This window comes from Emys orbicularis, chromosome 3 (genome assembly GCF_028017835.1).
Source record: "Emys orbicularis isolate rEmyOrb1 chromosome 3, rEmyOrb1.hap1, whole genome shotgun sequence".
Lineage (NCBI taxonomy): Eukaryota > Metazoa > Chordata > Testudines > Emydidae > Emys > Emys orbicularis.
In genome coordinates this window covers 143,824,985-143,885,932 of record NC_088685.1, presented here as the reverse complement: position 1 = coordinate 143,885,932, position 60,948 = coordinate 143,824,985, and the positions used below count along the sequence as shown (strand labels likewise).

Below are 60,948 nucleotides of genomic sequence, written 5' to 3'. Positions count from 1 at the left end.
TCATTGAGTACATTAGCTTTTTCCACATCCTCGGTCACTAGGTTGCCTCCCTCATTCAGTAAGGGGCCCACACTTTCCTTGACTTTCTTCTTGTTGCTAACATACCTGAAGAAACCCTTCTTGTTACTCTTAACATCTCTTGCTAGCTGCAACTCCAAGTGTGATTTGGCCTTCCTGATTTCACTCCTGCATGCCTGAGCAATATTTTTATACTCCTCCCTGGTCATTTGTCCAACCTTCCACTTCTTGTAAGCTTCTTTTTTGCGTTTAAGATCAGCAAGGATTTCACTGTTTAGCCAAGCTGGTCGCCTGCCATATTTACTATTCTTTCTACACATCGGGATGGTTTGTTCCTGCAACCGCAATAAGGATTCTTTAAAATACAGCCATAATGTTATGTTCTTCCATAATTTCCCTGTTGTTACACAAAGATTTCTGATTTCCTCACCATTATCTTTCCATTCAAAACTGAGCATAATTGTTATTTAAAAGACACACTGTTAACCTAAATGTGAGGTCTCAATTATTTATGTTAAAAAGGGGTGCATTTTTTCTGTCAATTCCCATATTAACAGAAATGTTTTAATGATTTCTTTTATTTTACATTTAAATTAGCAGCATTTTTTTGATTTTCCTGCTCTGTTTAAAACTGAAGCAAAATACTGGGTACTGGTGAATGAGAACCTGAAATGGAACTGACTAGTTTCATTGCCTAAGGTGAGTAAAATACAAAAAGTAAACAAAAAATAAATGTTGAAAATTAGAGTTGTAAAATACTTTCAATTTTAAGTGCTATTTTAAAATAGAAATTTTATTTTAAATATAAAAGTTGATATTGATAGTATCCCTTTAAAATTTCAGCCATATTAAGAGCCTCACTGATCTGCTTGCTACCTTGATCTGCAACAGTCCCATTTCCCCCCTCACTTTTTCAAATGTAATTCTAAAATCATTTCTTGTTTCTTATTTGTCCTGTTTTGTGTCTTACTTATACATCTGAATTCCCTGCTTTCCATCTCTCCTCTTTCCCATCTCCTATACAATATTTCCTTCAATAACCCTTTTTCAGACATCTTAAATGTTTCTTGTGTTCAAAGATACAAAATCCAAGGAAATGCTTTCACAAAGATTTTATTGGTATTACAAACACTGTGTCAGATTCTGATTTCTATGATGCCACTGTATATCCAGACTAACTCCAAATTTACGCTGGTGTAACTAAGTGGTCCATTAGTTCTACAGGATAACCCTAATTTTCATCTACTACCATCATTGTAATATAATCTCTGTAACGAACAGTATTTGTTTCAGGATCTACAGCAGCAGACAGCATCTCCTCCATTTCTTCCTGTGTAAAAGGTTCACCTGCAAGAGGACAGAAAAGTCAAGTTTGTCCTGATACTATATATTACTCAACCTTATCCAATAGACTTAGTGTTTGGGCTCTCCCTTGAAATCCTTTTGGTACTCAGACAAAAGACAGGCAGACCCAGGACCCACTTCTTTCACTTACACCAGTTACTTGCAGTATTGTTGTAGCTGTGTTGGTTCCAGGATATGAGACACAAGGTGGGTGAGATAATATCTTTTATTGGACCAATGTCGTTTGGTGGAAGAGACAAGCTTTCAGTTTTCACAGTGCTCTTCTTGAGGTCTGGAAAAGGTCACTTTGTGAAAAGTGTTTGCCCATGGGTGATAAAAATAATGATAAAAGACAAAACCACCTTATTTTATGTTTATCATTTTTTTAGGACTTCCCTTAAGGGGGAGTGATTTCAAAACAAAAGCTCTAGTCAATCAGGATGAATTCTCTTATAGGCAGCATCTTTTTTCAGGAACATAGGAATGGCCATACTGGGTCAGACCAAAGGTCCATCTAGCCCAGTATCCTGTCTTCCGACAGTGGCCAATGCCAGGTGCCCCAGAGGGAATGAACAGAACAGGTAATCATCAAGTGATCCATCCCCTGTTGCCCATTCCCAGCTTCTGGCAAACAGAGACTAGGGACACCATCCTTCCAGGAAAACTTCCACCATTTCACTAGCACCGGTGCGGCTAAACTGGGATAGTAATAGTGGGACTGTTAGACAGGGCACATTTTCACCATGGCTGTACCCTGTCTACACTTGTTCTCCCACTGTTGCTACCACTGGTGGAAGAGCGGCACTGAAATTAGTGAAATGGTGGGAGATTTCCTGAAAAACATTACCTTCTGATTGTCCAAGGAACCGTAGATCTTTCCTACATCGGCATAACACATTTTCCAACTAGTTACAGGTACTTTGGAGGAATGATTTTACTCCTTCTCCCTGCACAGGATGAGCGCCCCAGTGGTGAGCAGTGCACTGTATGCATTAAACTCCTTCCTCCAACCACAGCTACACTAGAGATGTTTAAAACTCTCTCATCTAAAACTACCATAGTTTGTTTTCCCCACATATTCAGTCATAGATTGATCTTAACACCAAAGGCAAATTAGGTTGTAGATGGAGCGGTATTTTCTCTACTACTGTCCTGTTAGGGAATCTATCTTCTGTTTTCAGACATGCTGTAAGAGCTTGAGCTTTCAGTCACTCCACATGCTACCAGAAAGAGTTGTCAGTAACTGCAATTCTTCAACAGTGTTGTCTACATATTCACACTTGTGGGAGAGAAGCTCCTAGTGGAGCCTGAAGGGAAAAGTGAATTATCAGAAGACACTGCTCCCTCATCCCAAGAAATGTTCAGGTGTGCCTCAAATCCATCATGGATAGCATCAAGGCTAACTCAGGCAGCCCCAGAACTGAGACACTGAAAAAGACTCAGTTACATCCTCCAGATCTGATGTAGATCTCAATCTATTGGCTCCCTTCCATGAAGAAGGGACACTGAAAAATAGAGGCACATTGGCACAGATGAACCATCACTGTCTCCCAAGAGAGGGAGAGTCTGAAAGAGGAACCAACATTTCGAATCCACCCAGACAATTCCTAGATCCAGAGTGATATTTCCTCTTCCTTCTCTGTGGTGGCACCGAGTCCTTCTGTTCGGAGAACCTCTCTGAGCCCCCACACTTGAGGGCAAAGAAGAGCAGAATCTAGACCTTCACAAATGTGAAACCCAACTGAAAACCAGGGTCGCCCAGAGGGTGGGGGGCAAGTGGGGCAATTTGCCCCAGGCCCCGAGCCCTGCAGGGGCCCCACGAGCCCTGGCCGAGAATCCCTTCCATGGGTAGAGGCACCTTTTTAATCTTTACTCACCCGGCAGCGCTCCGCGTCTTCGGCGGCGGGCCCTTGACTCGCTCCAGGTCTTCGGCGGCGGGTCCCTTCACTTGCTCCGGGTCTTCGGCGGCGGGTCCTTCAGTGCCACCAAAGACCCGGAGCGAGTGAAGGGACCCGCCGCCGAAGTGCCGCCAAAGACTCGGACCATCGCCCAGTGAGTACAAGCACCACAGCAGGTGTCGCCTTTTTTTATGCCCCAGGCCCCCTGAATCCTCTGGGTGGCCCTGCTGAAAACCCTCATCCAAAGAGAGGTCAGTACATTGGAGGCTCCTTCAGTGCTAAGAGAGACTCCAGAACTGAGGAAATTGCCCTGGCTATACCATCTGGTTCTTGTCTGGGAGGAGGCACTGTCCAAGTTCACACCAGTAAGGATGTCTTGGCACTGAGAGACTTAGATGATAGAGCTGGCCTCCTAGATGATGGAGGATAGTGTTCCACTGAGCTGGTGCCAGAAAAAGGACAAACCGCAGCACCAAAGTCTTCTGTTTTCCTGCTGCAGGTGGCTTAAGAACTGATGAAGGGCTACTGTGTCCCTGCATGAGAATAGGGCCCTGAACCAAGGAAAGGCCTTGGAAAGTCAGGAGTGAAGTATGTTTGTCTTTTTGAAGTCAAGGCATAAAGAGCTGGTATGCCAAACAACCCATACAATAAATACAAACACTTAAGGCAGCAGATATGTGCATCAACCTGTGGGAAGATGGAAGGGCATAAAATACACTGCTTAAATCTGGTCCTTTTGGGTTGGACATAATGCCCTTGAACCAGAAAAGAGATGGTCCTGCAAGAAAGATGTGCATTGGCACAGAAACTACCTAAGCAATCTACAGTTCTAAACAACATATTAACAGAAGATCTTTGGTTAAAAAAAAAGTAGCTCCTCATACACAGAACATAGGTCCCTATATCTACAGGTAGCCATAGAAAGGAAAGAAATGAAGTGGTTGGAAACTGTACAACCTCTTATAAATTTGACTGACTATTTGATGCCACAAGATGGTGCTCATCTGGGCACTGATTTTCTAGAAAGTTCTGGAAGCTCAGTGGTATCAGGGTGCCTGTCACAAGTGGAAATATGCAGATGCCATCTCAAAGAACTGTTCATGATTATTATTAATGTAATTATTCATTTGTATTATTTTTCAAGTGCCAGAGGTATATATGACATGGTACAAACAGGTAAAGAGATAATAACATCCTTTCCCTGGAGAAGTTGCAACTGAAAGGTTTTGTTCTGCAGCGTTTACTCAAGTGAGTTTTCTTTTATTAAATATAAGTTTTATAAGTTAATTAGAAAAAATCTTTACCTTCTTCAGTCATATATTTGACTAACTCCTCTTTAGTAAGATGTCCGCATTTATTCGCATCTAAAACCTAAAGAATATAAATAGATAAAACCTTTTGGTTTTTAACCTTACGGAGTCAAGATTCAGTAACTATTTTCCCCTTAACTAGATGCTTTAAAATTGTGGTTACAGACCTCAAAGGCACGTAAAAGTACATCTTCTGGAATAGGCCGGTATCTGAAATCATTGAATTAGAACAATTAGTGCCACAACTTGGAGGGCTATGCAGTTTTGGAAGCAGGACCTCACAACAGTAACAAAACAATACACAATAAATCCTAAACACCAAAGAAAAAGGAAAACACTGAAATGAAAATTTACTTACAAACATACTTGCAGCTTGCAAGTTATGTGTGCTGCAAGAACATATATGCAAGGAAACAATGTAACCCAATCATGCAGAACTACCTGCCACTGAAGTCAGTTGGAGTTTTGTATGCAAGAGAACTTTGCAGCATTGGATATAAAACAATGGGGTTCACAAAACTTTTGAGTAAAGACACTGCCACCTTTTTTTAAGAATAAAAATAAGTTCATTACAGGTAATACTGTTACAATGAAGGACAAATGAAACACATCAAGGCCATCTGTAAATGAAAAGACCACTGCATGCCTCTGAATAGTGTATATATAGCCTTCTAGTTCCAGAGCAGTTAACCTTTTAGACTGCTAATCATGTACATTTACTGTGCATGGCAGTTATTTTGTTAATACATCAAAATGAAGATGATTTATGTTATTAGAAACACGCTTTGTCTACCCATAAATGAAACTCATGTTCGCAAAAACCTGATGATTAAAGACCTTTATTTTGATAAAATCTCTTTAGAGACACACAAAATCAGATTAATGGGAAGTTTATTTTGATTCACACTATAAAAGAGAAGCAACACACTATCATAATTCACAGTGACTATAAACTCTGTGATATTATTTATGTGGTTTTAGTGACTGTAAAACATATTTTTAGATTAAATCAGCTTAAACTAAAATGCTCATCACTATCAAACTCAGAAAATATTTACTTTTTCCAATTACATAAAGGCATATTTGATATCTTTGGTCAAAATCAACCACCCATGGATCTGAACCAAGCTACAACACAGAAAAAAAAATATTTTTCCATTACCTTCTTTCCATTAATACTTTTGTCATCATTGGAAGAAATTTTTCCAAACGAATATACCCAGTAGGTTCTTCTTCTTCTACCTGATATTAAAACAGAAGGATAGTAAATTTAAATCTTAGATGACACATTAGAAAACTAAAAAGAGAACCAGAGAACCAGTTGGCTCCTGCATTAAAATAGTAGGGTTAGATTTTGACTAGTCCTAAAGATGCCAGGCAGGAAAGAAGTGGTTGGATCTATAAGACCTCACTCATTCCTGAGTGGTCATAAGCAAAGTGGGTGAGTACGGGCAGAACCTGGCCAGACATAGAGGAGATGTAAATTGCACTCCACTCCCATGTAGCAAGAGGGGAGCATGGGTGGAAGTAATCTGCACTTTCAGTCACCCCATATTGTAGAGCAAGAGGGGAACAGGGGACTCAATCACAATTCTTTTCCATGGCTTCTTGTCAGGTGGCATGGCTACACCCCAGCCCATATGCAAGGCTGAGCATAAAGGCTCAATCTAGCCTATAATAAATAAATAGTAATGATACATTATACGTAGTAGTTAATTGATTATGCTAGGTGAATATTACTGGGTTTTGTTCTCAAGAGTGTAAGGCAGAAAATCTAGTATCTAACTAAGGCCATGTTTACACTATGAACTAGGAGTATGATTCCGCTGCTCAAATTTTTGCTAGCTCTCATGGAGCTAGTGTGAGTATAAATAGTGGTGTAGCTGCGGTACCATGGAGCAGTGGCAGTGGAAGCACATCTTAGCTGTGCCAAATACATACCCACCAGTTTCAGGCAGGTTTGTACTCAGCATGGCTAAGCCGTGCCCTCCACTGCTACTGCCCATGCTACTGCAGCTACACTACTATTTATACCCCTGCTAGCTTGATGAGAGCTAGCCTGGGTATGTATATACGAGCAGGGGAATCGTACCCTCTAGCTCATAATGTAGATGTAGCTCAAGAGTGTGTGCCAAAGAGTGTGTAATAATAGATTTTTCACTTTAATTTAACTTTTTCTAAACAATTTATGTACGTTTTTTATAACTCACTCATCATCACAGCATCTGAGTGAAATACTTGTGATCAAATAAAAAAAATTAAAAGGAAGAGACTATATCCCCAGACAAGCTACAGGCCAGTTACAGTGGGAGCTTTGAACGACACAATATTGTCCTCTAGTGGTTAGAAATTTGTGCAAAATACTCAGTAACCGATACTAAGTTATTGTACAAAGTGTTTTTAAAGATACAGTATACTCTCCCCCAAAGACTGAATGGTTGTTTCCAGATATTTTACAGCCACACAGTGCTGTCAAGGGAGAGGCCAAAGTGGCAGAGGCTCTCAGTTCCAGGGGGTCTAAAACAGACAAAAGGGTGGGGAAAATGACAAATACCATACATACAAAGAAAAGGCTTTTTTTGCCAACCAAGTATATTAATGAAAGATTTTCTACACACTGTAGAAAAGACTACAGGGACTTCTAGCAGGGATCTCACTGCATTCCTACACTTCCATAGGGGTCAAACAGCATGAACAAAAAGAGTTTCTAATTGTTCAGGAACATGCCTGTGTTGAAGACTTCAAGTTTCACTCCCAAAAGGAACACTCTGGGCTACATTGTGCCCACCTTTGTATGGGCACAGAACAATGGGGTTTAAACCAACCCCATATGGGGACAAGACACACTCTCAGTCCTTGCACTCTTAGCAGGCAAGAATGGAAGAAGTCTAGCACAGGCAGTGGTTCCAGATTCCTCAGGAAAGAATGGGGCAAGAAGGCTCCTGCTGTCATTTTCTGCATGATCAGTGGAGTTGGGCCAGAGGAGGGGACATCACATGCAGCACCCAGTTAAAGCATGTAGCAGTAGCTGCTGTGTGTACTCTCTCTGTACTCTGAGAGGCATTTTGGTTGCCTCAGGGGCAATGCTTCTAGCAGCAGCCACCAATGAATAGTCCATCTTCATCCCCCGCCCCTTCAGTGCAGACAGTGTCTTGAAGCTACAGTGTTGCCCTCTGTCTGCTGTGCCTTATAACAGAGAATCTTTTGCTAGAAAATGAAGCTGTTCTATACATGAATAAAACTGTCTTTGATCATTACAGGGTTGTTTATTTTAAAGCTGAATCCACTGCAAAGATGCAATAAAATGGATGGCAAAAATTAATTTCCCTCTCATGACATAACAGTTAGTCAATAAACTGAACTATTTCATGCTTCACAAATATTGAGACAATGACTGTAGTAAGGGTGTTTTATGAAGCACCTATGTTCCAACGGGCTGTAGGTCAGGAAACCAAAAAGACAGAAGTAGTAATGTGGTAACTATTTATAGGAACTATACAGAGACATCTTATATTATACATTAACTAAGGTTCCAAAGGGCACATAAAGATCATACTGCAAATAAATCATGTTTAAAAGCCAAAACCATTAGGCCTCATGCTGTCAGGGGCTGAGCACTCTCAATTGCCATTTCCGTCAATGGGATTTGCAGCTGCTCATCACAGGGCTAAATGTGGTCCTAATTTTCAGACTGGGAAGAAAAAAACATTAGTAGCAAATAGCTGCTCCAGAATCCACAATGTAACAAAAACATGTATATGTGACTTACAAAATAAAGTATTAGATTTGTCTCTCTTAGTAGGTTTGCTGTTTGCATTTTATCCCAATAAAGCATTTCCTGGTAAAAGAAATCTTTCATCACTGATAATGGACCTGCTACTGTGAGGTGATGAGCAACCTCAACTCCTACTGACCTCAAAGCACCCACCAATTCATTTGCACTGTAGGCCCAGAGGTGTCTTGGGTTTTTCTCTACTCTAAAATGCAGAAAGACTGAAGATAGGTTCTTTCCCTAACACTGGACAGGTGGTAATGAGAGGCCAAATAAATGCTTTGCTTTAGGTCCTTCAAGTTTTGCAGATGTTTATCTTCATCTTATCCACCTTCATAGTCACTCCTATCTTAAAATTGCTTTTTCACTACAATTTCATCTTCTTGCCTGTATTTTTTGTTCTCTTTATGGAGGCTATGACAGTAATAGCTACTGCGGGGTGAAATATTTAAAGCATTATTATACTCATCTATCTACTCTAGGTACTTCTGTGATCTCCATTACCATAGTATCTGAACACTGCACAGTCTTGTGAGTATTATTACACTAACCCCCGCTGTGAGATAGGGCAGTACTATTTTCCCCATTTTACAGAGGGAAAACTAAGTGATTTGCTCAAAGTCACACAGAAAGTCTATGGTGAAAAAAGTTTGGACCCAAGGTCTCCAGAGTCCCAGGTCAGTGTCCATCTTTCCTCCATCCCCTTCCACTTCTATTTTGTAAATCTTGGACCAGGCTGGGGAGATTTTCTTTTATCAATAAACAACAATCCATGTGGTTATTTTTTTTTTTTGTATTATTTATATTTTGGAGCACAATTTCTCTTTCCTCAGACTGTCTTCTACTTCTTGGTTGAAGATAGGAGTTGGGGAACTCTGCTAATAAGGGGCGCAAAACCACAGGAGGCAGGCTGTAGCACGCAAGACAACTTTCTATTCTGCTGGTTCTTTGCACTTTCTCCTCATCTAAAGAGCGGAGGCAGCTGAGCCAGGGAGTGGAACCACTGCTATTTGAGACTCTAGGGGGGATGGAGTTGGCATACAGATAAGAGGCAGCGATAGCAAAACGTTTTGGGTGGGAGCCAAACTCCAGCATCATGACATGTGTGGGTGATATATATACCTCAGGCTACTTCCAAGGGAAGAAATCCTCCCAAATCAAGGGATCTTTCCTTCCCCCGAGGTAGCATTTCAACCTGATATCACCTGCAAAGAGAAGAAGAGGAGGCTGTGGTGGGAAATATTATTTCTGCTGCTGTGTCCCACACTCTGGCTCCACCCTATGCATCATCACTATGGTGACCCCAGCTTCCTACTAGGAAGTGAAAGTAGAGCAGGAACTGAGCGGACAAATTACAATCTAAAATCAGTGTTCAAATAAAAAATAAAAAAAAACCATTGGACTGGTGTTTACCAGTAGAAGTTCCCTACTCCCTGCACTCAATTAGGGGAGTGGGAACTTGGACTTATAGGATGAAGTAAATGAGCAAGAAAAGATTACTGACTAGTTACTGTGCATCTTCAAGAGAAAGCTTTGGACATTTACACTCACAGGACTGGCATTTCTGGAACCTTCTAGAAAGCCATGTCTGTTGGGGCTCCAAAAGCATCACCTCATGGCACTGAACATTCAGCACCAGGTTATATACAGAGCTGCAGCTTCCAACTATCTCAGTTTTTTGTTGTCTGCAGCAGAAAGCAAAGGAACTAAGTTGCTTGTTCAGACCATTGCATGAGAACTCAAAACCTCCTGTTTTGAAAATAGCTAGACTGTAGAGTATTACTCCCTTTAAACCTAAATTTAGACTTGTGGGATGCAATTTTTAGTTTCAAAATGTATTTGGACCAAATTATGCTTAGTTACACTAGTACAACTCCATTAATTTAGAAAAAAACAAACCCTTTTGAATGTTATATTTAAGAATAAAGATTGCATAGCAACTTTAGGAGAAGACAATCCTGGGAGAAAGGATGAAGACTCAAAGAGAATCAAGAAAAAAAGGGTTGGACTGAGGAGGTTGAGCCATTTAATATTGGTAAAGGTACAGAAGTTCAATGTGCTGATACATTCTTAGCATCAGCATAATCAGATAAACTGGTTTAATAATCCTATTGTATCTAACTTTCATACTGTTCAAATAATTGTGACCTAGGATTACAGAAAAGGCAATACAATGTTTAAAATCCAAATAAAATAAACATTAAAGTTATTACAAACCCACAAAAAGGGGAAAATCACCATTAAGAGTACAATCATATGCTTAGCTCACCCAATTATGTTGAACTGCAGAAACAAAGGAGGGCGCACTGAAATAGACTAAATAATGCATCAGACATGTGAAATATGTAGAAATCACGGGGGACAGATGAAGAATACATGGCAGGTCTTCCCTCAGAAGCTTTTTGAGGTTAAAGTCACAACCTCAATGCTATTTCCTGAGTTAATTGGTATTACTTGTTCATTGTTTGGCCTGATTGTGTCAAGAAGTTAATACAGTTGGGGTTTGTGTAACCTGATCAGTTTGGAACTCACTTTTTTATTTTTCCATCAGCAAAGGAATATTTTTTCTTGGTTCTTGACAAAGAACTTCCCCACCCTCTTGGCACTGGGTCACAGTAACCATCCTTGGCAGAAGACAGAAGGTACTTCCACATAGCACTTTGGAGCAAGCCTCCCAGACCAGGTCGACAGACTTGAGGTTGTGGGGCTTGCACTTTAAAAATAGCTGCATAGGCAGCGCTTTGAAGTTGGATCTTGGACTCTGAAACCTACGGAGGTGGGTGGGCTTCAGACCCTGAGTTTCAGCTTAAGCTGTAACTTCAAAACGCTGTCTATACAGCTATTTTTAACGCACTGGTGTAAGCCCCGCTAGCCCATGTCTGTCAGCCAATGCATAGCCATACCTGGAAAGATTCCTCTTTGTATTCCATCAGTGTTGCTCCCGTATCAGCCTTAGAGGTTGCTCAGGGCAATCTGAGGGACTCCCTTGCTAAGTGACCTGTCTCCAAAACATTTCCAGTCTCTGGGAAACAAGCTCAGGTCTCCCACACAGTAATGCAGAGATTAAAACTTTTGTAAATTGTAAGATTGAAGAAAAATTACAAAAGACAAACCGCTTACCTCTGCAAGCATATCATGTAATTCGCCCTCACTTGGGCAGCATCCTAATGACCTGATGATTGTACCAATCTCTCTGAAAAAGAAAACATTTTTGTCGGTAAATCTAGAGTACAAGAAAACCTATGGCAGCTATCTAGAGTACAAGAAAACCAGCTATCAATCCAGAGCAAGTGTTGGGGGAAATGGGGAGGGTGGTGGTTTATAGCGAGGCCTTAAAACTAAGATCCTATTTGTTTGTGTGGACATTAAAAATCTCATGGCACTTTTTGAAAGAGTATGGGTTTGCTCTGTGGCCTTAACCCAAAATCTCCTCTCCCCCTGTTGCAGTGCAGTGTATTGTATGCAGATTGCTTCCTGTCTGCAGTTCTCTTTCTCAGTATGGCTGGATTTCAGCAGGGTCTATATTTATACTGTATACCATAGTTAATAAAGCCCTTTGTGATCCATTGAGATGAAAAATCCTGTATAAATGTAAAATGACATTAAAGTTATCCATAAAATATAAATGTTACTAGAGGTTGAAGGTGGGTGCAGCATTGCTGAGTGAGCTTCACCAAAGCTGAAAACACCACTACATGGTCAACATTACCAGCCTGGCTCTATGTTGCATGCACACATTAGTGGTTCAGGAATGGAAGAACATACTATCAAATCTAGTGCACTTGTTATGAAGTTCCAAATAAAATGTATGACCAAACTGGTGATGCCTCAAATAGAAACATAAATTAAATATCAAGAGATGCTATCTGACAAATTTAAAAGGGTGTCACAGTGTACATATGAATTCATCTGAAGTTTCTAGAGGTGAAAGATGGGCAAATTGATTTGAATTGATTAAAAAAAGACCCGAACCACCTCAAACTTAATTTTTTTCCAATTTTGAAAAAACTGTGAATTTAAAAAAATATATCCACCCATCTTTGCACTTCCCAGTTGCATCTTAGGCCTTGTCTATATTAAAAATGCTTTGCCAGTATAGTGATACTGGTATCGCTATACTGACACAGAACCCCCCAGTGTAAGTGCTAACACAGGGTGTTTTTCTGTCAGCATATTAACACTTCCTCCCTGAACAACATTAGCTATACCGATAGAAGAGTGCCTTTGTTGGCATAACTGTGTCTATACTGGGGGTTTGGCTGGCAAATCTATGTCAACTGGGGGTGTGGTTTTTTCACACCTTGACCGACGTACAAACTTTGTAGAGTAGACCTGGCCTAGGATCAGAAGAAAAAAGAAATACTGCAAAGAAAACTTCTCATGATATTTCTGGTGTGATGTAAACCAAGAAACACAGGAACTCTTGTGTGTTTCTTGAAATTTTTCCAGTCCAATTCCAGAGCAAAGACGTTCAGATAATCTTGCATAAACATCCATGCTATAGGATGCTTAAACTTTTGAGGTTCATCCATCACTGCCAGTGCATCTAACAGACAATTAGAGTTTTCTAGTGGAAGTTGTAGAGATTAAAATAAAACACTTACAAAACAATCACATTATTACAGTAACACCCAAAATGTGCTAGGCACTGTACAGTCCCTGATCTGAAGAGCTTACATTCAAATCGCACACATGATGAAAAGTAACAGCAGCAGCAGATGGGAAATAGTAGGATTGGTGGACAAGGGTTGTAAAAATAAGGCCATGTAGGTTGTTTTAGGTGTCCAGGATTAAAAGAAGCTAAATGCCAGGTTCTAGTGGTGGCATAGGGTAAAGAAGCTTTAAAGACCCCAGCTGAATCACTGTCTTTCCCTGCCAGCCTCCCCCTCCCAGTTGGTGCACCATCTTTGGCTTCTGCCAGTGTAGTTTCTAGCACATAGAAGTGATGGTGAATCTAAGCATAATGCTCACCTACTTGATGAATCTGAGTTAGTGAATCATAGTTTAATGCTCATCTAGTTAATCTGAGTTTATACTGCAGGTGAAATATAATCCTAATGTCATATTTATCAAATGCAGTGTAATATTTTGCAGGACAAACTTTGCATAAATCACAAAAAAAACTCTTTGTAATTTATATTGTGAGGAGAAAAAGAGCAGAACATCTTCCAGTGCAAAGCTTGTTTCTTTTTAGTTTTGTAGGTGCATGCATAAAGGTCAGGCAATATATTGGTATTGGCTTTCTGCAAATAGGTTAAAATCTCTCCTTCTCTTCAAGGGTATCTGATGTTCCAAGAGATCATATTCATAATACTTCTATGACCATGGTTAAGAATTGTGCTGTACTGCCACCCTCTGACACAACATAATCACCTATTATTATTAATGTGATAAAACATTGAGATAAAAGAAATTGCATTTATGAATCAGGGAAGGGTGAGTGAAGAAATACTGTTAATGATTTTTATAAGGTAATAATTTTGACATGAAGTAGTGAGTTTGTTACATTTAATTGACTTTCTAACCTCCTCTTTCATATCTTACGGTTTATCATCTCAAGAAAGAAACTGTCAAAGAAAAGTGTATTCACATCATTTCATTGTCCCAGCATTTCCCTCAAAATAAAATGAAGATTTTAGCAAACTTCATGGCTGGTAGCATGCTTTGACCACTGTCCATTGGTCATATACTGACCAACACTGTCTCATTGTTTCCTTGTACTCCCCCACCTGTCTGTATCTATCTGTTGTCTCGTCTTATACTTAGCTTGTAAGCAACTTGGGAGAGGGACTGGTATTTTGTGTGTGCATGCACATGTGCAGTGCCTGTCACAATGGGGTCAGGGCTCCTAGGCACTACAGTAATACAAAAAAAATAGCAGAATATACAGAAGCAAATAACAGCTAAAATGAGCACCTAGTAGATAGAAATATCAAAAGGAAAAAGAAGACTAATTTAAAAGCTCTTTCCTAGCCAGGTCAGGAAAAACAGCAAGGTGTAAGCTGATTTCCTCATTGGTATTCAAAATGAAAGAGCACACTTTTCTCAAATACTTCTACAGAAACATGAGTAGCTACAAAGGCTATGGCTACTCTACAGAACTTACAGCATTGATGCAGCTGTAATGCTGCTAGTGCGGACAATGTAACCCTACGGGAGCGAGCTCTCCCATCGACTTAATTACTCCAGCCGCTGCGAACTGCAGTAGCTATGTCAGTGGGAGGAGCTCTCCCACTGACATAGCGCTGTCCACATCGGCGCTTAGGTCAGTATAACTTCTGTTGCTCTGGGGGTTGGTTTATTCACACCCCTGAGCTACAAACATAACTTATACTGACGTAAGCTGTAGTGTAGACATAGCCTAAGTTGTGCATGGAGACATATCCCACAATTCTGCACATCCACTTCAACTGAAAAATTATTTCATTTGATGTCTGAGGAAAAGCCAGAATGTCCTAAACTTGGAGACCTTAGTAAATGTGCATTGCTGAAAAAGTACCGATTTAGGTCATCAGAATATTAAGAAATTCAATAACAAAGACTGTGCAGAAAATATAAATAGATGACTTAATTACTAACTCCCTGGCTCTAGATCAAAGAGTAATACTAATTAAAAACATTTTTAGATGGTTATATCCAATAAATATATAATTTATAAATATATAAAGGAGATCCAGTGGATATAGTGTATTTAGATTTTCAAAAAGACTTTGACAAGGTCCCTCACCAAAAGCTCTTAAGCAAAATAAGCAGTCATGGGATAAGAGGGAAGGTTCTCTCATGGATTGGTAACTGGTTAAAAGATAGGAAACGAAGGGTAGGAATAAATGGTCAGTTTTCAGAATGGAGAGAGGTAAATAGTGGTGTCCCCCAGGGGTCTGTACTGGGACCAGTCCTATTTAATATATTCATAAACGATCTGGAAAAAGGGGTAAACAGTGAGGTGGCAAAATTTGCAGATGATACAAAACTACTCAAGATAGTTAAGTCCCAGGCAGACTGCGAAGAGCTACAAAAGGATCTCACAAAACTGGGTGACCGGGCAACAAAATGGCAGATGAAATTTAATGTTGATAAATGCAAAGTAATGCACATTGGAAAACATAATCCTAACTATACATATACAATGATGGGGTCTAAATTAGCTGTTATCACTCAAGAAAGAGATCTTGAAGTCATTGTGGATAGTTCTCTAAAATCATCCACTCAATGTGCAGCAGCAGTCAAAAAAGCAAACAGAATGTTGGGAATCATCAAGAAAGGGATAGATAATAAGACAGAAAATATCATATTAATATATCTATATAAATCCATGGTATGCCCATATCTTGAATAATGCATGCAGATGTGGTAGCTCCATCTCAAAAAAGATATATTGGAATTGGAAAAGGTTCAGAAAAGGGCAACAAAAATGATTATGGGTATAGAATGGCTTCTGTCTGAGGAGAGATTAATAAGACTGGAACTTTTCAGCTTGGAAAAGAGGCAACTAAGGGGGGATATGATAGAGGTCTATAAAATCATGAGTGGTATAGAGAAAGTAAATAAGGAAGTGTTATTTACTTCTTCTCATAATACAAGAACAAGGGGCCACCAAATGAAATTAATAGGTAGCAGGCTTAAAACAAAAACAAGAAAGTATTTTTTCACGCAACGCACTGTCAACCTCTGGAACTCCTTGCCAGAGGGTGTTATGAATACTATAACGGGGTTCAAAAAGGAGCTAGATAGATTCATGGAAGATAGGTCCATCAATGGCTATTAGCCAGGATGGGCAGGAATGGTGTCCCTAGCCTCTGTTTGCCAGAAGCTGGGATTGGGTGACAGGGCATGCATCACTTGATGATAACCTGTCTGTTAATTCCCTTTGGGGCACCTGCCATTGGCCACTGTCAGAAGACAGGTTACTGGGCTTGATGGACCTTTGGTCTGACCCAGTATAGCCGTTCTTATGTTCTTATAAATATTGGGTAAATGCATGGCAAAAAAAATCCACAATCACTTTCATTATTGCCCCTGACCCTACAAATATGCTTAAAGTATGTGGTATGTGAAAGTAATGGAAAATACTCACTTAAAGGTAAGCATGTATGAAAGTGTTTCAAAATCAGGGCATGTTTCTTTCCAAATAAAGTATTAAAACAGACACCCTTGGATTCATATTATTTTCAAGTAATCAGCACAGATTTATTTTTTAATTGGGTTCATGCCCCCCCCCCCCTTCTTTAGGTTGTATAAAAGAAGGCTGGAACATTTTAAAAATATTTTTCTCTGGTTTTATTTTATAAATATCAGGAATGTCAAGTCTTCTCCTCCCTACTTTTGCTGTAAGGCTTCTTGAGGGGTGATTCTTCAGAGATGTGTACTGTGAGCTCTCATCCCTTAACTGGAGAGGTTGGGTGCTGAATCTTTAAAAAAAAGGGGGTGGTGGTGGGAAAAAAGGGTTTTAAACTGTCTGAAATAAAAATCTCTTCCACTATCAATTTCAGTCTTTCAGTCTCCAGTCTCTTCTGATGTCATAATTTCTTTAGCTCTCCAGTCACCCTTAGCTATATTTACACTGGAGAACTGAACACCTGGAAACTGAATTGATGAGATTCCACTAGTGAAAAAAAATTGTTCAGTGCATCCACACTAGTGAAACTATGAAAAGAATAATGAAAACACGACTGAAAGTAAATGCTAATGACAATGGACTATCTCTGAAGTCTCTTCTCTGAAACTCGATCCTGTGTTTATTATATAAAACAATATATATGTTAAAAGAATGTAAGGTTGAAAAGCCAAAGACTCAAAAGTTAGGAAATGCCAGAATTAAAATTCATTGTTTACCCTTTAGTTGACCACCTTGTGAGTATGCATTAGGATACACTCTTTAATTACCTGATCACATTCCATTTTTTCCACAACTGTCCTGTCTCATTCTGGGCACAAGATGGACAGTGTTCACTGAATGAGGAGCTATTCAATACTTTTTTTTGTAATGATTATTGTTCCATGTGTGGATCCCATGCCTTATTTACTCCACATTATTCAAACCCTGCTCTGAAGACAGAATGATTTATTTCCTCAAGGACTTTTCAATGGTGCTTATCACTGTAGTATCTGAGTGTGTCACATATATTAATGAATTTATTTTCACAAACACCCCTGTGAAGTGAGAAAGATGATATTATCCTCATTTTACAGAGATTAAGGTTAAATGTGTCCATTAATTTTGGATGCCCAATTTGAGAAATCTAGGGCCTGAGTTTTCACAGTCCTTAGCATTATATACCACTTTATATATGCAAAACATAGCTCTCCCCATTAATTTCAGTTGCAGTTGTGAGTGCTCAGAACTTCTGTGAATCAGACCCAGGTCTCAAGTTTGGCACCAAGAAAATGAAGACGACACAATTAGTGACCACCTATGAAAAGTTTGGCTTTAGTGATTTGTCCAACATCATTTAGGAACTCTGTGGCAGAGGCAGGGATAAACTCTAACTCTCCAGGGTGGCAGTCAGCTGCCTTAACCATGAGGCCATCCTTTCTTTTCCCAGAACTCCTCACCTCAATCACTACACACCTTCCAACTTCTGCAACAAATGATGCACGGGTGCTACAGACTCCTTCATTACACAACCCTGGTTCACCCTGTGACATACTGTACCCCATGTTACCCTCTGTACCCATATATCCACCATTATTATATGATTATAATATGTTTTGTACAAAGTATGCCTTGTGAAGTATCATTTGAAAAGTCTTAATTTGATGAACCTCACTATCCTGTTTAAATGTGTGTATCATCATTATATATGAAGTTATAAGATTTTGTTATATGCTTGTTACTGAAACATGTTAAGAGTCTGGGAAACGCCCACCGACTAGCTCTTCAGTAGCAACAAAAGAATGACCAACACCCAGCGTTAAGTAACTATCACTGGCCATTCACCAGCAGAGGAGCTGTAAACAAAAAATTTACAATTTGTAATGAAGGATGGTCAGCAGCTCATGTACACCATGGGGGTAGCCTAACCCCCATGATAGCATGGATTTTTCCAGCACCTGGAGGAGAGTATAAAATAAGGGACAGTGACATCATCAGTTCACCTCTCTCCTCCCCCATCTCAACATCTGGAAGCAAGATCGTTTGGAAGACAAAGAGAAGTCTCCTTGAACTGGAGGGAAGGGATGGTCCTAACTAGAAGGCTTTCTAGTTAGTATGAACTGTGAACTGAAAACAAGCTGCAATGTCCAGTAGGGTTAGAAAAACTGATTCAAATCTTGCTTAGCCTGATAAAGTTTAGGATTTAGTATGCGTTTACTTATTTTTTACGTAACCAACTCCGATCTTTATGCCTATCACTTATAATCACTTAAAATCTCTCTCTCTAGTTAATAAACTTATTTTGATGTTTAATGTAAACCAGTGAGTTTGTCTAAAGTGCTTGGGGGATCTGCTCAGCTTACAGAGGCTGGTGCACATCCACTACCCTTTGACAGAGTGGCGAACTAATCAATGAGCTTGCATTGATCAAGAAAGTCTTGAGCAGTGTACGACACACATTTCTGGGTGCAAGGCTGGGGCTGGCACAATTTGCTGGGGTCTCCCTGTATTCAGCTCATCAGTGGCTTGAGAGAGCATTCATATAACTTTGGGCATGCCTTCACAGAGCAAAGCCTAAAGGGGCTGCTTGTCATTAGCAGAGCTGAGTAAAAGGCACCCTTAGTGAGAGAATTAAGGAGGCACAGTAATTCCACAGTCCAAATTGTACCTCGGGTCATGTCATACATCCCCAAACCAGGTCCATCCTGTACAGTGAATGAGGCACAGGTCCTGTGGGGAAAATAGTGTATGATCATATAATTCAAAACTATAGCATAATGCATACACACAAGGGAACCAAGTTTGGGTTGCATAGGCAACCTTAATTCTGGTATTTCCTAACTTTTAACTGCTTCATTTATGATCTTAGTGTCCTTTTAACAGAGAGAGAGTGTGTGTGTGTGTGTGTGTGTGCGCGCGCGCAACTTCCTAGGTTTTTTAAAAAGCAAATTAAAAACTTGAAGTTCCATCTGTGGCTTCATATTGATATCTAAATGGATCATCATCAAAGTTGGACCTTTAGCTCCACAGTGCAGACCTCTGTCACTTGAGCTAATGGAGAAATTAATTACAATAGTAAGTTGTCACCCTCTACATGGACCAGCATTAGAGGAGGAGGAAACACATACTTTTGCCAGTGGATTTTACAGATATTTGCTGACAGCAGAGGAATATTGAGACTTGGCAAGTTTGGTGTAATCAAATGCACCCTTGTATTCACACCCTACACACCATTGTAATAATCTTTGTACCAAATATCCCTTGTAAGATATAATTTGAAAGCTAATAATTTGCTGATCAATAATATCATGGTGAGATGTATGTAGTAAAATTATATGTAAAGCTATGAATATAAGCTGACATTATGACTGAAGGGTGTTTACCAGACAAGTCTGGGGAGTGGATAAACTTGTTTCTCGAAGACAAAGGATAAACTGACCCCTCTAGTCAGGCATCATCAAAGGTAATGGGCAATCACCTGTCAAGTGGCCATTCTTTGGCAACAAGGGGTGTAGGAAAAGATCTATCTGCATTTTAGAAAACAGCAGCATGGAACCTGTTTCACCACCAGATTCCTTGTCTTCGTTCTCACAGCAGGAATGAACTTTATCTAGGGGTAACCCTCATGAAAATTTCAGAGTAGCAGCCGTGTTAGTCTGTATCCGCAAAAAGAACAGGAGTACTTGTGGCACCTTAGAGACTAACAAATTTATTAGAGCATAAGCTTTCGTGGGCTACTGCCCACTGCTTCGGATGCATAGAATGGAACATATATTGAGGAGATATATATACATATACAGAGAGCATGAAAAGGTGGGTCTTACCAACTCTGAGTGGCCAATTAAGTAAGAGAAAAAAAACTTTTGAAGTGATAATCAAGATAACCCAGTACAGACAGTTTGATAAGAAGTGTGAGAGTACTTACATGGGGAGATAAATTCAATGTTTGTAATGGCTCAGCCATTCCCAGTCTCTATTCAAGCCTAAATTGATTGTATCTAGTTTGCATATCAATTCAAGCTCTGCAGTTTCTTGTTGGAGTCTGTTTTTGAAGCTTTTCTGTTGCAAAATTGCCACCCGCAGGTCTGTCATTGAATGACCAGACAGGTTAAAGGGTTCTCCTACTGGTTTTTGAATGTTATGATTCCTGATGTCAGATTTGTGTCCATTCTTTTGTGTAGAGATTGTCCGGTTTGGCCAATGTACATGGCAGAGGGGCATTGCTGGCACATGATGGCATATATCACATTGGTAGATGTGCAGGTGAACGAGCCCCTGATGGCCTGGCTGATGTGATTAGGTCCTATGATGATGTCACTTGAATAGATATGTGGACAGAGTTGGCATCGGGCTTTATTGCAAGGATAGGTTCCTGGGTCAGTGTTTTTGTTCAGTGATGTGTGGTTGCTGGTGAGTATTTGCTTCAGGTTGGGGGGTTGTCTGTAAGCGAGGACAGGTGTGTCTCCCAAGATCTGTGAGAGTGAGGGATCATCTTTCAGGAGAGGTTGTAGATCTTTGATGATGCGCTGGAGAGGTTTTAGTTGGGGGCTGAAGGTGACAGCTAGTGGTGTTCTGTTATTTTCTTTGTTGGGCCTGTTTTGTAGGAGGTGACTTCTGGGTACTCATCTGGCTCTGTCAATCTGTTTTTTCACTTCAGCAGGTGGGTATTGTAGTTTTAAGAATGCTTGATAGAGATCTTGTAGGTGCTTGTCTCTGTCTGAGGGATTGGAGCAAATGCGGTTGTATCTTAGAGCTTGGCTGTAGACAATGGATCGTGTGGTGTGTCCTGGATGGAAGCTGGAGGCATGTAGGTAAGTGTAGCGGTCAGTAGGTTTCCGGTATAGGGTGGTATTTATGTGACCATCACTTATTAGCACAGTAGTGTCCAGGAAATGGACCGCTTGTGTGGATTGATCTAGGCTGAGGTTGATGGTGGGATGGAAATTATTGAAATCATGGTGGAATTCCTCAAGGGCTTCTTTTCCATGGGTCCAGATGATGAAGATGTCATCAATGTAGCGCAAGTAGAGTAGGGGCCTTAGGGGACGAGAGCTAAGGAAGAGTTGTTCTAAGTCAGCCATAAAAATGTTGGCATACTGCGGGGCTATGCGGGTACCCATAGCAGTGCTGCTGACTTGAAGGTATATATTGTCCCCAAATGTGAAATAGTTGTGGGTGAGGACAAAGTCACAAAGTTCAGCCACCAGGTTAGCTGTGCCATTATCAGGGATACTGTTCCTGATAGCTTGTAGTCCACCTTTGTGTGGAATATTGGTGTAGAGGGCTTCTACATCCATAGTGGCCAGGATGGTGTTTTCTGGAAGATCACCGATGGATTGTAGTTTCCTCAGGAAGTCAGTGGTGTCTGGAAGATAGCTGGGAGTGCTGGTAGCGTAGGGCCTGAGGAGAGAGTCCACATAGCCAGACAATCCTGATGTTAGGGTGCCAATGCCTGAGATGATGGGGCGTCCAGGATTTCCAGGTTTATGGATCTTTGGTAGCAAATAGAATACCCCTGGTCGGGGTTCTAGGCATGTGTCTGTACAGATTTGTTCCTGTGCTTTGTCAGGGAGTTTTTTTAGCAGATGGTGTAGTTTCTTTAGGTAATCCTCAGTGGGATCAGAGGATAATGACCTGTAGAATGTGGTGTTAGAGAGCTGTCTAGCAGCCTCTTGGTCATATTCCAATTTATTCATCATGATGACAGCACCTCCTTTGTCAGCCTTTTTTATTATGATGTCAGAGTTGTTTCTGAGGCTGTAGATGGCATTGTGTTCAGCATGGCTGAGGTTATGGGGCAAGTGATGTTGCTTTTCCACAATTTCAGCCTTTGCACGCTGACGGAAGCAATCTATGTAGAAGTCCAGTCTGTTGTTTCGACCGTCTGGAGGAGTCCACGCAGAATCCTTTTTGTAAAAGTGAGGGGCAAAAACACCCCAAGCTCCCTCCCCCATCTATCTCTTCTGTTTCCCCTAAGATGACAAAAGAAACCAGCCCATTTGACTTTGGGAGAGATCCTGGTCATTTGGTCAGCCTTGTTGCTGGGAGCACTTGGTAAGACTTATCTTGAACTAATTTTAATTTGTTAAGTTTTAATACTGGGAAGCATTTTATCTTTATTTCTCTCATAACCGTTTCTGGTTTTAATGCCTTGTAGTTGCACTCGCATAAAACCCATCTCTTTGTAGTTAAGTAAACTTGTTTTATTATGTAATCAAAACTAATCCAGTGTTGTGAACTATGTGGGTAATGCTATTTGGGATAGAAAACTATTATATATTGGTCCCCTAAGAGGGGCAATGGACCTAATATATCTGAACTGTGCTGGAGAGGGCTGGACGGTGCAGAACACGTGTATTTGGAGGAAAATTCGAGACTAGGAATGTGTTGGGGTCACCCTGCAAATAGTAACCAAGGCTACTAGAATCCAGAATGTAGCTGGTGTTTGCTGACAGACTGCTGGGGTCAGAACTGGCAGACCAGGGCTCTGGCTATACACAGACACTCAGGGTGTGACCTGCATGCTGGCAGGCTGTTTGTGTGCAGCTCAGGTAGGAGCAAAGCATTGTGAGGCACCCCAGGTTGCAGGGCAAGGGTGACAGCCCCTCACTGGTCAAGACTGCACCCCAGAATGTCATTCTTTGGTTCCATTTCAGGTTCTGGAGGGATGTGTGCTTCAGTGGCTATAAACCTTTCTGCCCCTCTTCTACCCAAGCCTGACATTGTTCCAGTCTTGGCCCTCCCTCTCCCCACCCAGTTTGTCATCTAATCTAAGTCTTCCCCTCCCTGGGCTCCTCATCCCTATCTCCTTGCCCAACTAACCCCCATTTCTCCTCAACCCCAGCTCCTTGGGTCAGTCTCTTTGCCCGTCAGCCCACTGTCTCCGCTCCTAATCCAGTACCAGTCTTAAATCAGTGGAACTACTCACACTAGTCCAGTTAAGCATGTACATAAATGTTTACAGAATCAAGATCACAGGGCATTATTTCAATTTTGTTTCTTGTTAAAGTGGTTTAGGATTTAGGGCAGTGTTTTGCTCTGCAAAAAAATTCCATAATATTTCTATGAGAAAAGATTTTCAAACCTGACATCCACAGTTTTATTGCATTCATGGTCGAACACTTCAAAAGCATCTGTAATCTTTTTCTGAATGTCTGCTATTATGGCTTCTGCAAAACACAAAAACAAAAAAAAGTTTCACCAAGCTACTCCAATGAATTTTATTTCTAGTTTAAATATCATCTGAAAGAAAGACTCAAATACAGTCTCCACCCTAAAATGGAACAATTCACTTTTCTCTGAATTTCCCCCTATTCACCCTAACTTTACATTTCACACATTTCCATTCTACCACCAGGTCTTATGTCAGTCTCTCTTTCCGCTCCTTTATGTCTTTAAACATCTTACTCTTTGCCTCTTTAATCTTACACCTCTTTGTTTGAGGATCCCTTTCTTTTTTGGGAAGGGAGAGATGAAAGGACTCATCTTTCTCCTTCTACTTTCTTCCTCTGTTCAAAGGGTCCCACATCATAGCAACAATCCCTCCACCTGTTAAGGGATAGATACATTGCCCTTTAGTGCTCTCTTTGCATTGCTCTCAGCAGACTAGCTGTTCCTCCTGTTATCCATCTTCTTTTTCCTCCTCCTTCCCTCAATTTATTTCTCTTCCTTATCTTGGTCTCCTTCCCTTCTAATTTTTGTCTCTTTCTCATTCATCTAGTTTCTTTTTCTTCCTGCATCTACTTATGAGGGGGTTTTTTTTGTTTTGATTTGATTTTTTTTTCTCCCCCACTTTGATCAATTTGGTAACTCTTCTCTGGACCCACGCCAGAACGTGTCTGTTCACACAGATGTGCAGTTCCCCAAAATGGATGCAATAACTCTACTGAGTCCTCACCATGGTATTTTACATAGGTAAAATACTGTATTTCTTTGTGTATATTAATGTTTTTGATACATTACTTACTGGCCTAATCCTCCTCTGTCTTGCTCCTTGTGTATTAATTTATATCTGTGAAAATAGGTGTAAAATGCTATCACAAGTATCAGAGAGTAGAGAATTCTGATTCGGTAGCATTTATATATATTTTACACTAGTGGTTCTCATCCAAGTATGCGTACCCCTAGGGGGTACGCAGAGGTCTTCCAGGGGGTACAACAACTCATCTAGGTATTTGCCTAGTTTTAGAACAGGCTACATAAAAAGCACTTGTGAAGTCAGTATAAACAAAAATTTCAGACAATAACTTGTTTATACTGCTCTGGAATTTACATACTGAAATGTAAGTATAATATTTATATTCCAATTGATTTATTTTTACCATATAATTATGAGAAAGTAAGCAATTTTTCAGCAATAGTGTGCTGTGAAACATATTTTTATGTCTGATTTTGTAAGCAAGTAGTTAAGTGACATGAAACTTGGGGGCAGGCAAGGCAAATCAGACTCCTGAAAGGGGTACAGTAGTCTGTAAAGGTTGAGAGCCACTGTTCTACACAAGTGTAAACGGCTATAAAAAGTACAAGGCAGGAGAGGATCAGGCACTAACAACTTATTTGTCTTTACTATAACTTATTACCAATTTGGCTTCTTCCATTGTCACGACATTACAATTCTCCATCAGTGTATAGTCTGGTCTACAGTTAGAGCCTACAGGTCTGATAAAAAGTACACTAAATGCAATGGAAAGACTCCTATTCACAGAAATAGGTTTGTATCAGGCTCCAAACGCATTACTTTGCATTTGGTGCCTTACACCTTCTCTACACTACAAAACTGCACCACGTAGCACCTTTTCAAAAACTGGCTAAAACCCTGAACGTGGTTTGTACTTGTATCCACTTAAAGCTAAACTGTTTTCATCATTGCTTTCAGCTATGGTTAAAATCTAGGTGGACCTGATCCTTAGTGGTGCCGAGCACCTAAAGTTTGATCCTCAGCCTACTGAAGTATCAGGGGAAGTTAATGGAAGTCTTTCCACTGACTTCAATGGGTCTTGGCTCAGGCCCCTACTGAGCACCTGTAATTCCCACCAAACTAAGGCCAGGTCAACACTAACAAGTTAAATCAACCCAGTTACATCACTTAGGGGTGTGAAAAAAATAAATGTGTTAGTCTCTAAGGTGCCACAAGTACTCCTGTTCTTTTTACTCAAATCTCAGAAAATCAGGAATTGAAGAGTTAAGGCAATACAAACAAACTTCTGAAACCCAGGAAATACAGAGTTAAGGAACACACCATCCCCCAGCTCACCCTTAACTCCTCCCCCTGGAGCCAGCAATAGCTATTGGGAATGGTTCTGTAAGTGGGTGGCATAATAAGTAGACATAAGAGAAGGTGCATTGTTTGTGTTGTGTTTCCACAGACACACATCAAAGCTGTAACTAAGCACTTTAGCATCCAGGGCAAACAAGCATATCTGCACCTCATACCAGAGGCGATGCATGGGAGGCATGTGGAGTCATGTGCCCCCCTAGATTTTTCGGTTGCACTCCCCCAACCCAGACAGGCTGGGTGGCATGCTGAGGTGAGTTGGGGGGGTCTCCCCATGGGGCCCCCCACACACATAGGGCTGGCCTGAGCTGCCTGGCATCGCCAGCCCAAGCCACCCCTGTGGCTTTACATCCTGGGCGGCTGCCCCACCCTGGCTGAGATAAAGCTTAAGCAGCTGAGATCAGTTTGGGGAGGATTTTAAGCCTAGTTTGAGCCCCTGGTGAGCACAAAAGAAGTTAGAAGAACCAAGTGATTTTGTTAACAGCTGATTTTAGGGAGACAGTATCATAGGAATCCCTTGCTCAAATGACCCCAAATTTGGAGCACAAGCCCTACTCAGTGGTGCTGGAACACTTTTTATGGTGGGGGTGCTGAAAGCCAGTGAAACTGTAAAGCAGGGGTCCCCAAGCTTTTTACCTTATGCCCCCCTTTACCATGGGACCGGCAGCCAGGACCCCGGGTGCGGGGCCAGGAGCAGAGCCCTGCATAAAATCTGAGGGAGCTGCAGCACCCCCCGCACCTCTAATTCCCATACCCATGGCCCTACCCCACATGCCCATGAGGCATAGTGTGTTTTGAGACTCTCTCCGTAATCACATGGATTTTGGAGCTCTTAGAATAGTCATCCTTTAAACAATAAGGAACTCTCAACCTTAACTATAAAGAGATGCCATTGTGCTATAATACTGTCGTTTGTAAAGTCATTTGGGATGAAGGGCACAATATATTCCAAAAAATATTATTCTTTAAATCCTTAAAATCCAGAAGATTACATTGGATTTCATGCAATTACTTTATAAGAAACAAAGGTTTTAGAAGTATGACTTTTGTATATATATGTACCTTAACCACTAGAGTTCTGCTGACAATGCTTGGTCTATGGGTAAAACACACATGTTCTGCCTAGTGTACAATTTGACCCTTCAGAGGAAGTCTATGTAAAGCGGGGGGGGGGGGGGGGGGGGAAAGCAAAAGGATTACGAATTTTAAAAATTGGTCTTAAAATAATTATTTATAAATACAATAGCACATCTTCTGCACATGCCTGTGTCAGTTAATGAATGTCAACTTTTGGTACGTTGAGCTTTTATCTAGGGCCTTCTATGACGTACATCACTACAGTATGTGAGCATCACACCACAGATAGAGTGTCCATCTATTGACTAACACACAAAGCTCATCATGTGTTATTGCTTATGTATCATCATTTATTAAGACTGGCTACTAGAAGCCCATGTGCTACATGGCACCTGAGTTTTCTATTTGCCTACAATCGAACAATACTCTGCACTTATATATCATGCCGCATCTGACATATTCAGTGCGGTACATTTATCAGTTAATTAATCTTCATAAAAGCCCAATGAATTGGTTGTTTTATCTCTGTTTTACAGATAAGGAAGTAGAGGGACACAGACACTAAGAGGAACAATTTCAAAAGTAGCCTCTAATTTTGGGTGCTGTACTTTAGCTACCTAAGCCAAAATTTCATACATGAATGCCTAAAGTTAGACATCTAAATCCATACTGGAGTCCCTAAGTAAGTGGCCTTATTTTTCAGAGGTTCTGAGCACCCACCATTACCACTTACTTCATTTTCAATTGTGGGTGTTTACAATTTCTGGAAAACAAATCAGACCCTAGTTTTCTAAAGCTGGGCATCCAGCATTAGAAGCCACTTTTAAAAAATTGATGGGACTTTTCACACAACAGGTCCATTGCAGAGCTATGCTAACCAGTGGATCAAGCTCCTCACATGGACTCCATTTTGCCAAATTTTATTGCAAATGTCACTGAATATATATTTGTTCCCACCACATAAAAGTACTTGTAAACTGGAGCAAATCTCAGATGTGAAAAAATTAGCGTACAGACATGGAATGAAAACCCAAATTCTTCTGAACAGCATATTAACTACTGTTGGAGAAAAGATCATTTGTATGAGTGCTGCAAATCCCTTTTAGCATTGTGAATCTGATCTTGGCATTGTTCAGAAGACAAAATATTGACAACTTTCTACAAACCAGCTAATTTCTTGTTGAATTAGTGAGCTAGAGGTAGAGTTAATCTGCAAAATTTCTGCATTTGTATGCACCATGGAAACAAGAAAATCTCTCTCTCCAGAAAATCCACAATTGCCTTAAAAGTCAGCCATGGCTTTGTCTATAAACATAACTACATTTTGTTGTCTACTTCAGTCTCAAATATAAGCTGAACCTTTAAGCTTGAAAGTTTGTGTGTATACAGTCCATAATGAAGTATCAGAGGGGAAACCGTGTTAGTCTGTATCCAAAAAAACAACGAGGAGTCCGGTGGCACCTTAAAGACTAACAGATTTATTTGGACATAAGCTTTCGTGGGTAAAAAAACCTCACTTCTTCAGATGCATGGAGTGAAAATTACAGATACAGGCATAAATATATATTGGCACATGAAGAGAAGGGAGTTACCTTACAAGTGGAGAACCAATGTTGAAGGCCAAATCAGTCAGGGTGGATGTGGTTCTCTCTCAATAATTGATGAGGAGGTGTCAATACCAAGAAAGAGAAAAATTGCTTTTGTAGTGAGCCAGCCACTCCCAGTCCCTATTCAAGCCCAAATTGATGGTGTTATGTTTGCAAATGAATTGTAGCTTTGCGGTTTCTCTTTGAAGTCTGTTTTTGTTGAAGAATGGCTACTTTTAAATCTGTTATTGAATGTCCAGGGAGATTGAAATGTTCTCTTACTGGCTTTTGTATGTTACCATTCCTGATGTCTTTAACCTTTTACAAAGAGACTATCCAGTTTGGCCAATGTACATAGTAGAGGGGCATTGCTGGCACATGATGGCATATATCACATTAGTAGATGTGCAGGTGATGGAGTCCCTGATGGTGTGGCTGGGTCCTATGATGGTGTTGCTAGAGTAGATATGGGGACAGAGAAGGCAACAAGGTTTGTTACAGAGATTGGTTCCTGGGTTAGTGTTTCTGTGGTGTGTAGTTGCTTCCGGTTGGGGGGCGGTCTGTAAGCGAGGATTGGCCTGTCTCCCAAGGCCTGTGAGAGTGGGGGAAATCGAGTGGCTGTAATGTGCAAAAATTATCAAAATTAGAAAACTGCATAATGCATTTTAAAGCTGTGATTCAGGACAGCACTTAAGTACATGTGCAACTTAAAGCACATTAGTTCTCCCATTCAGTAGTATTACTTGAAGTTACACATGTGCTTAAGTGGTTTGCTGCATCAGGGCCTGAGCACTGTATTGATTCTACATGCTCTGAGAAGGCCTAAAGGACACAGGATTAGATCCTCAGATATTTAGGGACTTAATTCCCATAGATTTCAATAGGATTTGGGTGCCTAAATACCTTTGAAGTCCTGGGCCACAGTGCTTAAAATTTCAATAGCAGCCAGCAGCCTGTCTATGCTTTGGCTCCCAACATTGCTAAATGAGCTCTGGTCTCCACTACAAACTTATATTGGTATAACTATGTCACTCAAGGGTGTAGATTTTATGGAGGGGAAAAAAGAAACACACCCGAGCAATGTAAGTTTAGCCGGCATAAGTGGTAGTGTGCACAGCGCTATGTTGGTGGGAGGGCTTCTTCCGCCAACATAGCTACCACTGTCTGTTGGGGATGGTTTAATTATGTTGACAAGAGAGCTCTCTCCCGTGGCTACACAAGAGATCTTACAGCAGCGCAGCTGCATCAGTACAGATGTGCTGCTGTAAGGTCTCTAGTGTAGACATAGGTAACACACATGTGGATGGAGCCAGAAGAAGGTATGTGTTACACTAATTTAGGCTACCTATAGTCAGTATTGCCAGCTCTTGTGATTTAATCATAAGTTTTGCAATATTTAGTGCTTTTCTTAAAGTCCCATTTCCTGGAATCAGGGCAAAAATAGAAATTCAGATTTTATCTTAGACGCGCCAGTAACCTAGCCCAGACCAGAAGAGCTCTGTGAAGCTTGAGTGTCATTTCCACAAATAGAAGCTGGTCAAATAAAATATATTACCTCACCTCCCTTGTATCTCTGATTGAAAAAAGTAGTACATTTCTAGCCCTTCATGTTACAAAGAAAAGCTGGGAAATGGATGTAAGAGTAACCTACAGGATCAAAATCCAGAAGCAAAGAACCACCACGCTGGTTATTTTTGGCTTAAAAATTGTGATTTTTTTTTTTTTTTTTAACCTCATGATTTTGGGATGGGGTCTCACTCATGTCTGTGTTGGCAATGTTCTGTATTTGATTTTAAATGTAGTGTAATCCTATATATGAAATGTTAAATTGCAAAATGCAGGTAGGGGAATGAAGTTGTCAAGGGTGAATACATATTTCAAACAGTAATCAAACTACCAAAAAAAGCAATTGATAACCATTGGAACAAGCTACTAAGGGAAGTGGTAGATCCTCCATGATTTGAAGACTTCAAATCAAGACTGAATGCCTTTCTGGAAGATATGCTTTAGTCAAACCAAGTTATTGGGCTCAATACAAGTTGTTACTGGGTGAAAATCTTTGGCTTCTGTTATGCAAAAGGTCAGATTAGATGATCTATTGGTCCTTTCTGGCCTTAATATCTATGAATCTTAACTTCGCTCTCCCTCCCAAGACCATCTTTATTATATCAGAAAGACTGATCAATTACATGATATTCCCATAAAGATATAAGGATGTTCAACACTTGTCTTTTATATGATTACTGAAATCCCAACTGGAAGAAGAAAAGAGACCTATTTTCACTAGTTCTACATTAGGCTCTAGTAGGGCACCATTTGACATATTGCTTTCAGGTTCTTGCAACAGCAGCATTAACCTATGAGATGTTAAAGCTTGGAAGCATTGACATGTTATGTCAAAGTGTAAAGAAACCATCAGCACAAAAAAAAGAAAACAGATTGAATTAAGCAGCATGAAAAGGGAAAGAAGCACAGAATGATAGAAGGGAAAATACATATATAGAGAAACAGTGGAGAGCAAAAAAAAGGAATAATAGAATCAGCTGAGTATAAAATACATTTTCAGAAGACCATTAGGAAAAAAGTAGCAGTACAATAAAGAAACAAAATAATAGATAATGAGAATAGGTATAGATTATGGTCCTGATCCCACACACATTTATGCACATGCATAACTTTACTCACAAGTAGTCCCATTAACTTCAGTGAGACTATTCTTGTGAATAATCATTTAAGTTAACAGGATGACTTGTGCAAATAAAGTTCAGCATGTGCACAAGAATTGGCAGAATTCGGTCCTATACTGTCTCTTGCTGTGTACATCCATAAAACACAGACTCAGGAACTTAAACTCAGATGAAGAAAAAAAGTTTAAAATAATAGGCCCCAAAGGAAGCACTAACCATGAAAACTAGTAGAAGCCTACAACAAAGAATTTCTGGGAATACCCCAAAGGCTAATTTGGCAATGCAATTAATGTTACTGTGCTCTCTGAACCACAATATACACACTGCAATTTCTATTTTATACTGTAGAGCACTGGTTAATTGGTTACAAACTAGGGCCAAGATTTTCAAAAGCAACTAGTATAACTGGCCAAAACTCAGGAGTTTTGCTTAACAAGTAGTTTCAGTATTTACAAATTTGCTTTTGTACCAATTTGGAAGTTTTGTTCTGAAGACTCCAAGATATGGCAATCCTAAAACAAAATATGACATCCATATTCTTGTCAGTTTTATTGCTGTTATTGAATGAATAGCAGTCGTGAAACTGACAAGAATGTCAATTTCATTCAGCTGCTTCTTGGCAGGGAGTCAAGGCTTTCAGCTTTGCTATGGTCCCTGTCATGGACCTGGAAGTCTTAGGACTGGCTCCTAGGGTCTGTGGCAGCCCTGCAATGTGGGCTTCCTAGTGTTTCAGCAAAAGTTTTATCAAATCTGTAATAGATTTGGCAAACTTTCACTTCAGTAAGTCAACATTTTCTGACAAAATGTAGTTTCATTGTAAGATTTCCATCCAGCTCTAGCAACTAGTGATTTTAGATGCCTCAATTCTGAGAGCCCTAATTGATTCCTACCTAGAGTCTGCAGAAACACTTCATCTGAAAGGGGAGCAAACCATTCCCATTCATATCAGCATGGGATTAATTCTGAAGACTAATGAGGCAAGTCACTTCACCACACTGTTTCAGCTCATCATTGGTAAAAAGGAAATAATACTACCTCACAAGGGCATTGAGGAATAGCAAATGCACAGTAGCACATCCTCACTTCATGGGCCTCCCCTCAGATCACAGCATTGCATGGGGGTTTTAGCTCTAGTGCCACCTACTGAGGTTCTCCCTTGGACCTGTAATAGCCTCTATCTTCTCCTGTCTCCCCCACTAGGTGTTCTGTGGCTTGGCCCTCCAGCCAAGTCACATAAAAGTCTATACCCCTTCAAGGGTAGCACAAATAAGTCCAAACAAATCTTCAAAAATAACAGCCCTTCCACCCCTCTCAGGCCTCATGGTAGTTCCCTTGTTAGCTCTACCTCAAGGTTTCACTTGCAAGAGCTATCTTGCTTCTATAGTATGCATTCACCCTCATTTCCTGTTATGCACTTCTCCATGCCAGAAACAACTCTCTTCCACGCAACTACAATCCTTCAGTCTACTTATAAGTCCTAGCTAGCTCCATCTGCTCTGGCCAGGAGGCAATTATTTAATTACCCACCAGGTGCAGAGCAGGACTAAGTTCTTTCCCTTGCTTTGCAGGTGATGGGAGTTAAACTCCATCACAGCAGGATTTTCACAAATGCTAAAAAAGCAAGTTGGGTGCCTATCTCCTATCAATTTTCAATGAGAGTTAGGCACCTAACTTACTTAGATACATTAGAAAATCCCACTAAATGGCTGTAAATCTCTCTACTTAGATAGGCCCCATTACTGTATTATCTGGGCACCTCAAAATCTTCAATGTATTTATTCTCACAATCCTATGAAGTAGGAAAGTATTATCTCCATTTTACAGATGGGGAACTGAGGCAGAGTGACTAAAGTGGCTTACCCAAGATAACACAGGAAGTTTAAAAATGCAGGGAACTGCACCTACATCTTCCAAGTCCCAAGTTAGTGCCCTTAACCATTGGACTATCCTTCTCAAAGGAGATATTATTATTCTTAACTAGTCCTATTAGAAATAACATTCTGAATGATGTTCAAAACTTGAGAAAACAAAACTGAACAGAAGGTGCAGGATTTCTTCAATATCACAATGATTTGTCTTCAGAAAAATATTCTCACTGTGAAAATTGTGCAGAATGCCAGAGCATTAATAACATTAGCCACACAATCCACCAGGAACTCTGACCTTCTCCTCTGTCTGGTCTTATATTGCCAAAATGGTGCAAAACCCCAATATCCTATTAAATGATGGCCAGAAAGACAAGGAGCCAGAAATATCCTGTTACTTATAGTTGGCCAGGACACTAGCTAGACCTTTTCCACTCAACTTTCTCAAAGTGGTATTATGGGTCAGTAGCTAAACTTCCTGATTTTTAATCGTGTACCCTGAGTTCTGTTCCCAGTTCTGCCACTGATATGCTGTGTCACTTTGGGCAAAGCTGCTTAGCTGGTCTGTGCCTCAGTTTCCTTACCTGTAAAATAAGAATAATAATCATACAAATTAAAGTGCTTTTACAAAAAAGGCTAAGTATGGATGAAAACCACTACATAAGAACTAAGTATTGTTATATTAGAAGATGTGGAACTATTTTGAGACTGAATTACTGCATCTCACTCTACCAAATTACCTGAGCCAGAGGTCTACCCACAAACTACACATGCTTCAACATGCAGCAGCTAGTCCGCTGGGCAGACCAATGAAAGTACATCACAATACTCTGTGTGCAACACTGGCAAATTCCAGTTATTATTAAAAGTCCTGGTCCTTATCTTTAAAGTCCTATGCGTCTAAATGAGGGTCAAGCTACTTCAAAGGCCCTCTTCAAGTTACCATAGTAGCTGCTTCAACATGAACACTGGCTGATACAACCCAGATTCTAACTTGCTGGTGAATGCTCAGTAAGTAGAAGGCTCTCAGCTGTGGAATCTATTATGAGCAGAAATCAGGATGAGGCCAAGTCTTACTACTTTCAGATCATGATGCAAGACTTCTCCCTTTTGGTAGGCATTCCCCTAAGATTTATGCATGAAGTGGCTCTGACTACAGGACCAAGTGAACTATATATTACTCATTTATTAGCCCCATAAAACTGAATGGAGGGAGAAAAAAAATCAGTTCTTTATTCTGAAGGTTGATGTTTTTTCTTAATTTATGTATGGTGTATACATATGACAGTGATGGGTTCCTTAGAAATACATATAACAATAATTTCCTACTTCTCATCACAGCTATTAACAACAAATATTTCTGTAGAACTGCTCTATTGATCGTACCGTTTTTCTTAATTAACAAACGTTACATTGTTCACTACTGAAATCTGATTATTTCAAATACAATGTTTAGAGTTTGCAAATTATGAATAACAACTGTTATTATTAGGGGGTGAAAGGAGGAATAAGGGTTAAAATAAATAAAAATATTGAGAATTATGGGAAATCAAATGTTATTGCTCTTTTATCTTGGGATATAATGAGGTTAGCATTCATAATGTTTGAATATTCTTGTTATAAATCATACTTGTGGTCCATTAAACATAGTCTTTGTTAATGCCTCCTATACTGAAATACCATGAACATTATCACTTCATTTAATGATATCACACTGATGACTTTTTCTTGGCAGTGGTGACTAGCTATATTTGAAAATGAAGTATAACAAATTGTACAGACAGAACAGCTAACTGGTTGAAACATCTGATTCCAACTACTTAGATCCTCTGGAAACACAAAGTCAGATCCCAAGAGGGGTTTGGTTGTTTGTTCATCCAACGTAGATAAATTGAGTTGCATACAGTTTACTGTGAGTGGCTTTCTGCTGTGGTAAAACAAAACCCCTGTCTACTCTCCACGGTCATTAACAATCCCATGACACTTTTTGTAAGGTTTGCCCTAGAGTACTTGGCCAAAAGTAATCCCCTTCACCTCAGACAAATACACTTCAGTGGTAGATAAATTATTTTCATCATGTACGGTACTGTATATAGTATCAGAGGGGTAGCCGTGTTAGTCTGGATCTGTAAAAAGCAACAAAGAGTCCTGTGGCACCTTATAGACTAACAGATGTATTGGAGCATAAGCTTTCGTGGGTGAATACCCACTTCGTCAGACGCATCTCACTCTACTGTATATAGTTTGTTAAATCATTTTATGAACTAAGGTGATATATATAATAATTATTATGGTAACAAAGCCCTGAAAAGGGCAAGATTGTTTTTATTTAGCAAACCAGGAGTGTCACAATGACAAACTGAGTAAGACCATAAATCCAAAAATTAAAACTATAAAGACAGGTTTCATCCTTGGTTCACATGTGAGCTGATATTGGCTTTTAATTCTGGACTGTGAACTCCCTGAAGTTAGTAATGATAACTATAATATGATGCATCATGACAGGAAACAAAAGCACAGTGGCTGGATAAAAAGGGGGGGGAGGTTGACACTCTTGACCCCAGCAAAGAATGTGAAGAAACCAGGGTGCTCCTTCCATGTGTTGGTCTGGGCAGGTTTGGTCTTCCTGCCTTACACCATCTCCCAGCGTCCCCTGTGCACCACCTTCTGCCCTGTACCATCTCCCAGTGTCCCTGTGCACCACCTCCCTGCCCTACACCATCTCCCAGTGTCCCTGTGCACCATCTCCCTGCCTTACACCATCTCCCAGTGTCCCTGTGCACCACCTCCCTGCCCTGTACCACCTCCCAGTGTCCCTGTGCACCACCTCCCTGCCCTACACCATCTCCCAGTGTCCCTGTGCACCATCTCCCTGCCTTACACCATCTCCCAGTGTCCCTGTGCACCACCTCCCAGTGTCCCTGTGCACCACCTCCCTGCCCTGTACCATCTCCCAGTGTCCCCGCAGTATCTTTGCCCCCCCCCCCCGCCCCACCCTGTCACCGGGCCCCTCGCCTCCGGTTCCGGCTCAGGAGGGGTCTCTGGGCTTTCGAGGAGCCCGGGGACCAGGGGGTGTTTCTAGCGCAGGCGGGGCGGGGGCTGAGCCGCTGCCGGGGCCGCTCTCTGTCCCTGCGGTTTCTTACCCGGGGCGGCTCCCTCCTTCTCCTCCGCCATGTCGGCCCCCAGCCGTAACCATGGCAACGCGGGGCGCCGCCTGCTCCTGCCGGCCCGGCCCCGCCCCGCCCCGCCCCGCCCGCGCGCTCCCAGCTCCGCCAAACCCCGGCCCGGCCCGGTGCCCGACAGCGCCTCCCCTCGTCCGCCCCCAGCCAGACCCCGGCCCGGTGCCCGGCAGCGCCTCCTCAGCGTGAGAGGCGGACGCGGAGGCACCGTCCGGGCCCGCTGCTGACAAGACCTGGCCCCCGGGCGGCCGGAGGCTCCACTCGCCTCTCACCCGGCTCCCCCGTCCTGGGGAGGCGCCCACACCTTGCAGCCCCCCCAGAACCGTGTGTGTCGGGGGTGGGGGGAGGGAAGCCAGACGCGCTTGCGGGCGTGTGTGCTGTCAGGCCGCATCGAGCAGAGCTCAGCTAGGGCCCTGCCCCGCGCTAACCCCCCATCTCCTGGTCATCCTCTGAGCGCAGCCTCACGGCTGTGGCCATAACCCTCTGGGGTCTTTGCAGAGCAAGGTAGAGGTCAGCCCACTTTACAGCTGGGGGAACAGGCCAAGGGAGAGGCAGTGACTTGTTCAAGGTCACAGAGCTGCAGGGACCCCAGAGCACCCGACTGTCCACCTTGTACCTTACCCAGTGGTTCTCAATCAGGGGTATCCAGAGGTCTTCCAGGGGGGTACATCAATTCATCTAGATATTTGCCTAGTTTTACAACAGGCTACAGCAGTGATTCTCAAACTTTTGTACTGGTGACCCCTTTCACAGAGCAAGCCTCTGAGTGTGACCCCCCCTTATGAATTAAAAACACTTTTTAAAATATATTTAACACTATTATAAATGCTGGAGGCAAAGCAGGGCTTGGGGTGGAACCTGACAGCTCGTGACCCCCCACATAACCTCATGACCCCCTGAGGGGTCCCGACCCCCAGTTTGAGAACCCCTGGGCTACAGAAAAAGCCCTAGGGAAGTCAGTGCACACTAAATTTTCACCCAGACAATGATTTGTTTATACTGCTCTATATACTATACCCTGAAATGTAAGTGCAAAATTTATATTCCAATTGATTTATTTTATAATTATATGGTAAAAATGAGAAAGTAAGCAAGTTTTCAATAATAGTGTGCTGTGACACTTCTGAATTTTTATGGCTGATTTTATAAGCAAGTAGTTATTGAGTGAGGTGAAACTTGGGGGTATGCAAGACAAATCAGACTCCTGAAAGGGGTACAGTTGTCTGGAAAGATTGAGAGCCATTGCCTTAACCCAGAATACAAACTTTCAAAGTTTTGGGGTGCAGTTAAAGGTCCACATACACTGCAAAGCAAAAATAGGTCACTGTTGTTTACATTGCAGTGCCTACGGTTCCATGTCCGTGCAGCAGCCGCGGCGGAATCTCCTTTTGGGTTTAATTTAGTAACCACTGAAAACCAGAGCTCCCATTAATTTCAACAACAATAAATAAATGAACTCCCTTCCCTGTGGTTTCTCCCTAGCCCCAGTGCTTATGACTCTTCACAAACACTGCAACTACAACCAAACAATATAAAAATGAATAAAATATTTTAAATGGGGGTTACTTGGAATCTGACCACTATGTTTTATCTTCTTTGGGAGATTACAGGCCAATAGACAATGGGCAGAGAAGGCAGCACACTATCTTCTGTGTAAAAGTTTCAAATGGTTGGCTACACCCAGATACTGGATTTTAATTGTAGAATTTTGGTTTTTTATGTTTAGCATTATGTTATTGTTGCCATCAGTATACTGGTAAATTTATGTTAACCCTCATACACTGTTTACAAATTATGCTGATTTAAAAGCAGAATCAGCACCAGCGATGATCAGAAGAAAAGTCCCTGGGCCTGGTCTTGCAAACACTATGAAGTATATAAATCAGTATGAAGATAAGGAGGTTAGTTCAATCAGGGAGGGTGAGGTGCTCTGCTAGCAGTAGAGGTGTGAACACCAAGGGAGGAGAAACTGCTTCTGTAGTTGGATAGCCATTCACAGTCTTTGTTTAATCCTGATCTGATGGTGTCAAATTTGCAAATGAACTGGAGCTCAGCAGTTTCTCTTTGGAGTCTGGTCCTGAAGTTTTTTTGCTGTAAGATGGCTACCTTAACATCTGCTATTGTGTGGCCAGGGAGGTTGAAGTGTTCTCCTACAGGTTTTTGTATATTGCCATTCCTGATATCTGACTTGTGTCCATTTATCCTCTTGCGTAGTGACTGTCCAGTTTGGCCAATGTACATAGCAGAGGGGCATTGCTGGCACATGATGGCATATATAACATTGGTGGACGTGCAGGTGAATGAGCCGGTGATGTTGTAGCTGATCTGGTTAGGTCCTGTGATAGTGCTGCTGGTGTAGATATGTGGGCAGAGTTGGCATCGAGGTTTGTTGCATGGGTTGGTTCCTGAGTTAGAGTTGTTATGGTGCGGTGCATGGGTTATTCTATCTACTACCCAAGATCCACAAACCTGGAAATCCTGGACGCCCCATCATCTCGGGCATTGGCACTCTCACTGAAGGACTGTCTGGATATGTGGACTCCCTACTCAGACCCTACGCCACCAGCACTCCCAGCTATCTCCGTGACACCACAGATTTCCTGAGAAAACTACAATGCATTGGTGACCTCCCAGAAAACACCATCCTTGCCACCATGGATGTAGAGGCTCTCTACACAAACATCCCACACACAGATGGAATACAAGCTGTCAGGAACAGTATCCCTGATGATGACACAGCACAACTTATTGCTGAGCTCCGTGACTTTATCCTCACGCACAATTATTTCAAATTTGGTGACAATATATACCTCCAGACCAGTGGCACCGCTATGGGCACCTGCATGGCCCCACAATATGCCAACATCTTTATGGCTGACCTGGAACAACGCTTCCTCAGCTCTCGTCCACTCACGCCCCTTCTCTACCTACGCTACATTGATGACATCTTCATCATCTGGACCCATGGGAAGGAGACCCTGGAAGAATTCCACCATGATTTCAACAGCTTCCACCCCACCATCAACCTCAGCCTGGACCAATCTACACGGGAGGTCCACTTCCTGGACACCACAGTACAAATAAGCAATGGCCACGTTAACACCACCCTATACCGAAAACCCACCGACCGCTATGCCTACCTTCATGCCTCCAGCTTCCACCCCGGACACACCACACGATCCATCGTCTACAGCCAAGCACTGAGGTACAACCGCATCTGCTCCAACCCCTCAGACAGAGACCAACACCTACAAGATCTTCACCAAGCATTCTCAAAACTACGATACCCACACAAGGAAATAAAGGAACAAATCAACAGAGCCAGACGTGTACCCAGAAGCCTCCTGCTACAAGACAGGCCCAAAAAAGAAACCAACAGAACTCCACTGGCCATCACCTACAGCCCTCAGCTTAAACCTCTCCAACGCATCATCAGTGATCTACAACCCATCCTGGACAATGATCCCTCACTTTCACAGACCTTGGGAGGCAGGCCAGTCCTCGCCCACAGACAACCCGCCAACCTTAAGCATATTCTCACCAGCAACCATGCACCGCACCATAACAACTCTAACTCAGGAACCAACCCATGCAACAAACCTCGATGCCAACTCTGCCCACATATCTACACCAGCAGCACTATCACAGGACCTAACCAGATCAGCTACAACATCACCGGCTCATTCACCTGCACGTCCACCAATGTTATATATGCCATCATGTGCCAGCAATGCCCCTCTGCTATGTACATTGGCCAAACTGGACAGTCACTACGCAAGAGGATAAATGGACACAAGTCAGATATCAGGAATGGCAATATACAAAAACCTGTAGGAGAACACTTCAACCTCCCTGGCCACACAATAGCAGATGTTAAGGTAGCCATCTTACAGCAAAAAAACTTCAGGACCAGACTCCAAAGAGAAACTGCTGAGCTCCAGTTCATTTGCAAATTTGACACCATCAGATCAGGATTAAACAAAGACTGTGAATGGCTATCCAACTACAGAAGCAGTTTCTCCTCCCTTGGTGTTCACACCTCTACTGCTAGCAGAGCACCTCACCCTCCCTGATTGAACTAACCTCGTTATCTCCATACTGATTTATACCTGCCTCTGGAGATTTCCATTACTTGCATCTGAAGAAGTGAGGTTCTTACCCACGAAAGCTTATGCTCCCAATACTTCTGTTAGTCTTAAAGGTGCCACAGGACCCTCTGTTGCTTTTTACAGATTCAGACTAACACGGCTACCCCTCTGATACTTGACACTATGAAGTATAGTTCTTATTGCCACATAGTCCCATTGATTTCAGTAGTAAGCAATCCCCCTTCATTCTGTCTGCAGCATAAGTCCCTAATATATGAGTTTTCTATCAAGAGCCCCTTCTCCCCTTAAAATGTTTGCTTTTGGGGTAGCCTCCTCAAATGAATAATGTTGTGCTGTGAATTATACAATCTTGCCCTTTCGCGGTATCAGTTTTTTAAAAAATAGCATTTAGTAGCAATGAAAGAAATCTCCATCTATGCATCAAACAATTAAAAGATATTTTATTCTTAAAAAAAGAAAAACGGAGATAGCTAAAATATTCTATATATATCCACTGACATTGAGGGGAAATCCAGGTTGGAATTTTGACTGAGAACTTAGACATGTATGCAATTCATGTTTTTTCAAACTCAAAATCAACTGTGAAAGTTGAAAAATATAAAATATAGATAAAAGAATAAAATTAAGCTACACTGAAAGTGGTGTGTCATTTGTTATTTTGGAGTATTATTTTTTTTAAATGAGAAAACAAGATTATTTAGGAATATTAATGTTTAAGTCAAGGATTCACTGAGATGCATCCATAGTATTCATGTAGGATTTCGCATCAAGCACATTCATTATGAAAGTCGCAGAACTAGACCCTTGTCTTTGCCCTAAGTAACTGCTTCTTTTTTTAATGCTGAAGTGCAGCAAAGCAGAAGTGGGTGATTATTTTTTCCTAAACAAACATACAGCTATGGTGCGTTCAGAGTTCATGCAAAATAATAAAAATTTAGAACAGCCAGTTCAGCTATAAAATTGAACAGAAGCCAGACCTCATTGCTTGATAAAACAAATTATGTTTTTTTAATACTATAACATGTTATTTGCTGAAATGACCACACCATGTACCCCTTGCACCAGTTATTTTTGTCTTTTTCTTTTACTCAAACATAATGTAGAATAAAAAAAATGGGCCTGATAAGAGTCCTAAGACAACATATAATTAGCCTACTGGGACAACATCTTATACTCTCTGAGTAAAGTAGATGCTTTTGAATGCTTATGAATGGATTGGAAACATTTGGGCAAATTACTCTAAATATTACATACATACATACAGTCTCTCTTAGTGCAAAGCACCACAGAGTCACATCACAATTAAAAGTGAACACAACAGATGGGAGTCTTTGGCCAGTAATCTTCCTCCATATTTCCTGGTCTTCACACAGCTTTGAGAAAAACACCATAACGCATCCCGCCCAGTTAGCCACATCATTGAACCATGTTTGCCATGAGCACCCTCCTGCCCCTGGCACCAGTCCTTGCAAACTTGCTTCAGCAATCTTCCTCAGCTCATTCCACCCACATGTCCTGCAAACTCAAATTTTCTTTGATCATCTTGATGATATCAGGTATCACTCCAGTTATGCTGTACATTTGGGGTACAAGGTATAGCTAATGTACAGCAATTGCCTGTAGAATTTCAATTTAAGAGACTTTCTGCCTTCAATGTCCTGTTTCCTAAGGTCATGTCTACACCAGAGCTTACAGCGGCACAGGTGTACCGATACAGCTGCACCACTATAAGATCTCTCATGTAGTCGCTCTATTCCAACAGGAGAGAGCTCTTCCAACGACATAATTAAACCACCCCCAATGAGCGGCAGTAGCTAGGTCAGTGGGAGACGGAGACGCTCTCCCGGCATCATAGCACTGTCTACACTGGTGCTTCTGTTGGTGTAACTTATGTCGCTCCTGTGTGTGTTTTCTTCACAACCCTGAGCAACAAAAGTTATACTGACAAAAGTGGTAGTGTAGACATAGCCTAAGCATCCATATCTCACAAACGTGTAGCAAGATGCTGAAGACAAGAGATGGCAGCGATTTCATTTTACACTTCATGGTAATTCCTTTGCTTCTCCAAATGTGTCTGAGTGTCACTAGAGCAACAGTTGTGATTCCAGTTCTATGTCAGATCTCTAAGTGATGTTTACCACACTACCTACGTGTTTGAAGTGCTCAATGCACTTCAGGGCCTCCTCAGATTTGGGTAGGAATATCTTTGCCTTTTCAGCAGACTTAGCTGCCACCATTGTCTTTGTCTTTTTGTGTGATATCTTAAGACCTAATTTCTCCCCTTCCACCACTACTCTTTTTAGCAGTTTTTGCACCTCTTCTTGCAATGATCCCATCTGGTGAATGTCATCAGTGAAGCACAGATGACTATTTTTTCATCCACCAACAGGTACACCCTCCTGTAGGTTTCCATCCCTAAAATTTCTTCAAGATAACAGTTGAAGAGGGTCAGTGATAGCATGCAACCCTGTCTGACACCTATCCTCAAGTCAAACCAACTACTTTGCTCACACCCTGAAGCCATTGCATTTCCATAGAGATATTGTATCAGACTTATGACATTTTCACCAATTCCACTCAGCTGCAGGATTGCCTGAAGAGATTTGTGCCATGTGCTGTCAAATGCCTTAGCAAAATCCACAGAGGGATGGGCCAAATTCCCATCATCTCCATCACTTTCTCACACAGCACATACAGATTGAATATTTGCTCCACTGTACCTCTTTTGGGCCCAAACCCAGCTTGTTCTTTAGCCAGAAAGTTCTTTATCTTGGGCGCAATTCTCTTCAGGATGATGTGCAATAATATTTTGCTCTGATGTGTCAATAATGAGATAGCTTGGTCTCCCTTTTTAGGAATAGGAACCATCAGGGATTGTGTCCAAGTCTTGGACCATTTACCAGACTCCCAAATCACATTGACAAGCGTATGGTATACCCAGATGAGTGCCTTTCCACCACTTTGAATTAGTTCTGCTTGTATGTTATCCATTCCAGGGACCTTATTGCTTTTCAGTGTCCACATCACATCTTCAACTTTGTAGATTGGAGGAGGAGGTTCATCAGGATAAGTCAAGCTTCTCAAGTAGATCCCCTCTGCCTCTTTCACTTCCAACTTAGAGTTCATTTTGATCATATTATACAGTTATCAGCAATACTTAGCCCAAATGTCCGGTGAAATGGTATTTTTTCCTGCCAAGGAAACCTTTCAAAAGAGTTTTGATGGTTTGGTAGGCTTTCCTAATGGCATTTGCTACAAAGGATTCTGTATATCAATCCACTGTTGTTCAAGCCAATCTTCTTTTGCCACTTTAATCAGTGCATCTATTTATCATGTCATATGGGAATATTGCTCTCTTGCAAACTGCAAGAGAGCAATATTCCCATATGACATGAGAGAACCATCTTCTTTTGTTCTCTCTTAGCATCCTTCATTGATCACACAATTTGATAATATTCTCCATGTGTGTCTTTGTCTGGAGTGGCTCACAAGCAAGAATACCAACAACAGGGCAGACTGTTAAGAAGAAGGGCACAAACTCCCAGACTTATTGTGAGTTCTGTATGTAGATTTCACCAACCAAGTAACAAGTGTAAACTCCTCAGGCACAATACAATTGTCAAGCTGCCTTTGTTAGAAATCACAGGCCAGAGATGAGAGGCAGGAATGAGGCAAAGAGATGATGTCACAGTCTCCAATTTATACCTCCATATACCTGGAAAAATACTGTCTCAAACATGGAGTCGTGAATCACATGTTCTAGTGCCTTGCTGAGTCATGAGGCATACATTGTCTCTGTGCTCATTGAGGCATCTTCAGGAGGGGCCCACTGGAAGAGTTGATTCTCCTTAATGGCCCATCAGCACATGGCTGGCTAGTCTCAATGTAAATCTGTTTTGTAGATGTTACCCAGGAACACAACATATTTGAGACACAAACACATAGCAAAATTTCATGACTTCATACCAGTGATAATACATGCATTTCAACAAGACAGCATTGTTCAACAGATCACAACTCTTCCAATGATACCTTACAAGGCACACTTTGTACAAGATTTATTGCAATTTTATAACAGTGGTGACTATATTAGTGCAAACAGTCATCTCCCTTTTTATATGGCATCACAAAAGCCTTAACATGGAGTCACAGACAGTACCCTTGGGCATTCTGAAACACTCTGAAAAAGAACACTTGTAGTCAATCCTATAGTAAACTACGGATTTATTAACTAAGAAAAAGAAATGAGCGTTATTTACAAGGTTAAAACAGGTAAACACACACACAAATGAGCTGCAGTCTTAGGTTTCAGATGGCAATAGAGCTGCTGAAATAAGTCAACTCTATAAATCCTTTCAGGCTAACCCAGGTTAATCCTGGGGATCTCTTGCTTATGTTTAGGAATCTTTACCCTTAGAGGCCAAACAGCATAAAAATACTTTAATTCCTTCTGGTCAGAGATTTTTATCCCCATCTCCATAGAGTCCAAGCTGATGTGATGAGTGCTTCTGGACATCCCCCTTCATGTGCTGGGAGTAATCAACAAAGTCCTTGTTCTCTGATAGCTTACAATGGCCCATTTGGATTCAATAGGCCTTCCTGATGGGCTAGAGATAACCCATCCTCATGGGTGCAAACCAGTATTTCACACTTGGTGATGTTTCTTTCCTGACTGGATTTACAGTTTCAGAGCAAACATTTTTATAGTTACAAAATAGACACTTAAGTATTACCTTATAATATGGGTTACAGATACCATAAGTGAGATTAATGCTTCCAGCAATTTACAAGCATTTCATAAAGTCTAAACACATTGTTACAAGTATAATACCTATGTTAGCTATACAAAACACACAGGTAAGCCAGAGTGGTTTCCAGCTATGTATTTGTCACTGTTCAGTGAGGCCTGGGGTCTTGGCATGAGCTGGCACTTGGTCTGTCTTTAGGTTTTGTCTTTAGGATCTGTTTCCCTAGGAGTTCATCCACAGCCTCTGTAATGCAGCAGGAAATGTTGTGGTCTATCTGATCTATGCTACCAGTGCACAGAAATATTAAATATTACTAAAAAAGAAATTATTGACCTCATTAGGCATGTGAACCCATTCCAGCTGAAGTTGATGAAAGTTTTGGGGAAGTGGTTTGGGGAGGGTGGCAGGACAGAGACAAAAAGGGACTCTTGGGACAGGAGAAGAAGGAAGAATCCCAAACAAACATTGCACTCTGACATCAGTCAAAGCTTGCCTCCACCTTAACTATTAGTGGTTCCACCTCCCCACCAAAATAGAACTCTCAGTTCACACTGGGGAAATGACTAAGAGGGTTTCTGCAGTGGAGCTGCAATATGGAATAGACTAGGTTCGGAGGCCCCCTGCTGGAGGCCTCGTGGCCCTGCCACACCCCACCCCAGAAAAGGGCAGAAGAGAAGTCCTCCAAACTGCCTAGAGCGGCTATGTGGGACACAGCCAATCAGAGAGGCGTAAGGGAGCAGCCAATCAGGGCCCAGCAGGCTAGTATAAGACAAGCTGCAGGACCCCTGGGAGATCAGTTCCTTGCTGGAGGAGCATGGATGGTGTGTATGGCTGGCTGAGGAAATTGCAGGACCTTGGACAGGGCAGTGCTGCCAGAAGCCAGGGAGAGTCGGAAGGAATTCTGTGCTGGTTCCTCAGACTCCATCAGGGCAATGCCCTGAGGTAAGGGTGAAGATGGTGTGGGTCCATGGGGAAGTGGTCCAGGAAATTAGGGTGGTGGTGTAGCTTAGATGAAGGGACATGCCGGATGGCTGCTATCTACCGGGTCCCTGGCCTGGGACCTGGAGTAGAGGGTGAGCCTGGGTCCCCCTCACCCTATTATTCACTAGGGGAAGTGGCCTGGACTTTGAGGCAGCCCAGAAGGGGAACTGAACCTTTTCTCCTCTCAGCAGGAGAGCTGGGGCCTGAAACACCCAGAGAGGGCCAGGAAGTATGGTGCTGAGACCAGTGATAGACTATGGGACTAATTAAGGACCTAAGCCCAAGGAGGGCTACGGGGAGAGAAAGTGCGGGCCTGAACACACTTGACCAGGTGGAGCTTGTGAGAGGAGTGCACCCCATTGCAAGCAGTTATGCTTGAAACTAAGGAATGGTGAGACCTCATCATTTCAAAACTAACACAGGGACTTTCCCATTGCCTCCTTTCCCCATTCCCAGCTCTGCAGTTTCATTTTTTTTTCTATTACTCCTCTTTCCCTGGCATTGGCATTTTCCCCCCTCTGGTTGCCTAATTTAATAAGACTCATTGGAGCCTCTGAATTCAGCACAGTATCTGTCAGAGTGCTTATCACATTCACCTAGCACAGGGGTGGGGAAATTTTTCTATTGGGGTCATTGACCCATATGGAAAATTAGTTGGGGGGGTGGGGGGGTCACATACAGTCCTGGAAGGGGGGCATGGAGGCTCAGGGCTTCCCCTGCAGCGGAGCAAGCAGCTGCTTGCAGCTCCAGCACTGTGGGGGAGAGGGTGTGGTGGCTCGGAGCTTTCCCAGGCTCTGGGGTGGGGCCAGAAATGGGGGGGAGTGGGCTCTGGGTTGGGGTTCAGGAGGGGGTGAGGGCTCTGGCTGGGGGTGCAGGCTCTGGGGTGGGGCTGGTGATTAGGGGTTTGGGGTACAGGAGGGGGTTCTGGGCTGGGCCAAGGGGTTGGAAGTGTGGGAGCAGGCTTAGGGCTATGGCAGGGGGTTGGGGTGTGGGCTCCAGAAAGGAGTTGGGGTGTGGGAGGGTGTTTGGGGTGCAGGCTCTGGGTGGCACTTACCTCAGGCAGCTCCTGGTCAGTGGCACAGCGGGGCTAAGGCAGGCTCCCTGGCTTTGTGCTGCTCCTGGAAGTGGCTGGCATGTCTGGCCCATAGGTGGAGGGGCCAGGTGGTTCTGTGTGGTGTGGGCTACTGCCACCCCCGCAGTTCCCATTGGCCATGGTTCCTGGCCAATGGGAGCTGCGGAGCTGGTGCTGTGGGTGGGGCAAGCTTGCGGAGCTTCCCTGATCGCTCCTCTGTCTAGGGGCCACAGGGACAGGCTGGTGCTTGCAGCTCCAGCCTGGTGTGGGGGGCGCTGAGGCTCGGGGCTTTAGGCCCACGGCACAGAGACTTGCTGCAGGCCAGATGAAATGAAGCAGCAGGCCAGATCTGGGCTGGAGGTTCCTCACCCATCACTTAACACATGCCTTTTAAAAATCCTATTCTACTCTTTTATTTATTTATTTATTTTAATCCAACCCACTCCCATAGACTATGAAATCCCTGGTTTGAAACTGGACAGAAACATTATGCTCCTCAAGGATCTTTTTTTCTCACAGTAGCCTATAACCTCGAATAAGTTCTTGCAAGAATAAGGAGGTGAGGCAAAGACTTCACTCAGACCTGTGCCTTGATATCATCCCAGCAAGTCAATGATTCCCCAGAGGTTTGTGCTTTGGCCTCCTCAGCAGACTAGGCCTTTGAGGTTAGCTCTTCCTTGCAGGCCTGTTTTCGTTTCTCAGAAACATAAGGGCTGCAAGAATATGTAAAAGCAAATTAAGCAAGCAAGGGAAAAACCTGGCTCCCCTTCATGTACCAAATATATCAACATTCCAATGTGCAATGCCCAAGAGAAGACTTCACTAATGGCCAGAATAGCTCATTCAGGAGAGCATTATACTGAAGATCTAAAAGATCCTTTGTTTCCACAAGCATTAGCTCTGCTTCCTTTAATGTAGCTGCAGAGTCTTTTGTCACTTACAGCTCTATTTAGCTCAGCAACAGCATTTAGTCCCATCCTGTGAATGGACTCTCAACCGCTTGGGTGAAAGGTATGGTAAAACTGAGATTTCTTTCATGTTTCCTGTTCCAGTCTAGAGTTTCCTTCTGCTTACAAGTAACTTGTGGCCTAATGTCAGCACCTGTTTTTCTCCTGAATGTTCAAGGCTTCAATCTCTCAGCTAACTACAAGAGCAGAACACAGTGCTGGATGTCTCTTAAAATAGTAGTTTTTTTTAGCTTCCTGGCAATATGCCTTGAAAAATAACATGTAGAAAAATTGTAACTATTATAGTGATGATCAAGTGTTGGGACCTAAACTATGTGACTATGTCCCTTTTAACTTAATGCACAAACATCTCACTCAAGAGTATGAGTGGGTTGAAATTACTAATCGTGTTTTGGCACAGACAAATGCTAAAGGAAACCCGGAGCAACTAATTGAACAGCTTGGAATGTCAGCTGCTATACACAAGATTTTTAAGAGTTCTGAAAAGAATGTACCCTTTAAACCTTTTTTTAAGGAAAAAATAGTTTCAAATTCTTAAAGAAATAATGGCAGGGAAAGCAATGGAAGAAGCTTGCATTGTTAATATAAGAACTGAATCCACTAAAGTTTATTGACGTTATACTCTTAACTCTATCCATTTGTGCCCAAGAGATTGCATCACAAACAGCCCTCTGTGAGTGGTTCCCACATTCCAGGGCCCTATTACACATACCCTGGGAGGTACTTTCCATACAGACTCTAGTACTGTATTTTGAATGCTGAACAAAATGTTAAGTAGATATGTTCCCAATGGTATGTAGTAGTCTGTAGTACAGATGTGCTGCCATATAAGACTAAGACTGGCTGGCTCAGGTCAGCTGACTTGAGCTCATGGGGCTCCAGCTGTGGGGCTATAAAACTGCAGTGGAGAGGTTTGTGCTAGGTCAGGAGCTGAGTTCTGAGACCCTGCAAGGGGGGAGGGTCCCAGAGGCTGGGCTCCTGCCCAAGTCTGTACATCTACAGTGCAATTTTATAGCCCTGCAGTCTGAGACAGCTGACCCAGGCCAGCCACAGCTGTGCTGCAGGTCTTTTATTGCAGTGTAGACATAGCTTCTGTGGCCTTGTGGATTCCTCACTGATGCTAAGCTCCCACATGGCAGCCCCCACAAGTAGCTTTTTCTGTAACTTTTGGCTAAGTCTGTCTCCTCCCAGTGGATGATGATATGCCTTTGTCACCTTTCAAATGGACTAAAACAATTTAATATATCTGTGCATGAAGCCCTCAGCACTTAGGATATTCCAAGTAGTACAGAATGCTGCAGAGATTCTTCTCAGCAATACAGGCTACTGTAAGCACATCAAACCTGTCTCCTGGTCTCTACACTGGCTTCCTGTAGACTATCAAGTTCAAGGTTTCAGCCCTTTTCAAAGTGCTCTATGGCCTGGGTCCAGGATTTCTAAAATACTGTCTAAAAGGTCCAAGATGAAGATCATGTCCTCTGGTACAATGGACTGCTCCATAACAAGGCTAAAACTCATCTATGTGGGAGACAGAACTTTTGTGGGGGCTAGTCCAAGAATATGGTGGAATGATCTCCCTGAGGAACTAAGGACCATCACAAAATGCCTCCTACTCCAAGTGCAAAGTACATTTCTTTGACCTTGCCTTCTATAACATAAATACTTAGCAACATGTATATTAAAAACACACAGAAAAGCCACCTTACTAAAATAAAACACTCCACTGCTCATTCTCCTTCCCCTAGGAAGAGAATGAGAGAACAAACATGTGACAGATCTTATTCACACTGCTTAATATCCTACTGGAAGGCACTCAGATGCAATGGTGACAAGCATAGTATAAAAACCTCTATAAAATAGAATACAATGGCTGCTAGATTTAAGCACAAAATCTTCATTCTGAATTGTCATATAAGACATTGACTTTGGAACCTCCCTCTGGACCAATTAAAATTAAAAAAAAAAAAAAAATCTATGCATTGTCCCTCATGGGGGGAAAATAAATTTGTAACCACTACAAGAGGCAATAATAAAATTAAATACCTATATTCTGTGCAGAACTGGCTTACCTATTTACATCCTCAGTTAAGCCAGACATATATTAGCAAGATGATGTGTTTTTTTTTAATTGTGTATTGTCTTTAAATGTTATGGTTTACACCTACTCTACCCCCTAAAAAACAAAGCAGGGAGTTCATACTACAGTCTTCATTCCTGGAAGACAAGTTAGTGATCACACAGATTTGGGAAGGAAACAGCTTGTGTCTTAATAGCTGAAGGGGAAAAAAGATCATCTGGTGGATCCAGGTCCATTGAGAGAAGCTGGCTGTGTGAGAAGGAAATACCCAAAATGGGATTGTAAAACCAGACTACGCTGTTTCAGACTATGATGAGAGCTTCATTGCTACCCTTCAAAATAACCAGCACCAACAGGGAATATCTCAGCAGGAGAAATTAACACAAGTATAACTACCATTGGCTTAGTTCGGTCACTGAATTTCTGATACCCTTCTCATTCGCCTCCTCCATTAATTATGGTGTGGCCACAGTACGGAGAAAGCTGTTCATGGCATAAAAATTGGAAATAGTTATACCTTAATTGACCTAAAGCTTTAGGATCTATGAAATGGATGGTTAATTTTAACATGAACAAATGTATTTATTCTGCATCTAAAAATAAGGCAACCTATACATTGCTGGATAAAATATTGGAAATTACTAACTATGAAATGGATTTAGGGATTCTGGTTAGCAGTAACGTGAAAGGTGGGAACACACTGGTCAATTGCAGCAAAGTCCAGTAATGGTATGATAGAGTGCCTGCATTAAAATCATTATTATAAACAAGACAAATTTATACAATTGTACAAGGTCATGGTGAATCCCCTTTAGTAATACTACACTGAGCATAGATACCTTACCTTCATATTAATATACAAATTCTAGGAAAGCCTAGAAAGGAGCCACTAGAATTAGCAAATGGCCTTTGCCTACTCTGGGTTCCATTCTAGGAAATATTTAAGCATGTGCTTAAGCCCTATTAGGCCATAAGCACATACTTATGTGCTGACCTGGGATGCTGTAACCCTAAGAGTCCCTTTATGCCAGGTGGCAAAGGTCACATTCAACACACTGTTGTCAGAATATTTAGTCAAACAGTGTCTTATAGGGTATAAGAACTGGTGACCCGCTGGTCAAGAATATCCTTGCTTGGTGTGTTTATGGGTTGTGTATAAAGAGTTATGTATGTGTGCTGGAAATATGTTGTGGAGAGAGTTGATAAATAAGCCTGTCTTGGGCAAAGGAATGTGGATTTACCTGTCTGGGTCAAGGTTTGTAAGCCATAGACAATGAAAGTACATTTATATATAAGGCAAGCAAAGCAACAAGTTAACAAGCAGCACAGGTAACAACTTGGTGAGCACACTGAGGGACATACCAGAGTCTGAACCCGCAGGAGGTTTTCCTAGCTCTTAAGACAAAGGCAATAGACTCTGGCAAACATAAGAGGAGCAAAAAGATATTTTAGTTATCCATTACTTAGGGGATAAAGAAGACAGCACCCTCTAGTTCTCAGAACGCTGGATCCTCCTGACAGAAGGGCTAGAGATGCTGGTAACTTGACATAAGTGAGAGAGCTGTTTAGGCAAAGATTGTGGCTTGATAAAGTGGGTCTTGGACACTAGAAACATGTTTTGTTTGTAATCCTGCCTTTCTCTTGCTTAGTATCACTTAAATCTTTGCTCTTTATTAACAAACTTAGTTTTACTATGAACTAAGAATATCTCAATGCTGTAACTTTGAAGTAAAGGGTAAGTCCTCAGCTAAACCAACAGGCTGGTGCGAGTATTGTCTCTTTGGAGTCAGTGAACATAATTTTGTGAGTGTCCGGTGAGAGGGACTGGACACTACAGAGAGATGTCTCTGGGGAACTCGGGAAGAAGAGTTCACTGATTATTACCTGTAAGGCCAGGTTTAGATGGGCTGTGTCTCGAGGAATGGGCTGGTGAGACAGACTGACTGGTATGGCAGGTAACTGACACACAGTTTAAGCCCCAGCAAAGCTCATTCTTGCTGAGGCAGAGAGATAGCACAGTGGCTTATGGTTCTGGGTGCCCTGAGGCGAGCATCAAAGATGCTTTCCTGAATTGGGGCCTTTATGACAATAGGCTCAAGTGCCTAAAGAACAGATCGGCTGTGGAAAAATGACTCTGTAAAATAGGTATCATGGAAATGGCAGGTTTGTTGTCTCAGTGACACCATACCAAGAATAGCTCAGTTCACAAGTAAATGGATGTTTCTAGCTGTCAATTCTGCAAACTCAATCTAGGATCTGAAAGTCAAGCTGGGTTCTTTTGGGCTCATGCATCATCACTTTTAATTAACAGTCTACAGGCCAAATTCTGCCATTAGTTACATTATTGAAACCTCATTGCTTTTTCCTTTTGTCAGGTGTAACTGAGGATAGAATTTGACTCTGTAATATAAAGTCACCTATTTAATGATGATGTTGATGATTCGCAATCCAAATTAGAACCCAGTTAATTTTTTAAATTATTGCCCCTCAAATAGTTTGGGCAGGGGCGGCTCTAGGCACCAGCAAAGCAAGCACGTGCTTGGGGCAGCCCATTTGCAGGGGTGGCAGGGATCCAGCATGGGAGCTGAGAACCAACAGGGGGCCCTGGGAGCTGTAGTTCCTTGGTTAGCTCCCTGCCTATAGAGCCAGACCTGGAGCAGGGAAAGAACTACATTTCCCAGCATTCCCTTGGCCACTACCAACAGGAAAGGGGGAGGGAGTGAGGAAGCTGAGACCTCATGCTGCAGCCTGCTATGAATGGAGAGCTGCACTGTGAGTAGGGATTCCATCTTTTAACATTCAAAAAATAGGACACTCCACGGGGAGGGAGGGTAGCCCCACCCTGCCCCCATCCACTCCCTCCGACTGCCCCCCACAGAAACCCCAACCCATCCAACCCCCTTGCTCCCTGTCCCCTGATCACCCCCTCCTGGGACCCCTGCCACAACTGCCCCCCAGGATCCCACCCCCTATCTAAGCCCCAATGGTCCTTGTCCCCAACTGCCCCCTCCTGGGACCCCTGCCCCAACTTCCCCCCTAGGACCCCACCCCCTACCTGTCCCCTGACAAACCCCTGGGACTCCCATGCCTATCCAACTGCTGACTGCCCCCCAAACCTCTGCCCCATCCAACCCCCCTTGCTCCCTGTCCCTTGACTGCCCCTCCCCCAGAACCCCCTACCCCTTCTCCAACCCCCCAGCCCCCTTACCGTGCCACTCAGACCAGCATGTCTGGCTTTGCGCAGCGCCCGACACGCTACTGCATACATGCTGCCGTGCTCCCCTGCGGAGCCACAGGCCCCCAGCACCTGCCTTCCAGATTTGAACACCTCAAAATTCAGGAGTGCTCAAGCTCAATTTGAGCAGCTGTTACTTCATTTCTCCCAAATCAAATATACTGATCCACTGTAACTTGCTGTAGAAAAAGTAGGATAAAATTGAGCAAGAAATGCTTTCCAGTGGTTATTAGGACTGGAATTGCTATTTTCAACAGCCACTGCCTTGTTTGTTTGTTTGTTTTGTTTAAAAGGAAGACAGTGATATCGCATTGGCAAATTCTCCATAGAAAGAAAGAGTGGAACAAAAGCCCAGGGGTCGCAGGCTGGAAGATTCTGTTGTGGGTGAGTCAGCTTTTGTGGCCTGCATCATGCGGGAGGTCAGACTAGATGACCATATTGGTCCCTTCTGACCTTAAAGTCTATGAGTCTATGAGTCTATAAAAGAATAATAAAGGCACCAACTTTTCCTCATTTATGTAGGACAGTCTTATAATATGCATCCAGATATTCTCCAATCACACAAGCTGAAAATTGTTCCACTTTACTGCAATTCTGTAACCATATGGGAACCAATCCTGTCTGTGTTCTGTGCACATCTAAAATTCCTGCTGAATGACCTGCCCTGGGAGCGAGTTACCAGTGACCCAGGGCTGCGGCGGAAGGAGGGTGCAGGTGGGGGGGGGGGGGCAGTGAGCCCAGGGCTGGGGCGGCAGGAGGTGTGTGTGGGGGAATGGTAGGGGGAGCCCAGGGCTGGGGCGGCAGGAGGTGTGTGTGGGGGAATGGTAGGGGGAACCCAGAGCTGGGGCAGCAGGGTGTGTTTGTGGGGGAGAGCCCAGGGCTGGGGCGACAGGGGGGTGCGGTTGGGGGGGGGGGAGAGCCCAGGACTGGGGAGGCAGGGGGGTGCGGGTGGTGGAGAAGAGCCCAGGGCTGGGGCGGCAGGGGGGTGCAGCAAGGAGCCCAGGGCTGGGACGGGGGGCAGCCAAAATTTTTTTTGGTTGGGGCGGCAAAAAACCTAGAGCCGGCCCTGAGTTTGGGTTCCAGCTCTTTGAGAGACCATCTCTGTCTTCGTACATTTAAGATATGTGGAACCAGTCAATTTCAATAAATAAGTACCATAAGTAAAGAGTTTTTATTCTCCAAGGCCAATCAACATTTGAAATCCTCTGTCTCCAGATATATGGTCAAAATCTACCTTCTAGGAGTCAAGGGGGGTGGGGTGGAAATGAACAATTACTTAGTTATCAATAGTATCTCAGAGCGTAAATAGGATTAGAGACTTAACCATAACAAAGTTTGGTCACATGCTCAGGGCTTAATTAGTTGTCAAATTTGGGATGGGAAGAAATTTCTCCCCCTCCCCAATCAGGGTATGACAACAGTAATCTTGAGAGGTGGGAGAAGCTTTGCTTTCCACTGGACTCTCAGAACAAGCCCTTAATTGCTCCATAACCACATGGCTCATTGCTGCTTTACTTTAGGCATTCACAAATAGCCTCTGTATTTAATAGTAACCCAAAATGGAAGGATAAAGAGCTCAATAAACTTGGGGTTTTTTTTATTCTCATTGTGCAAATGCAAGGAAGGATAAGACACAGAAGAGCATCAATGGCATCTTATTTCAGGGCGATCACCTTTTTAGGCCACCAAGAACACCCTCTTTCTGAGGATTTATTCCATTCACACTGACCCCTGCAATTTCTGGATGGTAAAAGAATGAACATCTAACACCTCTACTAGCAGACTGTCAATACCTCCTTTTATAGGGAATTTACCATTCACCCCCAAACAAGCTGTCACAGGTACAGGGCAAGCTGAGTGTTAGATTTTTTTTTTTTTTTTTTTTGGTCCCTCTCAAGTGCCCCTCTTTGACAGGTGCTACTACCTTGCCCTGTCTCTGGGTGGAACCACACAGTCCTACCACATTTGGACTAAATTCTTTATCAATTTTAGAAACATAAAAGGCCCAACTGTGTTTGGCACCTCTAAACAGTTTTTCTCCAGGACCCTGTTACTAACTGCTGATTAAAGTGACTTAAAAATAGCTTCTTCAAAATGTTTTATTTATTCACCCAAAGGTACATAGCAAGCAGAGAAAAGTAATAAAACAACAAAAGGCCTATATGTCTGGGTCTTACCTAAACTTGATTCTTTTCCTTACATGTTTTTGGTAAGTTTCACTCAAGCTAGACATCCCTACTCCTGGCCTGAGAGAGACAAACAGTGCATGAAAAATTCTAACAGTGTTTCTCTGTCAAAGATTCACCTACAGCTGCTTCTGCCCACCAACTCCTTGTTCCTCTTGATACAGGGGGCTTTAGTGGGTTAGTGTCCATTTGATCTTAGGCAAAGACCTGGGAAAAATAACCTGATAGCCTGGCAGAAGCCAGGTAGGTGGGCTTTTCCCAGTTAATAGATCCCTCATCATTTTCCTAACGATCCTGGATATTCTCACTATCATTGTTTCGTTTCCTGTTTGTTTCCCCCAACAGCCTCCTTTGATGTAACTTCATGCAGACTCACAGAATAATACCAAGCTGTAGTGCATATGGTATTCGTAAAAAAGAGATACCTCCTTCATTCTTTATACAAGCAATATTAAAGAAACTATTATTTTACACTAGAGGCCTTCCAAACTATCGATCATTATCTAATCTCCTTTTTCTAAGCAAGTTAACTAGAAGCTAGAAAGAAGGAAAAAAAAAAATACAGCACCACCTGTAAGGTGTCAGAATTCCAGTTCCCTCTCAGTCAGGCTTCTGGTGAGGGTATGGTACTGAAACAGCCCTGCTGGATAACTTCCTGCCCACCAGTGACAAATTAAATATATATCCATACTTATACTGCTGGACCTTTCAGCAGCACTTGAGCCTATTGATTTCTAAATACTTCTCTCCCACTTCCACGAAGAAGTGTCTCAGATCCTTCGCCTCAGATTGAACCCAGAGAGGAGTTATGGGTAAATGTTTCTCTACCTTCAAATGTCTCATCTGTGAGTCCCACAAGACTCAATCCTTTCCCCAGTATTCAATATCTACATGGAGACCTTGGGAGAGTTGGTGAGACAACATGGGCTGAAGTGTCAGCAATATACAGAGAATACCATTCCCGCTCCCTCACATTAACCATGAACACCATTATCTCCCAGCTTTCTCCATGCCTATCAAAATCAGCACTTGGATAAAAGCAACCCAGTTGGCAAAAGCTGGACCTAGACAAAACAGGGGTGACACTAAGGCAGAGGGAAGCACTTGAATAAACTTACCCCTCACTAACATCCCTCACTGTCAAAAGCCACTACTGAGGTTCCTCAGCCTTGGGGGCCTTTTGAACTCTATGCCCAAATAGCCATAGCAGCAAAAACCTCCACTTCAACCTGCAACTATCCAGATGACTGTGCCCCATCCTCTAAGACACAGCGATCCATGTATTGGTAACCTCCAGGCTTGATTATTGTAATTCATTATAGCTAGAAACTAAGCCCTTGAGAACACTTCAACTGGAACAAAATGCAATAGTCCATCTGCTTAGCAACATAGGCTGTTATGAGCACTTCACCACACCTCCACTTTCTGCATTGATGCTCTATTGAATATAGAGTCAAGTTCAAGTTTCCTGTACTAATAATCAAAGCCTAACTACCTGAATGATTGCCTCTCCTTCTATGACTATGACCTCCTACAACATCTGTTTTACCAAAACAATGAAACTGTCAGCCCACAGAGGAATGACTGAGGCAGGCAGAACTTTCACAGGAGCTGGACTTAGACAATGGAACTTACTTTTACAAGAGATTCATAACTAAATGCAAAGCTCATCCCTTCAGCATAGTTTTCCTTCAATAACTTCTTCATACTCACACCAGACACACAACATAATCCAACTTCGAAAAGCAAACAAACAAAAGAAAACAAATCCTATAAACTAATCAAACTATTACTTGTACAGACTTGGAAGGAAGGAAGAAACAGAGACAGATAATGATATATACTGTTATTGAATATGTGGCTTTTTAATATGTGGGAGGCACTCAAATATTACAGTGAAGGGGGCCATATAAGAATACAAATAGATACAGAAAGACAGCCAAAGTAATCAACTTCAGGTTGTCAATTAAGCAACCATAATGGGATGGGAGTTTAAAGGACTTGGAAGATGGCTGTAATATTTGATGATCATCTGTTTGTTTGTTATTCTGTTGTTTGCTACATGAACACAAGGGATTGAATCAGGCATAGGTTAGGCTACATGTGGAAAGGAAAGTGAACAGACACTTCTGATAGTCACCCCACTTACTGCTAAAGGACAAAGCAAAAAACCCCAACTGCTTTTAAATCTATCCTTCACCCCCTGGTGGGGGCACATAAACTGGTGTCACCAAATTTAAAAGTCACAGGAAAAGACAAAAACAACAAGGAGTCCTTGTGGCACCTTAGAAACTAACAAATTTATTTGGGCATAAGCTTTCGTGGGCTAGAATCCATTTCATCAGATGCATGAAGTGGAAAATACTGGAGCAGGTATAAATTCATGAAAGGATGGGAGTTGCCTTACCAAGTGTGAGGTCAGTCTAATGAGACAATTCACTTAACAGCAGGATACCAAGGGAGGAAAGATAACTTTTGAAGTGTAATGAGAGTGGTCCATTTCAGACAGTTGACAAGAAGGTGTGAGTAACAGTAGGGGGAAATTAGTATTGGGGAAAATAGGTTTAGGTTTTGTAATGACCAACCACTCCCAGTCTTTATTCAGGCCTAATCTGATGGTGTCCAGTTTGCAAATTAATTCCAGTTCTGCAGTTTCACGTTGGAGTCTGTTTTTGAAGTTTTGTTGTTGAAGAATTGCCACTTTTAGGTCTGTTATTGAGTGACAGGAGAGACTGAAGTATTCTACTACTGGTTTTTGAATGTTATGATTCCTGATGTCAGATTTGTGTCCATTTATTCTTTTGCATAGAGACTGTCCGGTTTGGCCAACGTCCATGGCAGAGGGGCATTGCTGGCACATGATGGCATATATCACACTGGTAGATGTGCAGGTGAACGAGCCCCTGATGGTGTGGCTGATGTGATTAGGTCCTATGATGGTGTCCCTTGAATAGATATGTGGACAGAGTTGGCACCGGGGTTTGTTGCAGGGTTTGGTTCCTGGGTTGGTGTTTTTGTTGTGTGGTGTGTAGTTGCTGGTGAGTATTTGCTTCAGGTTGCGGGGCTGTCTGTAAGCGAGGACTGGCCTGTCTCCCAAGGTCAGTGAGAGTGAGGGATCGTCCTTCAGGATAGGTTGTAGATCCTTGATGATGCGCTGGAGAGGTTTTAGTTGGGGGCTATAGGCGAAGAACTGATGGATAAATAAAGAGTCAACCGTTAAAGCATGAGGGGGAGAGAGGCAGAGACTGCAGGGGTGCAGACTGTGCCCCAATCCCAGAGGGGGGTTATCCAGGACAGCTTTAGGAAGTCAGATAAGATACATGTGTAAACTATTTGTTGTGTTAAACCCTTTGTTCTTGTGCTTTCTTCTTAATGTTAAGATTAAACAATAAAAGACTCTTTTAAGTCACTGTATTATCACACCCGTCACAATTTTCAAAGGGAAGATTTGCAGGGCTTGAACCCAGCCAGGTCTGCTGAGCAATCACAGTTGGTACACAGGGGGCTGCATCCCAGCACGCAGTCTGCAAATGGGAGAATCACAAGTTTCCACACCAAGGAGAAAAAAGCTTGAAGCCTGGAAGGGCATGCAGTTAAAGAGAGACCACCGAAGGGGTCAGGGGTGCCCCTAACTCTGGATTATGACAGTGAAAATTCTTCTCTCTCTTTCGAGGGTAGGTACTTTAGGGTAAATAGTAAAAAATGAGTCAGACTCACTTTTTACATAACATGAATATCACTCATATAGCATACAATTATTGAGACTCATTCTCATGGCATATGGAAGAGGAATTTTTTTGTTCTTTATTAGGCCTTTTATTAACATGTTCTTAGATATCAATATATCGCTGCACTCACTATGTTGGTGATCATCAGGAACACAACAAATCTGGGCACAAGAAAACCCATAGATTTAAGCTCTTCCCATGGATTTTACTGTTTTCCCCAGAAGTTAGGTTTTCATTTATTTTTTTAAAAAAGCTAGACCATCTGTTTTTGCAAGATATTTTTCCAGAATATAATTTTATGCAGCAATGTTCTTTTGATTCTGCAGACAGACTGAAACAATAGTACAAAGAGATAATTCCTGGTTCCACTGAAGTCAATCTGTAAGACCCATTGACTTTAATGGTACAGGATTTGGGTTTGAGGGTCTGATCCAATGCGTATTGAAATCAATGAAAGGATTTCAATGGGATTTGGGACAGGCTCCAAGGGCTCAAATCTTGTTTCCATTAAAATCAATGAAAAAACTCACACTGACTTGAATGGTGCAGGATTAAGTCCTTAGTGAAGTGTGGACTTCCTCATTCATCTCAATTGGGTTTTTATAAGCTAATTTTTACCACTTCCATTTAAAGGTTAAAATTATAAACCATTTCAGGATGAATCCTCTTATTAAAAACTAGTAAATTAACTTGCTTTTCCAATGTCCTGACAGTCTTTTCATTTGGCAGAGCATTGTGTAAGTATGCAAAAGGTAGACTATTCTATCTGATATTATTTTGCATATTCAAACAATTTTAAGGCTTGCCTACATGAGGAAATTGACCAGAACAGCTATTGAAAAATAAACTATTCTGCAATAGCTATTCCAGAATAGCTCCATGTATTGACATGCTATTCTGGAATAAAAGTCAGTCACTTTAGACAAAAGGTTTACCAGTATAGCTATTATAATGTAGACCAGGCCTTAATCCTGGTCTACATATAAAAGTTAGGTCAATATAGTAACGGTGCTCAGGGCTATGAAAAATTCACCCCCCTGAGTGTTGTAGCTATTCCAACCTAACCTCTGCAGCTAGGTCAGCGTTTCTCAAACTTCATTGCACCGCAACCCCCTTCTGACAACAAAAATTACTACATGAGCTCAGCAGGGAGGAAGAAGAGGGGGCAGAGTCCGAGCCCTGCTGCCCCAGGCTAAAGCCCTCAGGCTTCGGCTTCAACCCAAGGCCCCAGAAAGTCTAATGCTGGCTCTGGTGACCCCATTAAAATGGGGTCACAACCCACTTTGGAGTCCTGACCCACAGTTTGATAACCGCTGAGCTAGGTCAATGGAAGAATGCTTCCATCAACCTAGCTACTATCACTCAGAGAGATAGCATTCCTCCAGCTAAGAAAAAAACACTTCCCTCCCTATAGGAAGCATCTAAACCATGGCACTACAGCGGCATAGCTACTGCACCACAGTTATACCTCCGTAGCACCCATAGTGTAGGAGTGGCCTTAAAGCCAGAGATGAAATAAACTGCTGCTAATGGACACTCCAGACATCTTATAAGCGTTGTCCTAGCAGAAATAGTTCACTTTAATACCCTAATAAAGCTATATGAATTAGTCACCTTTTGTGTCTCATAATTGTATCTCATTAAAATATTTGAATAGGGCCAAACAGAATAGAAATAAAAACAAAATCTCTGGAGAATTTATACAGTAATTCCACAAAATTAGAGTGGGTCAGGGATTCTGT

General features: G+C 42.1%; 1 protein-coding gene across 1 annotated transcript; it reads right to left on the bottom strand.

The window, feature by feature from the left end:
- Positions 1 to 1,249: 1,249 nt before the first annotated feature.
- On the bottom strand, positions 1,250 to 43,337 carry EFCAB2 (EF-hand calcium binding domain 2). Its single transcript, XM_065401466.1, has 7 exons — positions 42,932 to 43,337; positions 23,519 to 23,603; positions 11,463 to 11,535; positions 5,733 to 5,812; positions 4,738 to 4,780; positions 4,565 to 4,631; positions 1,250 to 1,365 (listed from the first exon to the last, which is right to left on the bottom strand). The coding sequence occupies exons 1-7, from the start codon at positions 43,335 to 43,337 to the stop codon at positions 1,250 to 1,252; spliced, it is 870 nt and encodes a 289-aa protein (XP_065257538.1).
- Positions 43,338 to 60,948: the final 17,611 nt, after the last annotated feature.

Excerpts from the sequence above, each read along its gene's own strand:
- EFCAB2 (XM_065401466.1), bottom strand. The coding sequence starts at position 43,337 with ATGAACTCTAAGTTGGAAGTGAAAGAGGCAGAGGGGATCTACTTGAGA. Across the intron at positions 4,632-4,737 it reads TACTTTTACGTGCCTTTGAG|GTTTTAGATGCGAATAAATG; the intron begins GTCTGTAACCAC and ends TATATTCTTTAG. Across the intron at positions 1,366-4,564 it reads CAAATATATGACTGAAGAAG|GTGAACCTTTTACACAGGAA; the intron begins GTAAAGATTTTT and ends GTCCTCTTGCAG.